We start from the raw sequence: 71,874 nt of genomic DNA on the forward strand, positions 1-71,874 counted from the left end.
TAAGAAAGGGAAGGGTACTTTCAATGAAGGTAGGATGTGGACAATTGGAAGGGTTACCTCCTCAGGGTGGAAGAAACCGAAATTTGGCTAGTCGAGGAGCTGGCCGAGGTATGCAGGGATTACTACAAGGTGACGTGGGTAAAGGCCCTCAACCTTGCAGGGGTTCCTGCAAACTCGGAGCAGAGGTAGCTAAGGAGCGTCTACTATCATCCTGAGATCCGTGAAGCCCCAACTGCTGTCCCATCCCCTCTACCCTTGCTCCGGAATCTTCTTAGCAGCCTTTAACTATTTAGGCCATCCATCCTCCCCCTGAGGCTCCCAAAGGACCCAACTCGACTGGTAACTAAAGCCAAGGGGCTTAGTGGCCAAAGATAAAGGCAAAGGCAAGGAGACTAAGCCCCCTTCTGAGGCCAAGGATGCTGCTAAGGCCCAGGATGCTACAGCCAAGGCAAAGGAGGCCGAGGCTAAATCCAAAGAGGCTAATCCTGAGGTAAAAAAACATTTTTGCCTCTCAGCCAAGCGAAAAAGAAGATCCTCCCAAGGCTTAGCATTAGGATTTTACTTTTGTTTCCTTTTTTTCTTGCAACTTTCCTTGTATTTTTTTTTCTTTTTTGTAGTGGCATTCTGCCCTTGTGTATAATGTACTCTTCCTTTCAATTAATGAAAAAAAACCTTACTTTTCACTTTATGTGTCTTTATTTTCCTTTTTTTGTAATATTTATTCTCTGGCTAGTGTAGTTATTATTTTGCCTTTTGATAAGATCTAAGATTAATGATGTCATAAACAGTACTGAATTACTGCTACTTTTTCTTTAATAAGGGCTAACAGTGACACATTGTTGCAAATTTAGCTAAATTGAGCAATTAAAAACAATAAAGGAAATGATCACAGGTGTGTATTGCCCAACACTTAGGCAAACAACCAAGAACGTTAATTTACTCAAAGCAAGTGATCTAAGAAGCTGGGTTTAACCCAGGATCTGTTTAACGCTTAGAAAAATAAATATAGGTTGTTAATTTACTTAAAGCATGTGGTCCGAGGAACCAGACATGTCTAAGGTTCTATTTGATATGTAGAAAAAATGAGCTGAAGTGTTAATTTACCCAAAGTATGTGGTTCGAAAGACCAGGCATGACCAAGGTTTTGTTTAACACTTAGTGAAATGAACTAAAGTATTAATTTACCCAAAGTATATGGTCCGAGAGACTAGGCATGACTAAGGTTCTATTTAATACTTAGAAAAATAACTTGATGTATCAATTTACCCAAGGTATATGATTCAGGGAGCTAGGCATGACTAAGGTTCTGTTTGATATGTAGAAAAATGAGTTGAAGTGTTAATTTACCCAAAGTATGTGGTCCGAAAGACCAGGCATGACTAAGGTTCTGTTTAACATTTAGTGAAATGAACTGAAGTATTAATTTACTCAAAATATGTGGTCCGAGGGACTAGGCATGATTAAGGTTCTGTTTAATACTTAGAAAAATAGTATGTAGCGCATAATGTTATTAACAAAAGTATGGCAGAAAAGATTTTCATTAATAATAGAACCTTCGTAGGTTATTTACATTCCAAGGGTGTGAGATAACATGTTCGTCTAGGTCTTCAAGATAGTATGCACCTATTCCAACCACTGAGGTGATGCGATACGGCACTTCCAAGTTAGGTCCTAGCTTTCCCCATGCCGGGTTCTTTACAGTACCCAATACCTTTCTCAATACCAAGTCCCCATGTACTAATGGCCTAAGCTTTACATTGGCATCGTACCCTTGCTTGAGCTTATGATGATAATACACCAATTGGATCATGGCATTTTTTCTTCGCACTTCAATTAAGTCCAAGCTCTTCTTTAGTCCACCCATTATAACCTTATTAACAGCTTTGGCTTGTCCGTTCCCCTGTAGGTAAGCTGGGGTGGAATACCTGTTCCTAATCCCTAGGTCACAATAGTACCTTTTGAAGGCCTTGCTATCAAATTGAAGTCCATTGTCCGAGATGAGTGTATGGGGGATCCCGAACCATGTGACAATTTTTTTCCAAACAAATCTCATGGCATCTATATCCCTGATATTTGCCAATGGTTCGCCTCAACCCACTTGGTGAAGTAATCCGTGCAGACTAGTAGATATCTCTTATTCCCAGCTGCCTTAGGGAAATGTCCAACAATATTCAAGCCCTATTAAGCAAAGGGCCACGGGCTGGACAGAGGATTAAGGACCCCCCTAGTTGATGAATCTTTGAGGCAAATCTTTGGCACTAGTCACACTTCTTCATATATTTTTGTGCTTCCTTTAATATGTTCGGCCACCAATATCCATGCATAAGGGCTCTGTGAAACAGGGATCTGCCTCTTGTATGGCTGCCACAAATCCCTTCATGTAACTCCTCCAGAAGTAGCTCTGACGCCTCAGGGTGTATGCATAGCAAGTACAACCCAGAAAAATAGCATTTATACAACTTTTGGTCATCGGACAGCTAGAACCGAGGAGCCTTTCTCCGCACCTTGTCAACCTCTGATTTCTCTTCAAGTAAGATATCCTCCTTAAGGAACAACACTATGGATTCCATCCAGCTAGGTCCCACTCTGATTTAATGGATATGGGCCGCTTCATTCTTCATCCCAATGGGCTTGCGCAGGTCTTCAACAAGAATAACCTAAGGCAGGCTTTATGCTGAGAAGGTTGCCAACGTGGCCAGAGAATCGGCATTGGTGTTTCCATTTCTAGGAATGTGTTATAAATTGAAAGACTGAAATTCTAGCTGTAAACGCCCAACCTGACTTAAGTACTCTTTCATTCTCCTATCCTTGGCTTCTAACTTCCCCTAAACTTAGCCCACAACCAACCTCGAATCTGAGAATATCTCTACTGCTTTTCCACCCATTTTCTGAACCATGGTCATTCCAACCAACAGAACTTCATAATCAACTTCATTGTTGGTGGCCGAAAAGTCCAACCTCAAGGATTTCTCAATTATGATCCTCTCGGGGGATATCAACACTAGCCCCATTCTAGATCCTCTGTGATTCGCTGCATCATCAACGTATACCCACTAGGATACAAGTTATTGCAGGGAGACCACTCCAACCAATTTTCCATCCATGCCCTGCTTCTCCACCTCCTCTTCTATTGGGGATTCAGCGAATTCAGCCACCAAGTCTGCGAGGACCTAGACCTTGACAGAGGTGCAAGGTATGTACTTGATGTTAAAGGCTAGGATTGTACCCCACTTGGCAATCCTCCCTGTGAAGTCAACACTCTGAAGTAGTGATCGAAGTGGAAGTTGGGTTAAAACAACAACTGTGTGGGATTGGATGTAGTAGGGGAGTTTACGTGTAGCATGTACCACTGCCAAAATAGCCTTCTCAAATGGTAGATAACAGACTTTTGCCTTATGTAATGACTTGCTTACATAGTAAACTGGTATCTGCACACTACCATCAACTCAGATGAACACCAAGCTCATGGCGTGAGAAGCCACAGTAATGTAGGCAAACAAGACTTCATCCACCTCAAGCCTGGACATAACAGGTGGGCGAGAAAAGTATTCCTTGAGCTACTGAAAGGCCAAAGCACATTCCTCTGTCCACTCAAATCCCTTCCACTTATTCAACAATTGGAAGAAGGGTCTGCATCTGTCCGCTGATCAAGAGATAAACTGGTTCAAGGTAGTAGTCATCCTAGTTAGCTTCTAGACCTCTTTGGGATTCCGATGCGGTTGCAGACTATTTATTGCTTTAACCTGATCAAGATTGACCTCAATTCTATGATGGGTGACCATATAGCCTAGAAACTTGCCAGAGCCTATGCCAAAAGAGCACTTGGAAGCATTAAGGCACAACTTATGTTTCCTTAGTACTTCAAAGATATCTTTAAGGTCTCCCACATGCTCAAACACCAACTTACTCTTTACCACCATATCATCTATGTAGACTTCAACGTTCTTGCCCAGTCGTGACTCAAACATCCTGGTCATCATCCTCTGATAGGTAGACCCCGCATTTTTCAAGCCAAAAGACATCACTTTGTAGTGGTAATTCCCAGTGGGGATGACAAAAGTTATCTTCTTTTGATCACCTAGGGCCAATGGTATTTGATAATATCCTTGAAAGGCATCCAAAAAACTCATCTGAAGGTGGCCTACAATTGCATCCACTAGCTGATCAATCCGAGGCATGGGGAAGGGGTCTTTTGGATAGGCCTTGTTTAAGTCCATGAAATCCACACATACTCGCCACTTCCCACATTTCTTCCTAACTACCACGATATTGGCCAACCATTCAGGGTAGAACACTTCCTTGATAACTCCAGCCTGCTTAAGTTTCATCACCTCATTTTTGACAGCATTAGAATGGTCCTTAGATAAGCGGCAGGGTGGTTTCTTTTTGGGGCTAACAGATGTGTTAACATTCAAATGATGACAGATGAAGTTCGGATCCACCCCAGGAGATTTGTAAGCACTCCATGCAAACACGTCAATGTTCCTTCAGAGAAACTCTATCAGTTTTTCCTTCTCTTAAGGAGGCAACTGAGCTCTGACTTGGAAAAACTTCTCCGGGTCATTACCTACAACAATTTTCTCCAGATCCTCACATTTTGCCTCCTCGACTGCCCCCTCCACAATTGACCTCAAGGTCCTTGATTGTTATAAACTCTTCCCTGCAAAGGCTGAGGACTTTACCCCTAGTTGACGCACTATTGCAACGATCAGGCATTGCCTAGCTACCAACTGGCTCCCCACCAGCTCCTCAATCCAGTCCCCAGACAGGTATTTTACCTTTAAATGTAGAGTGGAGGACACAGCTCCCAAGACGTGAAGCTAGGGTCTTCCTACAATGGCCATGTAAGGAGAATAGGCATCCACTACAATGAAATCCACCTCAAGCACCTCTAAACTCGCCTGTACGGGTAGTCTAATTTGACCCTTCAGAATGACAAATTTCCCATCGAAGCTTACCAAAGGTGAGTCATAGGCTGTCAAATCCTCGGGCCTCAAGTTCAGCCCTTTATACAAGTCAGGGTACATGATCTCTACACCACTGCCCTGATCTACCATTACCTTCTTCACATCATAACCTCCTATTCTGAGGGTAACCACCAAAGCATTATCGTGTGGATGGATGGTTCCAATCTTGTCATCGTCTGAAAAATTCAGCGTCGGTCGAATCTCCACTTTAGCCCTCTTCGGCTTGGAATTAGAGCCCTCGGATGGTAGCCTAGCTACAAACATCACCTTGAAAGGTTGAGAACTAATTCTTCCAGGGGTAGCAAAGATGACATTAATTATGCCTAACAGGGGCCTTAAAGAAGCTTTCCCCTGAGCCCCTGGCCTTGATTGGTCTCCTTACCTGTTGAACCGATACAAAAACTGATGTAACCTTCCCTCTTTGACCAATTGCTCTAGATGGTTCCATAGAGTTCTGCAGTCCTCGGTGGTATGCCCTCACTACTGGTGGTATTGGCAATAAAGGCTCTGATTACGACTCAAGGGGTCTCCACTCATCTTGTTCAGCTATTTGAAGTACGGCTCGTTCTTGATCTTCTCCAAAACTTGATGCACCGGTTCTCAGAACACAGTATTAACCACTTGAGGAGCTATAGGCCCAGATTGCTCAGCAAAATCCCTCTGGGGTCTGTTATTGTTGTAGTGGTCTGACCTGAAATCCCTCATCTCCTAAGAGATAACCTTACCCTTTCCCTTGCCTTGCTATTGGTCCTCTTCAACCCTCTTATACTTATCAATCCGATCCATGAGTTGGCGTACACTAGTAACAGGTTTCCCAATCAAAGACTTCCTTAAGTCATGCTTGGCAGGTAGGCCGACCTTGAAAGTCTTGATGGCTACGTCGTCAAAGTCACCATCTATCGCATTGAACATCTCTCAGTATCTATCCGAATATGTTTTCAAGGTCTCCCCTTCTTTCATGGATAGGGACAATAAGTTATCTAAGGGCCGAGGAACCCTGCTGCACGTAATGAAGCAAGATCCAAATGCCTTAGTGAGTTTCTTAAAGGAATCAATGGAACCTACACCCAGACCATCAAACCATTTCATGCCATAGGCCCTAAGCTGGATAAAAATACTTTGCACATCAAGACCTCATTCTTGGAGTGCACAGCAGTTGTTTAATTGAAGTGGCTAAAATGCTCCATAGGATCTGTTCGACCATTATACATGGTGAACGTGGGCTGAATGAACCACCGAGGAAGTCTTCCTCCCTCAATTCTGTGTGTGAAAGGTGATTTGGAAATTTGGTTGAGTGCTCTATTTATAGCATCATTTTCCAGGCCTCTCGAAGATGAATTTCTATTTCTGCGCTTATGATGGTAGTCCTCATCATACGAGAAAGACTCACTAGAAGGGGTCCTTAATCTGGGCCTATAGCTACCATCCTTTTCACCATCAGAAGAGAAGTCAGAATTGGAAGGAGCTCGCTTTCACTGTTTGTGGCGTAAGCTTCTCCTCAAGTGATCAATCTCCAGCTACATGGCTTTGGCACTTTTCTCATGAGAGAGGTGGCTACCACCCTGAGAATGGCTCTTACTAGTATGGGTAGTATGCACACTCCCATCCCGGTCCATTCTTTGTTTAAGATCACGGAAGTGATCTCGACGCTGAGACCCTATAGATTCTGCCTAGTTTGGACCCAAACCTACCATCATTGAACATCGAACTCACTATAACACTAGTAATTCCCACAAACGGCAGTGCCAATTGTAAGGATGCAATTTAGGTCCCTAGCCCAAGTGATGAATGAACTTAGGCCCAAGAATCCCAATACAATGAATTTGTAGAGTGTGGGTTGGAAAACTGGGCTTTAACGAGTTGAACAACAAGAATAATGGATTCAAAAGACAAGAAAAAGAAAATAAACTGATTTAAGCTAAAGAAAATCGTCCTCGGCACAATTCGAGAAGATCAGTTCTCATATATTTCTCTCAAGTTTGATTACAAAATCTATTCTTGATGGCTATAGTGTTTTTCTCTTAATTTCTCAATCCTCTATTCCTTAAGGGTTTCTTATATTATATATCTCCCTTTGAATGATCTCGGCCCTCCATTTGTTGATCATCCAGACCACTACTTGAGTGCTTGTCCCATCGAACACCCCTTCTAGCCCTCTGTGAGTTAGGGTAGCCAAGGCAGCATTGTTCAGGGGTCGTCTCCACATAAATATAGCTAGAAAGTTAACTGCAGAGTATTTAATGCGGTGGCAGCAGCTTTTTCTTAGATATTTCCTAGCTCTCATTCTTCCAGTACATTCATAGTGCATGTCTTTATCAATGGAACCTCCTGGTACGTCACCCTAGATAACAGGAGTCACATTTTGATCTTTGTTGCGTTTAGCCAACTCCTCAGACAACCTCTCCCAGCCATTACAGTCATAGTTTGCTCGTGAAGTTTGAAGTATCACGTCTCTCTTACTATTGATCCATTCTCAGATCATTGTGCGTCCTTGGATAAGGCTCAAGGCCCAATATATATTTGGGCCTGCATCCCCACAAAAATGATCAATTCAAATGTATTAAGAAACAATTATTTAATGCATTAAAAAATGTCATGGTTTTGTCCTTGCACTAGTCTATCAAAAACACACAAATATTTATAATCAACTTATGAAAAACGTTTCCATTGAAAAAAAAAAAAAAAAAAAAAAAGAACTTATGAAAAACATGTTACAAATAGCCTGAGTTAGATTAAGTTGGCTAATGGCACTTTCTCAAAAAAAAAAAAAAAGTTGGCTAATGGCTCATAACTGGGGATATCAAAGATTTCCTAACTCAGATATATGTTAGTGCATGTTTGGTATGCAGTAAAAGATCTTATAATAGAATTATTATATATGTGTATAACAACTGTTTTTTTTTTTTTTTTTTTTTTAGAAACAAACACACACACAAAAGATAGAGGAAAAGGGGTTCTAACACAAAAGCACATCATAAATTCCACTCAAAAGTCATAGAAATTTTTAATGGAGGGTGAGGCAAGTTGTTCATTGGTATTATTCATTGGTGAAATTACATGGAGAGGGAAAGGGGTTAGTAATTCTTGTTTTTCAAAAGCTATGTAGTATAACTTAATACCCATTGCTAAAGTTATTCATCTCTCGTTACTCACACAAGGCACATCACAAACTTGTCTCTTAGTACCCTTTTTTTTTTTTTTTTTTGAGAAACAAATACACACACACAAGGAAAAGGAAAAGGGATTAGTAATGGCAACTGGTCGAGTTTCTTTATTCCAAACTCGCCCCGCGGGCCCACTCCTGTTACCCGAACCCACTTGGTTTAATAAACGGGTTTTTTTTAATTCCCAAACCCACCCTGTCGAGCCCCACGGGCCCTGTCCTATCATGCCCGGCCCAAAATCACAAACACAAACACAAATCCTAACACAAACATAAACACAGATGTAAAGTTGTTATTTACAACTATGTATTTTGTTGGCTTTTATTCCGTATCAAATTTGATTGTAATCATTATCAATCGTTTATACCCTGTATCTATTATGGGATTTGTTGTAAAGGATGTGTGATAAAGAGAGAGTGTGAAGACTCAAGCATTTGAAGGCTGAAGAATTCTCACGGGTATGTCGTGACCTAGCTTCCCGCGAAATGAATCATGTGCCATACACATGTTGGAATGCGAAGAGTTAGGCCAGGTGGAGACAGCTGTGTCTCGCGAGTATCTCGCAAGTAAGGCCTTCCCGCGAGACACCCATAAGGCAATCTGTTCTGCCAGCTTGTACTGATTGACTCACACTTTCTGTACCTATCCTATATATACCCTCATTACCCACAAATGTTGAGGAATACTTCAGAGAGAAAACCCTAGCCAAACACATTAAGAATTAGAGATTGTCATCCCCACCTTTCTCTATACACTTGCTTGTGGTATCTCCTCAACCCTTCTCTCTCCATTTCCACACCATTGAGAGGGTGATAGCCCAAACACTTACCACACCCTTTGAGAGTGCTGTGTGAGGTTTTGGTGCCCCTAGGAAGCATTGGAAGAAGCTTGGAATGGCAGATGCAACATGGAGCTTGTTGCGGGATCCGGGGTGCTAGACAAGACACGGTTCCGAGAAGCCTTGTTGGAGTAGGAGCTTGGAGGGCTTAGGTGCATCGGGTAGATTAGGCTTGGAGGGTCTCTTGCTAACCCATGTATCCTAACTAATTGTCTAGTGAATCAATTTCCACTTGGAGGGTGGCAGAGAGGTTTTTCGCCGAGTTATTCGGTTTCCTCTTCGAAAACACGTCTCGGTGTTTTCTGTGTTTGCATCCTTCTTCTCTATTCCTTTATATTCCATTATACTGCTGTGTTGCTTAGTTTATGGATTAGAGTAGCTTATTTGATCATCCGCTCGCTTTTACACTATTCCGCACTTTGTAGTAAGTTAGTGTAAAATCTATCGAGCCGTAACTTTAATTGGGGGGTCTAAATAGCTCTTGTGTTTTCAACACATTTTCGAGCTTTCAACAGAAGTCACAAATACAAAAATTTCAAATTTATGATTTTCCCTTTCAAAATCACAAACACAAACACAAACACAAAAACAAACACAAAAATCCTAACACAAACACAGAAATCACAAACACAAAAATTTCAGATTTATGATTTTCCCTTTCAAAATCACAAACATAAACATAAATCCTAACACAAACATAAACACAAAAAACACAAACACAAACACAAACACAAACTCACATTTAACAATGAAATAAATTTTAAATAATATTTATTGGTCAAATCAAAAAAAAAAAAGAGTAAAATCTTGAGATTCATAGCTTTAGCAATGAGAGATAAAATGAACCCAAAGAAAAAGAATGGAGAACGAGGTGGAGACACATGGATTTAGGAGTGGCTAAGTGAGGCCGTAAGGCCATAAGGCTAAGCGAACACAACTGTGAGGCCGAGCGACATGGTGGGGCTATGAGGCTGAGCGAGGCCATGAGGGGGGTATCTGAGTGAGGCCGAGAGTGGGTGGCCGACGGCAATACATGAGAGTGAGAGTAAACTAATAGTGAGAGCTTGAGCAAGAGAGAGAAAGAGGGGCACCTAAGTTCAAATTAGGTTTAGGGTTTGGAAGGAAGATTATAGGATATATATATATACGCACACACACTTAGGGCATTTATGTAAATTTAGTACATTCGGGTCGGGTTCGAGGTGGGTTTTTATAATACCCGCACTCGACCCGCACCAGCTACAAGTTGGATTATAAAAACCCAAACCCAACCCTAATGTTTCATAGGTCGGGTCGGGTCGAGTACCCGCAGGTCGAATTATATTTGCTATCCTTAAAAGGGGTTCTAACACAAATATACACCACAAACTCTACTCAAATTATTTGTTTATCTGGATCTTCATAATAGGGAATTTATTCCTTAATAATATCTATTTCTTAAATTGAAAAATAGTTATTCATCTCTTGAAAGATTGTACTAATAGCTATTCTTTGGTGCATGTAATAGCAACTTTTAAAATAAATATATTTCCTTCTCTTAAAAAAAAATCAATATATTTTAAAAAATACAAACTTTCTAAATGAATTGTCCTTTAAATTTATTTTCAAATGTATAACTAATGTTATTAGTTTCGTTTGTTCCACCTAAAACAACTGAAAATTTTCATTTTGATTAATTAACTAGTACGAATCACCTCTCAATTCTATCTTATTCTAAATTTTAGCTAATTCTGGCTCAAACTATTAAATATGAATAGTTATTCTATTACAACATATTTTATTTCCAAAAAAAAAAAAAAACTATTCCTATCTTGATCTACATTCAAATCTACCAAAACAGTTATGAGTCTATGAGTGGTCATGGTTCATGTTATTGTTACCTACTACCTTCAAGGCACCATTTGTTAGAGCATCTCCAATGGCTTCTTCAAAGCTAATTTTAGAGAGAAAACACCCCGAAAACCCACTCCAACAGCTTCTCAATCTCCATTTTTTTTTAGAATTGCAACAGTGCTTCTCTACAAGTAGAGAATGCTGTAGTGTTTCCTATTCACACTTCAAACGTTTTTAGCTATTATAATAATCAGCTATTAAATAAAAAAATGTTTTTCTTTCTTTCCTCCGTTTCACTTTCTTTCTTGCTCGCCCTCTCTCTTTCTCTTGCTTCTCTTTAGTAAAAACTCTCCTTGCTTCTCATCAGAGAACAACGGGAAGCAAGCTTTAAATTTTGGGCAAAGCTAGCTTTAAATTATTTCTCTCTTCAGAGTACATCACACAGCTCCCTCTCTTTAGAAACTCTTCTCTTGGGCAAAGCAAGCTTTAAATTGTAGCTTTGTTCTTCGCCAATAATGTGTGTGTGACAAGGTGAGAGTCTGAGAGAAAGAGAGAGCTAGAGATGAAGAAAGAAAAATAAAAGCAAAGAGGACACGTTGTGTGGAGGAAGAGTTCTAGAAAAATAAAAACAAGATGAGAGGAGTGGGGATGGGGATACGTGTGTGGAGGTGAAAAAATAAGCCAAAAAAAAAAAAAAAAAAAAGGAAAAACGTATGGATGCATGGAAAAAAAGAAAAAAGAATAAAAAATCACAATTGAGAAATGTTACCACAATATTTTCACAATATTTCACAATAAATTTTAAGTAACAAATTGTTATTAGTTAGTATTGGTGAGTAAAAAATAATTTCAATGGTGAGTTCAAATTAGAAATAATAACAACTTTTCACATAAATTTTGTTGTGAAAGTATTGCTAAAAATTTTGTGGAAGTAACACTTTTCATTAAAAAATATAGTTGTTAAAAAAGAATAAATAATGAATAAAGAAATAATATTTAAATGCGATAGAGAAATGATAGAGAATCTGTTAGAAGATGTATTTGAAAAAGTAAATAGGTAAAAGGTAAATGTCATTTTTTACTGTCTAAACAGTCCAAAAATATAGAGAAGCTACTGGAGATGCTCTTAGTTTCCAACTGCCACTCAGCGATTTAGATGCTTCATCACTTCTTGTGCAGGACTTTGCATTCAGTTTGAAAGATGAGATACCTCTTAGAGTGAATGTTTTATTATTATAAAATAATTACTTTTTTTTAGTAAATAATAATACTTATTAAAACACACACGAAAATAGTAATATTAGTGTTTTAAACCTGATTTATAATACATTACTAACTAGAGTACAACTACAAAAGGGCCTTATAAAATAATGACTTTAGAGTAATGAAAAATTTACAAAATATTGTACAAGTGGCGAGATCAAATGGTTAATAGTAAATAATAAAGTAATGTTAATGGTGGGTCCATATAAAATAAATAAGGCAAAAATGCAAAACTGACCCTCTAACTTTCGCATTTTTTCAATTCAATCCTTTAACTTTTAGTTTTGTCAATTCAGTCCTCTAACCTTCAATTTTTGTCAATTTAAGGCTCGTTACAACTTAGTTACTACTGCCGTTAAGCCCACTAAAATGACATCCTTTTTTTTTTTTTTTTTTTAATTCAGAATTAAAAGAAAAATCTAAAAATGAAAAATAAAAAATAAAAATAAAAAAGAAGAAGAAGAAAACATTAAGGGGAACGTCGTCGTCATTCCCCTTCTCGATTTTGCACAGCCTTGACATCTAACCTCCATGATAACCCACCACAGTCCATTCTCCACACATCACAAGGCACCACCTTTGAACACTTCTTCTGGTTCTGCCATGTGTGCACGAGTCTTACTAAACTTGTAAATGCTTCTTCGTTATTATTATAGGGCAGCGATAGCAACTTCACTTTATTATTCACCACCAACCTCACCTGAAAATCACAGTACTCCAGTGACTGACCGTCAAGTACTCCAATTCCTTAATCACCATCCTCTTGTACGCTTCGTTAACCCACTATACCCTGTTCAAACCGTTAGATGCACGTGTCTGCCACACTCTCCAACGTCACCCATGACTCCACCACCCTCGTCTGACCCATCTCCACCATCAAATCTGACCCCCCACCACCCTCCACTTTATCAACCACCACCCAATCATTATCAACCTCAACCCCAACTTTCTTAGCCGTAGGATCAATTGGATCTTGGATAGATGTTTTTTTTTTTTTTTTTTTTTTTTTTTTTTCAGATTTTTCTTTTAATTCTGAGTTATAAATAAATTTTTTTTTTTTAAAAAGGCGTCGTTTTAGAGAATTTAACGGCAACAATAATGGAGCTTTGAATTGACAAAAATTGAAAGTTAGAAGACTGAATTGACAAAACTGAAAATTAGGGGACTGAAATGAAAAAAGATGAAAGTTAGAGGATCAGTTTTACATTTTTGCCAATAAATAAATAAAAACCTACCGACTCATCTGCTACAAAAATTACTATCTTTATCATAATTATTTTTATTATTAATCTTTGGATTAAGTATGCGTTTGGATTGCGGCTGGCGGTTGTGTGTTTGCATTTTCCTCTTTTTTCATTTATTTTTTTTTTTTATTGAGAAGTACTTCATCACGTGGGATGTTGTCTGTCAGTGGATATCGTGCACTGTGCACGAAACCCACTACCTCTTTGACAGCAAAATTTCTACTGAAATTGCATTGTTTAGTGGGTCTTGTGCACTATTCACGAAACCCACAAACCTCTTTTTTCAATAAAACTTTCATTAAAAATAAGTCCCACGATACTATTCATATATTTAAAAATTATTTTGTTATAGTATTTTCAGTTTTCAGTAAAATAAGCGGTATCTAAACAGATCCTAATGACCTGTTTGGATGTTAAAAAAAGGAGGGAGAATAGAGTAGAGGGAGGGAGAGAAATCCAATTACCTTATTTGGAAGTTTTTTTAAGGAAGGAAGAAGAGGGGTTTTGAGGGGTTTCAACTCCCTCTAGCTTTCCATTTTTAATTCTCTCAAATTGAAAAAATTTAGAGAGAAAGTAGAGTACATAAATTATAGACAGTATAAATTACCTAATTTACCCTTATTTTATTAAAAAAAATTACACACATTATATAAAATATATTAACGTTATTATTCACGTTATTTCTCCCAAGTCTCAGATTTCTCTCAACTCTCTCAGCCTTGAAGACTCCTCTGCCTCTCTCTCACACGATTTCTTCCGCACTCCACACTCCACACTGTCTCTCTCTCACACAACTTCTTCACAATCATTTGTCTCTCACGCATGGGTTTTCTTTCAGAGGTAAGCTCTGTTTTTCTTTTTGTTTCATGGGTTTCTTTTGAGTTGGATCAAATAACTATGTTCTTAATATTGTGATTTTATTGGGTGATTTCTTATTAATTGTGATTTTATGGGGTAATAAGATGTTATTTGTGGGTGGGTTTCGGATCTGATTGCTTTTTTTTTCTTAAATTTTAAAGTTTCAAAGTATTGCTTATAACGTGTTTGATAAAGTGCTTGAGTGAGTCTAGATTGTGAACTTGCATAAATTTGTATGTTGTAGCTATATATGGATCTGTGTTTCTTGTTTATTTTTATTGGGTAATTTCTTGTTTTTTGTGAATGGGCTTCTGATTTGGGTAATTTCTTGTTTTTTATGAATGGGCTTCTGATTTGGACTTATATAGACAATCTGTGTTTGCTTTCCCAGAAAATGCATGTAAAGAAAAGAAAGTGAATCAAAGTAGTAGTATTTTAAAATTTTCAGGTATTGCAATATTCGGAACCGAAACACTAAAATCAGCCTAATACTACTATTTTGTTGTAATTGATCAATTTAACTTCTACGTCAAAGTTAAGAGTATGTGAAAAACAATGTTTGAAATTATATTTTGTTTTCCCTTTCCCTCGCCTTTCTCGGCTACCAGACAGACACTTTCAGTGCTTTATTCTACCTTTTTAATTGATATGAAATAGCACATTTGTGAAATTATGGCTTCTTTGATGTTCAATTTTTCATCAGCGTTTTGCACTCGAAGTTTCTGGAGTTTCATGGATAGGATTTGATCTTATACCTTTAATTAGTGGTTGAAACTTGAAAGGTTATAGTCAAAGATTATTATTATTAATTTATTTTGTTTAATTAATATAAGTGGGAAAAAATATTAAAATTACTTATTAGATGATTTGCATTGAGGTTTTGTGAACAAGTGTTAAAACAAAGAAGCCAAATGTTAATTGCGTTAGAGAAACATGCTTTTCAATCTGAATTCACAAATGGCTCTTTTGTTTTAAACTTCTTTTTATTGAATTGCTTATTTTGATTTCTTGGATTCTCTAGGTTCAGATATGTGTTGTTACATGCAATCTTTTCTTTAAAGATTGTAAATGAAAATTGAAAAATTTGCTAGTTTTTTTTTTTTTTTGATTTTTTTTTTTTTTTTTTTTTTTTTTTTTTTTTTTTTTGTGGGTACTCCCATGTTCAGCAATTTTGAGGAAAACAAATATTAGAGGCAAAACCTTACAGTTATGAATTCAACCTGCTATCTAAGCCTTCCACCATTGTACCATAGTTCAGAGGGTGTGGTGGATTGCATATTTGATAGAATAGAATGTACCATGGTGAACTGTGTTGCAGGAAACTTGGGTTTCTAAGGAAGTCTTTATCCAAAGATTATCAAATGAGAATGGAAATGGAATCATGATTTTCTGAGTGCTATAGTTATCCATGTGTACATGTGTGTGTGTGTGTGTGTGACTTGAAGTTAAGATTCATTTCCAAATGTTTATTATTCTGCCAGCTGAAGGCTGGTTTTAGTGACTAATGATTGTCATAATGCATAACTGATTCCAAATTCTCTGGATAGGTTGGAGTTGCTGCTTTCGACTTAAGGTCAGCTTCACTGCATCTTTCTCAATATATTGAGACTAGCAGTTCATATCAGAATACAAAAACTTTGCTGCATTTCTACGATCCCATGGCAATCATTGTTACCCCGAACAAGCTGGCACCGGATGGTATGGTTGGAGTTTCAGAGTTGGTGGATAGATTTTATGCTACAGTAAAAAAGGTGATGGTTCGTAATGATTCACAATGCAAAATTCTCTTTATCTTGTGCTTGTATGTGCACTTTGGACAACCAGATTCTTATGTGTCTTTGTTTGTGTATGGTTTTTATTTTTCACAAATTCATATCATTTACTGCTTTGTGCAGGTTGTAATGGGCCGCGGTTGCTTTGATGATACTAAGGTTATGCTAGATACCTATTCTCCACCGATTTTTTAAAATTTTGGGTGCTAATTCTTGCATCTATCTGCTGGAAATGCCATTGTGGTTTTATGCTCCAGGGTGCTGTGCTGATTAAAAATCTAGAAGCCAATGAGCCTTCTGCACTCAGTTTGGATACTTATTACAAGCAGTATTGAATCCGTTTAGATACAACTTATTATTGCTTATTGTTGCTAAAAACTAATTGTTGCTGAAAACACTGTAGCAAAATAATTTTTAAATGTATGAATAGTACTGTGGGACCAATTTTTAATATTTTTTAATGAGTGAACAGTGTATAAACAGTAGGTAAACAGTGCATGCACTGTTCATGCACAATATTTTTTCTCTCAAAAGTCAATAACTCCGGCTAAAAATAAATAAATAAATAAATAAATTGAAAATGCAACACCACATTTAGTATAAAAAAGTATGGTTTTAAAAACTGAACCGGTTATAGAACCGTTTTTTTTGTAATTTTCGGTTCAACCCCGATTTTTGGCCGGTTTTTCGGTTGTTGACCGGTTATTGACCGGTTTTGGAGCTTTTAACCGGACCGGATTGGCCTCCGGTTCCTAGTTGAACCGGTCGGACCGGCCGGTCCGGTTCGGTTTTTAAAACAGTGTAAAAAAGTGCTATCCAAACCGAGGCATTATCTATGCTTGGCACCAGCTTGTGTATATTTTTAGTTTTTCTTTTTGAAACAAGTCTGTTGACAATTACAGATATGGTCATAGCTCATTGTAACACTGTCCTTTTTTTAGTGGCTTGAAAACTTTGTCTGCTTACATTCATTTTTATGCTTTTCACTTCATAGTTGTCTGGCATGATAAAATGTCGTATGAGGCCTTTGATCCAAAAATTGGTTGTACTGCCAATGCTACTATAGCCTGTGGGTCATACTATGCTCCTCCCATGTGGCTTCGTTGAAATTAAACTTTACATGAAATTGAGTTTGGCTACAACGAGAGAGAGGATGAGAGTGAGAGAGGCTGTGACCAAGAGCTCCTGCACTAGCTCCATAGGGTTCAAACTTCAAAGAAAGTTACAAGTTGCAACACAGAGAGTCAGAGAGATGTTGAGAATTAAAAAGAAAGTGCGTTGTCAATTAAATTCATGTACTAAGAAAAAAAAAATATTAATAATAAATGAAAGAAACACTCAAAATTCAATATTTTATTGATCTTTTCAATAAACAAACAAACCAAATATTTTTTTTCTTATTTTAATTATTATCAATTAAGGATGGTTTTTTTTAGTATAATAAAAAAGTAGAAAAAAATATTTAATCATAGACCAATGTTGATTATTTAATTCACATAAAAAAATATTATCAAAAAAAAATATTACATGCTAGTCATAATTATTTAATCTAACAAATTAATCACATACCAATGTTGCAAGTTTATTTTCAAATAGGGGTAAATTTGTCTATTTTAATCATTTCCTCTCCTTTCCATCCTAATTTTTAAAACATCCAAACTAAGGCAATGGCTAATTACTCTCTTCCCACTTATTAATTTTAAAAACATCCAAACAAAGTGGAGGGGAACCATTCTCCTTTACTCTCCTCCCTTTTACTCCCCTCTACTCTCCTCCCTCTCTAAACTTCCAAACAAGCCATAAGGAATGAATATGGACAACCCAATAACTGGCCAAAGTCTCAAAGTTGAAAAGCCGTCTAGATCCAAAGATTTCGGTCTTGACAATAAAAATATAAATAAATAAATCATTTTTATGAGTACAAATATTTGAAGCTTTCCAACCATGAAAAAAAACCATTAAAATAACAATTGATGTAAATTGTTGAATAATGACATTATGCCTCAGCAACTCAACATCAAGTCATAAATCCAACAACATAGATAGATTAAACTATGAAGCATTATATCAGTTTTATTGCCGACAGAAGAGAGAAAAGGATGAGTCCAAACATTTGAAGCTTTCCAACCATGAAAAAAAACCATTACAATAACAATTGATGTAAATCGTTGAATAATGACATTATGCCTCAGCAACTCAACATCAAGTCATAAATCCAAAGCCAAAGGTCTTGTGACTGAATTAGTACCTCTCCATGCAGGGACAGACCCAGGTGGAGGCCCAAGGGGGCCTGGGCCCATCCTAGGTCCATTTTTTTTTTTTTTAATATAGTTATTATGTACTTTATTTTTGTATTTGAACCTCCTTTCAAAACCTTAGACCCCTCCTTCTCAATAAGCCTAACTAACCTCACCTAAATAGCAATTATCCAACCTAAAAACTTAACAAAAAAAATAAAAACAATCACAATGGTGATTGATTTTAGCCAAAAAAAAAAAACTATTTTACTACCAAAGAACCAAAAAATCATGTGCTATTGAAGAAATTAAAGCTAATTTTTTTTGCAATTAAAGTAAACTGGTATAAATACCAGTTGACTGTAGCAAGTTGTTAAAAATAAAATATTTTATTTTATTAAGATTATATCTCTTCCTTCAATTAAAAAACTCAAAATTTTTTTTTATTGAGTTGTTTATATTATTTTAAATGAAGTGATAAAAAAAAAAACATTTGATATTGAGTGTATTGTAAATTGAGATGATAAAATAGATAAAATACCTTTTTGAAGTGCTAAAAGCTAAAATTTTTAGCACCACCACTATGAGTGCTCTAATTTCAACCAAAATAACAATAAAAAATCTTAACCAGCCTAGTATTAAAAAACACTTTATTTTGTTTTTTTTTTTTTGGTAAATTATTACATCTTAATGTATTTAGAAATAACAATTTTGAATATTTATATTTTTTTAATACTATATAGATGCCTATTTAGAGTTTTTTTTTCCCCTTTATACTCCGACCCCCGCTAAGTTAAAATACTAGGTCCATCCCTTCCCTATGTGCAAAGTGCTTAGAGGTCTAGGAGAAAAATAATGGCGAAAATGCACTTTTGGTCCCTACATTTTGGGTCAATTTCTATTTTGGTCCCAATTTTGATTTCTTTGCAAATTTCATCCCCAAAATTTGAAAATCGTTTTTAAAATCGTCCTTCCCGTCAACCAACAGACGGAACCCTCCTACGTGATAGACGGAGTGCTCTGCTTGCAGACATGGCGCTGACGTGGCCATTAAAATATTATTAAAAATGATTATTTGGCACTTTTAAATGCCATGTCAGCATTTAAATTAATAAAAAAAGCCACGTCAGAGTATTTAAACAAAAAATAAATTAAATTTAAAAAAAAAAACCTTAAATCTAATTAAAAAACAAAATTTATTAATTTTAATTTAAACTGAAATTTTAATTTCTTAATTCTCAGTACCCATTGTTCCCATTTCTTAATTTCTTAGTACCCATTTTTTAATTCTCAGTACCCATTTCTTAATTTCTTAATTCTCAGTACCCATTTTAATTTCTTAAACTGAAATTACAAATTTCTTAAACTGAAATCACAACATCAATTTAATCCCTCTCTCTCTACCAATTGTTCTCTCACTCTCTGTCTCTTTGATTTATCTTTGATTTGCTCCATACCCAGACACCCATGGCCAGAGACTCCAAGCTCCAAGCTCCATGGCCGAAGACGCCGAGACTCCATAGGCCCATGGCCGAAGACTCCTAAGCTCTACCTCTCACGACCACGAGCCGCCAAGACTCGATTGATGAGGACGATGACGAGACGAGGTGGTCGAGGAGTCGACCACGAGCCGCCGAGACTCGATTGATGAGGACGATGACGAGATGAGGTGGCCGAGGAGTCGTTTCGTGGTCGGGATGGCGTCGTTGCTCCATACCCAGACACCCATGGCTGGAGACAGCAAGCTCCAAACCCAAATCTGCTCCTGACCCAGATTTGCTCCTGATAAGAACATAAAAAAGGAAAGAAAAAAGGAAAAAACCATTCAGATCTGGGTTGGTGTTTGTGTACAATTGATTTTTGTGGAAGAATTTGTGTACAAATTTTGGAATATTTTGGGTTTCTATTCTTTTGTCCTTGGGATTGAATGTTCTGGGTTTGTTGTTCTTGTGTGTTCATGATCAAGATGAATTTGGAATAGGAATTTGATAATTTGAATGTGAAATTCATGAGTTTATGGGTTTATGAGTTTATGGGTTTGCTGGAGATTGGTTGGTTTGTTGGAAAGGAAAGAAAAAAGGAAAAAACCATTCAGATCTGGGTTGGTGTTTGTGTACAATTGATTTTTGTGGAAGAATTTGTGTACAAATTTTGGAATATTTTGGGTTTCTATTCTTTTGTCCTTGGGATTGAATGTTCTGGGTTTGTTGTTCTTGTGTGTTCATGATCAAGATGAATTTGGAATAGGAATTTGATAATTTGAATGTGAAATTCATGAGTTTATGGGTTTATGAGTTTATGGGTTTGCTGGAGATTGGTTGGTTTGTTGGTTTGTTGGATTTATTTCTTATTTTCCTGGCATTGATGGAGATTGGATTTGGTTGCTCGGTTTGTTTCTTGGATTTGGGAAGAATGGGAAGAACATGAAGAACATGTTCTTAGGAAAAAAAAAAATTTTAAATTAGATTTAAGGTTTTTTTTTTAAATTTAATTTATTTTTTGTTTAAATACTCTGACGTGGCTTTTTTTATTAATTTAAATGCTGACATGGCATTTAAAAGCGCCAAATAATCATTTTTAATAATATTTTAATGGTCACGTCAGCGCCATGTCAGCAAGCAGAGCACTCCGTCTGCCACGTAGGAGGGTTCCGTCTGTTGGTTGACGGGAAGGACGATTTTAAAAACGATTTTCAAATTTTGGGGATGAAATTTGCAAAGAAATCAAAACTGGGACCAAAATAGAAATTGACCCAAAATATAGGGACCAAAAGTGCATTTTCGCCAAAAATAATTTGAGCTGCAGGGTTAGCAGCATATTATAATTATTTCTCAAAAAAAAAAATCATAAATCCAACAACACAGAAAGATTAAACAATATGAAGCATTATATCAGCTTTATTGCGACAGAAGAGAGAAACGGAAATGGTTTAGGTGACCCATTACCCATACGATGATTCAAAGGGTAATTATGCACAATATTTGGCCAAGAGGAAAGAATATCTAGTGTGCACATAATACATATTGAGAGAGGGAGACTGTATAGAGACCTTAATGGAAACCCACTTCCCCTACCTTATTAGATATTTCAATTAGGGGAGTGTATAGGTTGGATTGGGTTGGGTGAATCGGTTTGGGTCGGGTTAGACCCATGGATTGGATAGTTTTTTATTATTATTTTAATTACTAGTATTATTATTAAATTGAACATTATAACAACACCAATAAGAGCAAATTTATATCCAAATAATCATGAGCATAACACTAAATAAACAAAAACTATATGAAGAGAACTTATAGTTTGAGTTTTATTTAGGAAAAGGGGCAAAAAAGTACATAAAAAAAATTATATAATATATATTTTAAATTTTTAAATATATATTAAATATAGGTGGGTCGGGTTAGATGGATTTATGAATCTAATGACCCGAACCTAACCCAACCCATTGTTAAAAAAAAAAAAATTATAATCCAACCCAACTCACCAATCCTTAAAAACTGACCCAACCTTGCAGGTTGAGTTGGATCAGGTTGGTTTTGGCCGGTTCGCAGGTTCGCTGCACACCCCTAATTTCAATTTCATGTTTGATTCATTGAAGATATTTTTGGGAAGTTTGCCTCTTTGGCTGCCAATGTTAAAATGTATTACATAAATTTATTTTCTGAAAAAGACAAAAAGGAAAAGGCTTCTCTCCCCGAAACCCTTCAAACTCCTAATATTTTTTTTTATTAGATGTAATTTTGAAAATTTAACTATTGAATTGCATGTTTTTTATATTCTTAACATGCATGTCAAATTTAGTTTAAATTAGATATTATTTACTATTCGATCCATAAACTTATTTTTTATGCATAATTTAAGATCAAAAAAATTTGAAATTTAAACATTTGAATAATGGTATAGTTATTGTTCTTTGATCTTCGTGAAATTTCACAAGCACGGGGGATAAAATAAGGACATGCAATCCAATAGTTAGATTTTCAAAATTTACATCTAATAAACATATATAGGAGGACTTTGAAGGGTTTATTTTCAAACTAGTTTGGAGAGACTTTTTCCACAAGAGAATTAGAACGAAAAATACCTAGGACCATTTCTTAGAATGATTTGGACTCACTGGGAGATTTCAACAAGTTGAAAAACAGTCATAGACATCAACATATCAGAGTAATGCTATATATACAAAAATTTTACAACAATTAAATTGATAAGTTTTTACTGATTCTTATCTGAACTTATTGCAAATACTACTTTTTTACTTACCACTAACAATCCGTGTTGAGATGTGAAATTTTTTATGTCTATAATCTTTTGTATAATGTATTTTGTCTTGGAACATGCTAAAAGAATCCATTTAGAGGAAATGAAATGAGTTTTATGTGGAGCAGAGGAGACACTTAAGCAATTTTGTCATAGGCTACCCAATATAAATAATCACATGGTCTCACTCACCGAATACAAATCTTCTCCCCCACTTTATATTTCACCAAATCAATCACAACTTGTCATGTAATTGATTTTTTTTTTCCTTATTAAATTTTGGTTATTTTTTAAGTAAAGTCAAATGAATACATATTGTAATTGGTAGAATATAAAATGGAATAGAGAATTTGTATTCCTCACCATGGCATATTAGATTCGAGTTGTTATCTAAAACCTTCTCTCATCTCTCCTTGTGTGTGTGTGTTAAAAAATACTTAGTAGCCGTTTGGTAACGTTGTTCTAATAATGTTATTTGTATTTTTAAAAAATACGTGTGGATAAAAAAGTGTATAAAAATACGTTTAATGTTATTTAAAAACTAAAAGCATGTGTTTAAACACATGTATCAAACAGGCTCTTAGTATTCTCAAAAAAAAAAAAAAAAAAATCGAGTTGTTATCTAGTCATGATTTTTAGTACAACTCTCCGGCACTGTGACAAAATATTTGTCACTTTTACACGATTTTTTTTTTTCCACTTCTCAGCCACATAGTAGAGTTGTCAAGCTTGTGACACTAGATAGGCATTGAACTAGAAGACAGACTAAAGTGCCTCCGAAAGAAATGTTACCAAGCGTGCCGTGCTTGTTGAGATTTCCGTTTTTGGCCTCACTTAAAATAAAAAATAAAAAATAAAAAATACCAAAAGAGATAAAAAAAAATTGCCAAACAAAAGCTGCCAAATAATCTGAAAAGTAGCCAATATATGGGTTGTTTAAGGTGTCCGTTAACACTAGCCTTATTCTATTTACAACAGTACGTTGTGACACTATATAGATGACAAGAAACAGGAGATAATAAAGAAAGTTGTAGTAGGAAAGTTCACTACTTACCCAAAAATTACAAAAAAGGGGTAATGCTATTTATTTCTTGGCTAATATGTTACATGACCTCGAGCTAATATTTTATATTGCAAGATGCAGACAGAGAGAAAGTTGAAGAGCTAAGATTAAGAAGCTGCAGTTAAAGGAGAATGGTGAGAAGCTCCTAGGAATATATGTGGTGGATAACTGTGCTCAGTTCCATGTTGATTCTCTTCATCCTCCTCTTCCTCCTCAGCATCCCAAAGAAACCGAGCATATGAAGCTAAGACATAACTGCAAACATTAAAGAAGTTTAGATGTCAAATTTGTGCACCAACTATCAAAGGTCAACTAGAAAAGTACAGGCCACCAAAAAAATAAAATCTCCTCAGTACCCAAATTATTGGAGAGCCCACTTGGACAAAAAATCCATGAAAAAGTTGATATTAGTTCAAAATAGTTCAATACATAAACTGTAGAACTTTATCAAAGCTTTGGATTCAACTTCTAAAACAAATTCATCAAGAGCTTTCAATTTTTTCAAACTTCAGGCAAGATCTAACAATTTGCTCAAACAAAAAGCTTCAATTTTCACTCAGACAAGGAATTATATATTAATCCACTCACAATATAAGCATCAAAATCTACTTCTGCCAAAATCTAAGCAAGATAAGTTGAGGCCTTCTTTACCAATCGTCTGGGGCAGTCTTAACAGCTTGATCAAAATAAATCTCAGCTCGATCAGCATCCTTCTTTGTTTGCCATATCAAATCAGCATAAAGAGACAAGACATTTCCATCACTTGGGTTAGCCAGAATTGCTCTTCCACAATACTCCTCTGCTTTTCCAAAATCTCCACGAACCTATTCACATGTTAAAAGAAATAATTAAATTCCAACCAAAAATTTTACTTTATATATTGGTCTCAGTGAGTTACATGATCATTTCTTTTATCATTCCTAAATTTTTGTAGCAACCAATCAAAGAAAGTAGTCAAGAACTTAAATTCTTTAAAAAAAAAAAAAAAAAAAAAAAAAAAAAAAAAAAAAAAAAAAAAAAAAAACCATCTTTATTAAAGTTGGGTCATGCTAATAAGTGCCCTTAGAGTATTGGTTAACAATCCATTTTAGGAAAATTTTGACACTACTTTTATGGAAAAGGAAAAAAAATTGTCAAAACATTAGATTTTTTTTTTTTTTCCATAAAAACTTTCTTTAAATGGATTATTAACCAATACACTAAAGACATTTATTAGCATTTCCCATAAAAGTTTATATTTTATACGCCATTATAGTACTACATTGTAGTCAGATTCCCATCCATTAATGGCCTTACTTTAGATGCATGTCTTTCTCTATATCAAAGGTATATATGCATACACATTTTTTGCACTGAAATCACGATTATTTCAAAATAAAAGCATACACATTTTTTGCACTGAAATCACGATTATTTCAAAAACAATTAAGTAGTCATGATTTCAGTGCAAAAAATGTATATGCACAATATGTAGCATGTACTAATATTTACATTTTTTAGGTTATAACTTAGAACAGTCATATGACAAACCGTCCTTTCACATCTAATATATATAAATAAATAAAAAACCTAGCTCAACTTATGGACCAAGTTTATATGTACTTTTTCTTGGAGAATAAATCGGAGTTGTGGATTGAAGAACATAAAAGGGCATTTCAGCAATTTATTTTAAGAGCGTGAATAGCCTTGTAAATAAGTTTGGAATGCTTGCGAGTCCATTAAATCATGAGAAGTACGCAATGCATGTTGATTCTCTTCATCCTCCTCTTCCTCCTCAGCATCCCAAAGAAACCGAGCATATGAAGCTAAGACATAACTGCAAACAGTAAAGAAGTTTAGATGTCAAATTTGTGCACCAACTATCAAAGGTCAACTAGAAAAGTACAGGCCACCAAAAAAAATCTCCTCAGTACTCAAATTATTGGAGAGCCCACTTGGAAAAAAAATCCATGAAAAAGTTGATATTAGTTCAAAATAGTTCAATACATAAACTGTAGAACTTTATCAAAGCTTTGGATTCAACTTCTAAAACAAATTCATCAAGAGCTTTCAATTTTTTCAAACTTCAGGCAAGATCTAACAATTTGCTCAAACAAAAAGCTTCAATTTTCACTCATACAAGGAATTATATATTAATCCACTCACAAAATAAGTATCAAAATCTACTACTGCCAAAATCTAAGCAAGATAAGTTGAGGCCTTCTTTACCAATCGTCTGGGGCAGTTTTAACAGCTTGATCAAAATAAATCTCAGCTAGATCAGCATCCTTCTTTGTTTGCCATATCAAATCAGCATAAAGAGACAAGACATTTCCATCACTTGGGTTAGCCAGAATTGCTCTTCCACAATACTCCTCTGCTTTTCCAAAATCTCCACGAACCTATTCACATGTTAAAAGAAATAATTAAATTCCAAACAAAATTTTTACTTTATATATTGGTCTCAGTGAGTTACATGATCATTTCTTTTATCATTCCTAAATTTTTATAGCAACCAATCAAAGAAAGTAGTCATGAACTTAAATTCTAAAAAAATAAAATAAAATAAAAACTTGCAAAGAAGCTCTTTTTTATACCTCTTTCAAGAATTTTGCGTAGTTTCCAAGCAAAAGTGCATTGCCAGGGTTTGCTTCAATCATATTTTGGTAGTAAGCATCGGTGCTATCACTACCATGATTATTACTTTCAAAAAACCCTGAACCACCAACATCACCTCCATCACCACCACCACCACCCCCACCACCACAAATCCTACCACCATTGCTCCCAACTCCACCACCCACAACCAGAGTCTGCAAAATACTATCTTTTTTCCCCGTAGGAGAACCACTCTCACCCAACCCAGAACTTGAAAAAAGTCTCTGAATTGAAGCAGATGAGGATGATATTGAATTGGGTTTTAGCTCTTGTTCCATCTCATCACTTTCTTTGACTGTGAGTTTTGGTTGTTTTTTAAGGTTGTGAGATATGGGGTTCTTCTTTTTGGGCTTTGGTGGGGTTAGGATGTCTGATTCTGATGAGGCTCGGGTCAGCTTCTTTGTAGAAACATCAGTGAGAGAATGAAAAGATGATGATGCAGTTGTGAAGGAAACTGATCTGGTTCTTCGAAGCTGGAGAACTAGGTCAGACTCTGGGGATGATGAGTCCTTCGAGTGAGGCAGCCATGAGTTCAAGATTGGTGTTGAGGAGCTTCTCAAAAGCATGGTGTTTGATTTCAGAGAGGGTATGGCACCGTTTAGTTGGAACTTATTAGAAGAGAAAAAATAAAAAAGCTTATAAAAGAGATGGAAGAGAGAAAAAAAGGAAAGGTTGTGTAGGCAGGAAAAGGATTAAAAAAAAAGCTGAGGAAAAGGGCTTTTGAAAAAAAAAAAAAGAGTTAAGAGTGAGAGTGAGTAAAAAAGGCTGTTGAGAAGTAGCAGACAAAGAGGTGGTAGTTGAAAGAAAAATGTTAAAACTACAATAAAATATTTAGGAGTGATGTACTAAAGAGTAGGATAGGTAGATTACAACAACCTAGCAAATACATATTTGTATTTTTATGTGGTTTAGGGAAGTAAAATTTGTCATACTCATATCTATAAATTAGTATATTACTCTAAATGAAAATGAAGTGCATGATGAAGCCTGGAATATAAAGAAAAATGGCTTTTGATGCCAAGCCGGAAGAACAGGGAAAAACTGTTTTGAGTGAAAAGTAGAGTGAAAAAACTTGTTATTAGAAGGAAAAACTTGTCAAAGTGGGTTGAGACTTGGAAGTGGCATCTTGATGATCTTATAGAAAGTGTGAAGAAAGTGGTCATGATGAATGAATCTGGGCCGAACAATTAGTAAGGACAAATTAGACAGACCATTGCATGTGGATTAGTATGTGTTGTCCGCACAGTCTAGGCCCACGGATGAGTCCAAGGACAGTACGTAGTACGCGTAGCTTTACCATCTCTTTGGTATCGACACGTTCAAGATGTCACGTGAAATTGTGACCCCATCACCATTCGCCGACCCTTTGTCTTTTTTTTTTTTTTTTTTTTTGAAAAATTTTGGGCTCATTCGGTACGTGCGTTTAAATAATAATTTTTAGTTTTTTTTAAAATATATGTGAGTAAAAAAATATGTAAAAATACATGTAATATTATTTAAAAACTGAAAACACGTGTTTAAACATATGTACCAAACAAGCCTTTTAACTCTCACAACTCACAACTCTCCTGAGGGGTGAACAGTAGAGATCACATCATATGTCCACATTTTCACCATTTACAAATCGCGAGCTGTGATAAAAATTGTAGGACTTTATGTCCTTAACATTGCTCAATTTTTTTATCAAATAATACTAACACCATAATAAAACCCACAACCCATGACTTGCCGGCATGACAAGGTTGTGGATCTACGTGAGTTTATAACTCTACTATTCACAACTCACAACTTGCCTCGAGTTGTGTGAATAGTAGAGATCAAATGATAAGTCCACACTTTCATTACTCACAAATCACTATGTGACAAATTGTGATAAAAGTTGTGAAATTTTATATATCCTTAACATTACTCAATTTTTTATTATCAAATTATACTAACACCACAGCAGAACCCACAATCCACGACTTGCTGGCATGACCCACGACTTGTCGACATGAAGAAGTTGGGAATCTATATCTCTACCATTCACAATTTTTTATTATGCAAAAAATGGTGAGTTTTCTTATATTACTAATGTTATTCCTATTTTTTGTCAATTGGTTTTGGATTATTATCATTTTATTTTATCTTTTAAAAAATTAGTTTTGGATTGGTGATGGGCATTGGATGAGTCATCGATCAGCCCATGATGATTTTAGGATATACAGATAAGGGATATTCATGCTATGTCGTCTTCAATGTATAAAAGCAACGGAGGAAACACCACCGCCAACACTGTTCTAAACGCCAAAGTTGAGAAAGTTGTAACCATATATATGAAAAAGAAAACAATCAATTATATTAAAAATAAAATAAATTGATATAATAATGACTGATTCATAATATAATAAATAAAAATAATATTACTTTTATATTTATCATATGACAAAATTATTAAAAGAGCATGTTATTGTCATATTTTTAAAATTAAGGACAAAATTTGGCTATAAAATTAGCTATAATTTAAATGATATAAGAAGAAAATGTAATCTAACGATGGATTTGCTAAAAACAAAGTTTGTTACCAAACTTTGTCTAAAAATTAATACATCATGGCAGCAACTCATGTCTCAGTCATGGCAACGCAAGAACGATGCTCTGATACCAATTGTTAGAATTGAATTCAATGGCTTGATTGTATAGCTGGATTCGAGGTCAGCTAGGCCTCCAAGAATTAGAGAAAGGAAAACAGAAAGATAAAAGGAAAAGATTGAATTCAGGATTACACTTTGCTTGATTACCCATTGTACAACTCATTGGTCTCTTAAACACACCTCACAGTTGTCACCAACCCACTAGTCTCTAACTAACTCTAACTGCCCTTGCACAGTCACTAACCACAGTAACTAACCAACCAGTATACCCTACAACACTGATATGCAAGCCTCATATGGATACTTAGGCACTTATACTATTAACACACTACACTATCCAGTTACTACCATACAACCATCATACAACCCCTCATACAAACTGATACAACATACAAAACTATGCCTAACAAGTAGCTTGAATATTTTAAAGTAGGCTTAAGAGATAAAGCCTGATGGATTTCATCTATACCTCTTTCTTTTAATTAATTACTTTAAAAAAGAAACACGACAGGGTAGCTTAACTGGTAGAGTATTTTGTCGTTGAATAAATAATTTGGAGTTCAAATTCTATTTTGATGTCTTGACCTGATGATAAAAAACAATCACTATGAATTTGATACCTTAAGTTAATTTCCATCGTATTTACTAAAAACAAGAAGAGGTCAATACCAGACAAGCTCCTATAAGTAGGTTTGGTTTGGTGTAATCTTGAAAGTAACCTAGCATGGCTAATGAACAAATTGCCAATAGGGTACGTAGGATACATGAAACACCAAATTACAAACAGATGAGATGGTGCATGCCTAACCATTTTCTTTCTATGGGTTTGTGGGTCTGTCTAGCGTCTACAAGTGTCTGTTTGTCTCTTTACATTAATCAACCAGCTCCAACAAGCACATACTGACTTTCCAGGTGGGCAAAATTATCCAAAAGAAAATGACAAGTTGTGGCTCTAGCATGTTCTGTTCAATGAAAACTGAAAACCCAACCCAAGAAATGCACTATGTCACATACGAGCTGATCTGCTCCAATTATGTATTCTGCTTTCCAATCTTTCTTTTTGTTTCCCTTGTTTTTGTTCCTCAAAATCAAATCCATATTATAATAGCTATATGGTTTAGTTGCAATCCTCTGGCTATCTTACGTTGGATAAATCCACCTATTTTCCTCTACTAGCTATCTTACTAGCTAACTTTTATGTGTAGGATCCAATAAGCTTAACTAGTAAAGTCTCTTCTCATCAAATAAAAGATCTGAGGCTCAATCCCTGCTTAGACCAAAAACCAATTAAGTATCTTAGTTTGATGATAAAAAACAATCATCATGAGCAAATATCATAGGTTAGACTCTCTTTTAGAAAAATAAAATAAAAAAACCTATCTTTTATGTTTTTAGTTTAAGTTTTTATTTGGGTCACCTTTTCATTAACATGCTCTTTTAATTATTAGGCTTGTTTTACATCCTACCTCTGCTGAAATACAAAGCATGAGAGACATTAATAGACAAGCAAGGAGTTTGTTAGTATTTTGCTGTCATCTTCCTAAACCTAAGCCATATTCTGGGCATAGTACAACTCGATGGAGGCATACTGACGCAGGACAACCAGAACGAAAACTAAACAATAGAAAAATAAAGGGATATGACCTAGGAGTCAGCACCTAGGCCTTGCTTGGAGTCAGCACCAAGCAGAGAAACCACTAGGAGTCAGCACCTAGGGTAGACCTAGAGTCAGCACCAGACCAAAGAAAGACCAAACGGCCATTGTTTTCATTCATCAAAATATCAACCATCTTCTCAAGGAGTACAATAGGTTGTTTATATAGGATTGCTAAACCCTAGTTCTAATTGGCTAGGAAACTCTAATTGCCTTATTACAAAAATAACCTTACTTTTAAATTAAAATACTAAAAGCCCAATAACTAAAAGCCCAATAAACTAATAGGACCTAAAACATAAAAATACAATGGGCTTGCAAACATAAATAATACTAAATAATAATCTTCTTGTGTCTCCCTCATCATTCTCCTCTGGTTGGAGAAAACTCGACCTCGAGTTCTAAAGTGTTGAAGGATTAGGATGACAAGAGCAAATGACATAGATTAGACTCTCTTAAAAAAAAAAAAAAAAAAAAAACCTATCTTTTACGTTTTTGGTTTAAGTTTTTATTTGGATCACCTTTTCATTAACATGCTCTTTTAATTATTAGGCTTGTTTTGCATCCTACCTCTGCTGAAATACAAAGCATGAGAGACATTAATAGACAAGCAAGGAGTTTGTTAGTATTTTGCTGTCATCTTCCTAAACCTAAGCCATATTCTGGGCATAGTACAACTCAATGGAGGCATATCTCCCCAGGCCTCGGTCAATAATCAGTGTTCGAATATCTTTTTATGAGTTACTGGTTCTATCCAAGTTTGTTCATATTGCATTTGTAGTTCAGAATATAGGAATTTACTGTCTAGGCTTTCTATAATATACTGATTATTCAAATTGAATAAGCATTGGATGTTTTCTTGATTTTTATCCTGGCTCTACATTTTGTCCAAGTCTCTTCATCTCAATCCTAAAATGACAAGGCTGCAACCTTGAGGCTGATTAAATACAACACCCTAGATTAAAATCTTTTTAAGTTCTTTGGGTAACTCCTATCCATTCATTTTGAAAATGGGTGCATTATATTTTCCGAATTCATCAATATTTGAAAATTCTTGATTATTATCGTGTTAGTATCTATTTAATTATTTATCATATGAAAAACTCTAAACCACTTATTTCAAAGTTGATAGATAAAATTTTAATAACTCCATGGTGAAACTATTGTAAGAACTCTAAAAAATCTAATCCCTACACCCTATGGCAATACAATTGTTCTAAGACATTCTTGAAAACATGAGAATGATATTTTTACTCAAAATAGTTTGGCCTGTGAAAGATTAGTATTGGTAGTTTCAATCTTTCATCTATAAAAGGTTGGTATTGAAGAATACATATGTTGAAGAAAAAGCTCAGGTTTTAGCTTGTATTGCATAAAGATTTACGGAGGGCCTGGATATGCAAGGAGGACGCAGATAGCCAGTTTGACAATTGGGGACTCATGGATTTCAGTTGGAAACTCATTGTTGGTAACTAAATGTAACCTTTAGTTTTAATTAATCTTTACTAATCACAGGGGCCTCTTAGAACTTTAGGGCTTTGAATGAACTGCCAATGAGTGTTCCTACCCTCCCCCCTCCACCCCACCCCCCTCTAAACCACAACAACCCCCACCACCATTTCTCCATGCACAAGCCAATCCACCTTTCATTAATCCAAATTGCTTCCAATGTTGTTAAAAGCGCACTTTAAACGCACTTAAGCGCACAGCCCATGGGGCTTTTTTCCTCTAAAGTGAAGCCCCCTTACAAAAGTGCATTTTTTTGCGCTTTTTTATTAAGCGCAAAGCACACTTTTTTGAGCTTTTTGTATATTTTTTTAAAAAAATCCTAATTTGATTTTTAGCCATTAGATCTAAATATATTTGATATAAGTCATTGATCTAATGTAATAAACTAGTAGCATGGTGTGCTACCATACACCTAAACTTTCTCTTTAGATATCTTTTAACTTTTAACCCCAGCCACACACACAAAAACAAACACAAACAAACAAACAAATCAGACACTCACAACCCCACTGCTCCCTGCCAATCACAGTGCTCTGTCGGTAAGCTCAAAGATTCAAAGGTATCAGGTACGTCTCTCTCTCTCTCTCTCTCTCTCTCTCTTATATTCTTCCTTTTTAAACCTTTCTTTTTTTACTCTTTTTGAAATCCAGTCCTCAATCTTCTTCTCTTCCTCTTTCTCTCTCTCTTTTTTCCCCTCATTCTGAAACCCACAACACAGTCACACAGCTCCTCTGTTTCTTCTTTTTTTCTTTTTTCTTTTTTTTTCCTTTTCTTAAACCTATTCCGTTCTCTCTATATCCTCATTTTGAAACCCACGACCCAGTCACACAGCTCCTCTGTTTCTTTTTCTTCCTTTTTTTTTTTTTTTTTTTTTAAAAAAAAAAAAAAAAAAAAAAAAAAAAACATGTATGAATGTATGAAATTATTTATATGTTTTAATTGTTTAGTAACTTTAGATACTTTAATAGATGTCAACATAGCACTTAGACTCATATTGAATTTTTCTTAAATTTATTAAGTGATTAAATTATTAACTAACGTTAGTAATTAGTTATAGGGCATTAATGCATTATGGCTACTAGAGATTCAAATTCAAGAAAAGATATTGCATGGAAGTATGCGTATTTAGCTAATCAAAACAATAAAAATGATTTAACTTGCAATTTCTGTGAGAAAGTTGCAAAAGGAGGGGCTTATAGACTTAAGCAACACTTGGTTGGAGGTTATAGAGCTATTTTTGGCTGTCAAAAGTGCCCTGAACATGTGAAGGAAGAAGTTATTTATGCTAAGAAAAAAAACAGAAAAAGAGCAAGTAAATTTGACGGTTTAATTTGATGATGTGGCTTTTGATGAAGAAGAGGAGGATGAGGTTGCTGAAGTTGATGCTCATGGCAAACGAGTGCAAAATGTAGGTGGCAGTGGCACTAGTAAAAAGAAACCAAGGCATGTAAGTTCTATGGATGCATTTGTCCGTCCTCCTAAATTAGCACAAATGGAAAAGAGTGGAAAGGGGGTCCAAACAACAATTAATGATGCTTACAAGAAAGAGTTAAGAGAAAAGGCTTATGTTGATATAGCAAGGTGGATGTATGAAGCAGCAATTTCATTCAATGCAGTTAATTATGATAGTTTCAATGCTGCAGTTCAATCCATTGGACGATATGAAATTGGTATGAAGCTCCCAAGTTACCATGAAGTGAGAATTCCTTTATTGAAAAAGGAAGTGGTCCACACCAATGATATAATGAAGACCCATAAAGAAGAATGGGCAAAAACTAGATGTTCCATTATTGCTAATGGATGGAAAGATAAAAGTCATAGGTCTTTAATAAATTTTTTGGTGAATTGCTCTAAGGGAAGCATGTTTATCGAGTCTATTAAAGCGTCTTCATATATGAAGACCGCAGAAAGGATGTTTCAACTACTTTATAGTATGGTGGAAAAAATTGGAGAAGACAAAGTTGTACAAATTATAACTAATAATGACTCAAGTTATGTGATGGCAAGTAAGACGTTATATATAGAACTATATATTTTAATCTCATGAAATTAGGAAATAGTATTCATATTTTATTTTTATTTTTTTCTTAATTGTTACTAATTGTCATACTTATATTTTTACATTATTAGGACGATTATTGGAGGCAAAAAGATCTCATTTGTATTGGACCCCATATGCTGCCCATTGTTTGGATTTGATGTTGGAAGACATTGCAAAGCTTCCTACAATCATGAGAACAATAAAAAGGGCAATTGAGCTTACTGAGTATATATATAATCGTACTGGTCTCATAAACATGATGAGACAATTTACAGGGCAAATGAACTTGCTTAGGCCCGCTAAAACTCGATTTGCTACATCCTTTCTCACATTATCAAGTATACATAAGCAAAAGGAAAACGTGAGAAAGATGTTTACTTCAAAAGATTGGACTCGTAGCAAGTGGGCAAAGGAGCTAACAAAAAAAAGGGTGGCTCAAACAGTTCTAATGCCTACATTTTGGAACACTGTTGTCTATAGCCTTAAAGTGTCAAGTCCTATTGTTCGTGTGCTTAGATTGGTTGATGGGGAGAAAAGGCCGGCTATGGGATACATTTATGAGGCTATGGATCGAGCTAAAGAAGCAATTGAAAAATCTTTTAATGGAAGGGAAGAAAGATACAAAGAAATCTTTGAAATAATAGATCGAAGGTGGGATTGTCAACTCCACCGGCCTTTGCATGCGGCTGGCTATTTCTTTAATCCATAATTTTTTTATGATAATCGCTCTGCAATTGAGCGAGATGAAAAGGTGATGGCTGGCTTATACAAATGCATACAAAGGTTGGTTCCAAACATTAATCAACAAGATAAGATTCTTGAAGAGTTGACATCATATAAGAGAGAGAAGGGCCTCTTTGGGTTGGAAATGGCTAAGAGGCAGAGAAAGAAAAAAGCACCAGGTATTTGCTTTGTTAGCTTTTGTTAGCTGTTACTTATTAGTTTGCCCATTTTATTAAATGGAAAAATTATTTAGTTCTTATAAAGTTTGAGTTAGGGTTAAGACTTAAGACCATTTTTTATTTTCCTTAACAGCTGATTGGTGGTCTGCTTATGGAGCCTCAACTCCAAGTTTACAGCAATTTGCTGTAAAAGTTCTTAGCCTAACTTGTAGTTCATCAGGGTGCGAACAGAATTGGAGTATGTTTGAACATGTGAGTGACTAAAAAGTTAGGGACTTAATTGTGAAATTTATTTCATGATTTAATTATCATAATATCATCATCTATGCATATTAATATATGGCTATATGGATTGTGTAGGTGCATAGCAAGAAAAGAAATAGGTTAGCACAATCCCGGATGAATGATTTGGTATATATTAAGTACAATAGAGCCTTGAAGCGGAGATATAATTTGCGTGACACAATTGATCCAATCTCCTTGAAAGATGTAGATGATAGCAATGAGTGGTTGATTGGAAGAGTAGAAGAAGATGAAGTAGAAGAATTTGCTGAAGATGATCCTGTGTTTAATGATGATATTTTGACATGGGGCAATGTTGCTAGAGCTTTTGGAGTTGAAGAAGAAAGATTCAACTTCAGATCAAGAATGGGACCATTAGGACAAGCTACAAGTTCAAGTTCTAGTTCACAACATGCTCCTCATGATGGAGATGAAGATGATGCGGAAAATGATAAGGGCTACAAATCTTGTGATGAAAATGATGATGGTCTCTTGCTTGATGAGGATGAGGATGATTATGTAGATTAGAATTTCATTGCATATTTGCAATGATTTTGTTAGGCAAATATATTTTGTTAGGCAAAGATAACATTACTTAACATTCTAATAATTTTTAGCCTTTGCCTTTTTGGTTCTATACTTCTATTTTGATTCAACCATGTTTTGTAATCATGGCCATCAAATATCATGGTTGCATATATTTTGTAAAGCACAATAGAATTATATAAATGTTATATAAATTATATAAAATGTTTTATTGTAATTTATATGATTAATTGATCACTTGATTGTTGTATTGAACGTTAATAATTTTTTTTTAATTTTTTTTTTTTAAATGTGCGCTTCACATTGATCAGGCGCGCGCTTGCGCTTTGTGCTTTGCGCCTAGGCTCCAGGAAGCCTTTGCGCTTAAGTGCGCTCAGCGCTTTTAACAACACTGATTGCTTCCTCAACCTTCATTATTTCTTCCCTCCTCATCAAATCCCTTTCCAACAACCTTATTATTGGCCAAGTCAGTTTGGTCAGTACATACCCCACCACACACCAACCCAACCATTCTTACCCCCTCTAAACCTTAATCCTCCTAAGTTGCAACCTTCTCCCACAAGCACGTCCCGTTCTTCACAAACAAAGCCTTCACCTTCACATGAGGAATGGGGGAAATCTGCATTTTTTTTTTTTTCACATTGACATAAAGGCCTTCTTCTTGGCTTTTGACGAAGGTCGTATGGATTCTTATTCCATTACTGAAAAACAGGGTAGGTATCATCATTCTATCCGGGTTGGTAGATCGGGTTTGGATTGGATCATTGCATGCTTGGTAGAGTTATGCCGTTGGGATTTTAGCAAGCAACATTTTTTTCAAATGGTTTCATGAGAATTATAAAATTTTGGAGTGCTCTAGTAGGCTGAATAAGGGTGGTTTTTTTGTGGAAATATCTGAGTATCATAATGGGGCTAGACGTGGTTGTTTGCATGTTCCAGAAGGTTTTCATAAGGGTGGCTGGGCTTTTCTTGAAAGGTAGTTAAGTGATTTTTTCTTAGGAAAACCTGTTTCTAGGCCGGGGAAGGAGGTAGCTGTCGGCGGTGGTAGGTTTGTAAAACCCATCAGTAATCCAAGGAACCATGTTTGGAAAGATATTAATGGTCACGTGAAATTAGGAAGTGATTTAGATTTGGAGAGGCAGTTTCTAAACTTGCTGGCACGTTAAATCAGAAGGAGGGATTTGGGGGATTTGATTTTATTCCAAAAACAAATATCTTAACTCACCTCGTATCTAGAAAGCCAATGCGTGCATCTTCTTTTAAGTGGACTAAGGCCCATTTTTCTTTAAATATATCTACTGACCTTGACGGTAAGGGCCAACGTGTGGTGAAGTGGGCCAATTTTGTTCAACCCAAGTCTGTCAAGGACGTTTTAGCACCTACTAAACTCGAGCCTGTTAAGCAAGCACATGGTGGGCCTATTAAGCAAGCCCAAGATGACCTTTTGGCCAAAACTAATCAGAATCAAACTGGTGACTCAAATCACTTGAAATCACAAGGCTTGTCACGATATTGTGAGCGAGGTGAAGGATCGGGCTCCCATGTCTGTGTCAAGAAGTCAACGCTAGGTACCAGCAAGATGAAACAGGCTCTTTCAACTTCCAATGGGGGTTCCTAGATGGCGGTGTAGGAGGTTTTTGTTCTAATGGGTTACCCAGGCAGCGACGCCGAGGTGGGGGTTCCTTGCACTGTCTCATTTGCCGATGACTCAGTGACAGACTGTCCGATTAGTGGGGCTGTGGAGGTTTCGTGTGTTTCGAACTCCGATGGTCATCCTAGCTTCACCGATACTGTGAATTCTTCCAATGCGGGGTGTTCGACGACGCCAGTGAAGATTGCCGAGGTGTCTTGCCATCAGTCTCTATTGGAACAAAACTGGTTTTCTCTTATTTCTGAGTTGGTTTCGATTCTTTCGAAGAAGAGACGCTGTTGTTGAATTGGGTCAATACCACGGGGTCTAATAAGGACGAGGAGGATTGGCAGCTGATGGAAATGTACCTTTGGCTTAATGGGATCCCAATGGGGGTTTGGTGTTAATGACAGAGGTAGATGACCCAGTTGACATCTCTGTAGAGTATGATTTGGAACCTTCGGCTTGGGTAAGTAAGAAGGCTAAGGGCTTTGGTAAGTGGGTGGGTTTCCCCATCGATTCCTTTGAGAGGCAGTGTGTTGAATTTTTCCAACGACTTGAGAAAGTGTGGGAGAAACAAGCTGCGGCAGGTAGTCTTCATTGCACTACTTCTTCCTCTAAAAAAGGTATGAGGGAATTACGGAATTTAATTTCTACATTTAATTATGATGAGCAAGCTAGTAAACGAACCAGGGAGATTATGAAGTTCAATGGGTTAGGCTTTGATGGTTGTCCATGAATTTGAGACTTTTATCTTGGAATGTGAGAGGATTTAACAATCCTCATAAGAGAGATACTGTGAAGAACTTACTCAAGGAATGGAAGTGAGGTTGTGTGTTTTCAGGAAACCAAACTAGACTGTATCAACCCTGCTGCAGTGAAAAGTCTTTGGGGTAGCTTTTTGTAGATTGGGTGGCATTAGATGCCATTCACACAGCGGGAGGTATTCTAGTGATCTAGGACACAAGGGTGTATGAGAAAATTGATTGTGTGGTGGGTAGCTTTTCTGTTTTGGTCTTGTTGAAGGGGGTGGCAGATGGTTTTGTTTGGATATGTACGGGAGTTTATGGCCCCAATGATGCTGGTTTGAGGGATGCTATGGGCAGAGCTTGATAGTGTGAGAGTGAGATGGAGTTCAGCTTGGTGTGTTTTTGGTGATTTCAACATAATTAGATACCCGGCAGAATGTCTTGGTTGTAATTCGTTTAGTCCAGCCATGTTCAATTTTTCGGACTTTATCAAGAGGAATTTTTTGGTTGATCTTCCTTTAGTCGGGGGTGAGTATACGTGGTTTAGGGATTCAGTGAACCCTTCTATGTCTTGTATAGATAAAGTTTTGATTTCAGTTGATTAGGAAGAACACTTTTCGGATGTGATTCAAAGGCCTCTCCCTCGTGTGGTTTCAAATCATTGTCCTATTCTAGTGGAGGCAGGAGACATGGCGAGGGGGAAAAGTCCCTTTAAATTTGAGAATTTGTGGCTTAAAGTGGAGGGTTTTGTGGATCTAGTTAGGTGCTACTGGAATGGTTATCATTTTGAGGGATCCCCTAGTTATGTTCTAGCATGTAAATTCAAGGCTCTTAAAAAAGACTTGAAGTGCTGGAATAAACATGTTTTTGGGGATGTGCATTTTAGAAAAAAAAATGTTTGTTGTCTAAGCTGTTGGATCTTGATATGAGAGAAGGGATGCAAGAGCTGACTACGGCAGACAAAGCAAGAAAAATAGAGATTAAAGCAGAGATCGAGTTTTTAGCTTCTTTGGAAGAGATTTCTTGGAGGCAGAAATCAAGGGCTTTGTTCTTAAAAAAGGGGGACAATAATAATAGGTTTTTCCACAGGCTTGCTAATTCACATAGACGAGCTAATACTATGAGGGGTGTGGAGGTTGATGGCATTATGTATGAAATTGAATCAAATATTCAGGATCAGGTGGTGGGGTTTTATAAGAGTCTTTATCAAGAACCTGAAGATTGGAGGCCTATTGTTGATGGGTTAGATTTTACTAGTTTGGATGAGTCTGATAGGTTTTCTCTTGAAAGGGAGTTTGATAGGGAGGAGATCATTGCAGCTCTTAGGGAGGACGAGAGTGATAAGACTCCTGGTCCTGATGGCTTTACCATAGCTTTCTTTCAAAAGTGTTGGTGTGTAATTGAAGAGGATGTTATGGCTTTTTTTGCAGACTTTCATAGCCAATGCATCTTTGAGAAATCTCTAAATGCTACTTTTCTGTGTTTGATACCTAAGAAAATTAATGCTATCAATATTAAAGATTTTCGGCCTATTAGCCTTGTGGGAAGTTTCTACAAACTTTTGTCAAAAGTGTTGGCCTATAGGCTTCGAAGCGTATTGGACAAACTTATATCCAACTACCAGAATGCCTTTGTTGGGGGCAGACAGATTCTTGACTCTATTCTCATAGCAAATGAATGTTTGGATAGTAGATTGAAGAATGGTGCTCCGGGTGTAATTATTAAGTTGGATATAGAGAAGGCTTATGATCACGTAAATTGGAATGCTTTGTTTTACCTTATGGAGAGGATGGGTTCTAGGGAGAAGTGGGGGAGGTGGATGAAGGCTTGTATCACTACAATTTGTTTCTCAGTGCTTATTAATGGGTCCCTGGCTGATTGTTTTGGTAGCTTGCGTGGTCTTCGTCAAGAAGATCCTTTATCTCCACTTTTGTTCTTGTTGGTGATGGAGGTGCTAAGTAGGTTATTGAAGAGGACAAAAGAGGGCGACTTTTTTAGGGGGTTCCAGGCAAGCCCCAATGCATAAGGAGGTTTGCCTATTTCTCATTTTCCGTTTGCTGATGATACTATTCTTTTTGGTGATGCTTCTAGGGAACAATTATTATATATACGGATGGTGTTGATCTTTTTTGAAACTATTACAGGCTTAAAAGTAAATGTTGGCAAGAGTGAAATTGTGCCAGTTTGTGAGGTTGGGAATTTGGATGCTTTGGCTCGTATTTTATGTTGTAAGGTTGGTCATTTGTCTATGTCTTATTTGGGAATGCCTCTTGGGGCTCATTTTAAGGATGCTTCGATTTGGAATCCTATTTTAGAAAGGGTGGAGAAAAAGCTCTCTGGTTAGAAGCGGTTGTATTTGTCAAAAGGAGGTAGGCTTACTTTATTGAAGAGTACTTTATCAAGTCTCCCAACTTATTATCTATCATTGCTTACAATTCCACAACACATAGCAGACAGACTAGAGAGGATTTAGAGGAATTTCCTTTGGTGGAATTCTAATGAAGTTTTCAAATATTCGCTTGTTGCTTGGGATAAGGTTGTTTGGCCGATGGAGGTAGGGGGTTTGAGGATTCGGAAGATTGGGCTTTTTAACCAAGCTCTACTTGGGAAGTGGCTTTGGCGGTTTGGAAAGGAAGCTACCCATTTATGGCGTCAATTAATAGCCACCAAATATGGAGAGGGTAGTGGAGGTTGGTGCACTAGAGTTGTGAGAAGGACTCATGGTTGTGGGTTATGGAAGAATATTAGGAAAGGTGCAGACAATTTTTTCGGTCATATGGTGTATGCAATGGGAGAGGGCAATCGTATTCGGTTCTGGCACGACCCTTGGAGTGGTCCTATTCCTTTGAAAGAATTATACTCGGAATTGTTTGCCTGTGCTGTGGATCAGGAAGCTATGATTTCTAACATGGTTATTTTTGCACCAGACGGGGGAGGTAGAAGTTGGAAATTCCTTTTCCGTCGCAATTTTAATGAATGGGAGTTGCGGAGATTTTATTCTTTCTATGAGCATGCCTCTACCAAGATACCTAGTGGGAAGGGTGAGGATATCTTGATTTGGCAATTGAATCGCAGTGGTGTTTTTGATGTGCAATCCTTTTATATTGCTTTATTAAAAGCCCTTTCTATTTCTTTTCCTTGGCAGAGCATTTGGTATGTAAAGGTACCTAAAAGGGTATCTTTCTTTTTATCGACTGCTACTAGGGGTGGGATTCTTACAATAGATAACCTTATCAAGAAGAACTTGCCCATTGTTAATTGGTGTTGTCTATGTAGGTGTGATGAGGAAACTGTAGATCACCTTTTGCTTCATTGTAAGTTTGCATCTGCTTTGTGGAGTGAAGTTCTTATTATGTTTATGGTTCAGTGGGTGATACCGGATACTATTGTTTCTCTTCTTTTTGCTTGGAGGAATTCGTTGGGAACTTACTCTTCAAAGGTTTGGAATATGGTATCAGCATGCCTTATGTGGTTAGTATGGAAGAAACGCAATGCCCGAACTTTTGAGGACATTGAGAGACCTATAGTTATGTTGAAGAACTTGCTTGCTAGGACTTTGTTTGAGTGGCCTCGTATTTGGAGTCTTACGCATTGTAGTTCCTTGTTTGATTTCCTTATCTCTATTAGATTTTCCTTATGATTTGATTGTATTTGTTTCAAGGGCAGTGAGTTTACAATCGTAAACACATTGTTCTTTTTCATCAATAAAACTCTTATTATCTATAAAAAAAAAAAAAAAAAAAAAAAAAAAAAAAAAAAGACACTAACTGTGGCTCGCTGCTACCTCTCATCATGGATAAATTGAGATTTTCCATTGACAACTTATTTTGTAAGGTTTCAGTAAGAAAATTAAGGGTAATTTCATTGGCCAAACCTTTAGATTCTTGAAGTACCTGTCTAGCCTCCACTTTCCCAAAATTTAGCAAGAATTGTCATTTTAATTTAACTTTGCTCAAATGCTTCTTTTATTTTTTTGATAGAAGAATACAATGTTGACATTAATCGGTTCTCTGTAAGTTTTGTATGAACTTCTAGACAATTCTCTTAAAACAAAATTAACAAATTCTTAATAGCCGTTCTAGGATAACCATGCCAAAAATATTCAAAGGCATCATTCAGAAAAGTCCTCAGACAAAATTAAATCTGGAATAAGAATTCATTACAAGATGGGACATTCAATCCATGGTCTTTTATTTATTTATTTATAAATAATTATCCAAGAGGGAAAAAAGAGGAGTTTAGGAGAGAAGCAATAACATTTAAGGCATCTCCCTGTTGATAATTCCATAGTCAATGGAGGGAGCGGGGATTATCTATGGTCATTATAAAGATAACTTCATAAAAAATTTACTATTAATATACCTAACTTTGAGCTTGCTTAACCAAATTGAAAAACTTACAAACTTCAGGGACCTCCGTGAATTTAACACATTGTTTTAATGTGCTTTAAGGGGCTGGCTTCACAAGGATATAAAAATTTAAACACGTCAGTAACTCTGTTTATTTCTCATGTTTTCCATGCAGCATAAAAAGAACCAACAGTCATTGACGAATTATCATATTGACTGCAATAATTACAGCATTTTAAATTTAATATTATAATCTCACCCAAGTTTATTCATTTTTCTAATTCAAATACTTCCTGCTTGATGTATATTCTAATCCTATTCCCCTAACCTAATAAGTAATAATATACAAGATGAAAGCTTACTAGGTTATCTTCTAAATCCTCCCTTGTTTGGTCTATCTCTCCCATCCCATGCTGAAGCCCAGAAGAATAAAGACATCCAGAAAAGAACTGCTAAGAAGATCTGTACTCTGTCTTGAAATTTGGACAAAGATGCTGCAAGTCCTGTTCCCAAAGGATGAAAAGAGTTGAGTGAGTACCAAACTTCAGGCACTTCAAAAACATAACTATAACGTAATCCATACAAAAAAGAAATGATTTACAACATCTAACAAGCTCATATCATCAAGGCCATCTAGTCATTATTCTATTAAAAAAAAACAACATTAAGTATTTATACAAGCAAAATTTTAACATCTCTAACAGTTTAACCAATATCATTACATAAGAGTATTTAAAAAAAAAAAAAATCCACTACATGAGAGAAAATATTTATTTCACAAGGAGATAGAACACAGTTACACAGGAGGAAAATGGACAGAGTGGAGGGAGGAAGAGGTTTATCCCACAGCAGCCAGGGGAAAAGACATCAACCAAATACTTCCCAGTTCCCAACCTGAGAATCATACATTTACATGCATCAATCTTTTTGATATTTTGGAAATACCATCCACAAATCGATGTCTGTCTTTAACATTCTCATTTATTTGTGATCCACAAATAGTATAAATTTTAAAATGTTCAAATTCATCCTCCATGTTTTCATTTAGGAAAAGACGAAATTGATGATGATCCCATCACCAAAATTGAGGCAGAAGAACCACATCTCCAAAATCTGTGATGGCTTCTTTAGTGTGATCAAATTTGTTCTGTGATGGCATCTTTAGTTTGATCAAATTTGTTACAAGTATCATTGCACTAATCAACTACTTTGTTCAAAATTAAAAATTTAATATCCATTATGCCTAAAGAGATCATTAATAAATACATAGATATTCTTCCTTGTAACACAAAAGTCTTAGATAGTATGAGCAGATGTAGGGACATAATTGGAAAATTTTTGAAAATCCATGGAGCAAATTGCACCCTGCTGCAAGCGCACCTCCAAAAGAGTACTCGAAATCATAAACAATGCTTGAGCAAATAAATAGACCCAAACAGATATAGACGATATAGTTTTGACTATGTTGTTGGATGAGCATGAGTGTAAAATAGTACAACTTTTTGCTATATTTAAAACATAATTGAGCCATTGGTACATGCAACCAGATGTTACTCAAAGCTAAACATTATTTTCTTTAACCAAATAACAGAGTTGTAATCAATTCAAGGTGGTTTCAATATGCAAATCTGCATTCAAACAAGACAAGTTCTAGAGGAATTGGAGACAACAAAAAAGAGCTTCTCAGACCTTCCAACTAAGTAAGAATGAGCTTGTGTAAAAAAAAACTATTAATTGTGAAGCCAAAGGAAAATACTTTCAATTCACAATGATGGGTGCTTTCAACATGCGTGCTACATGCAGCCCCACACTGATGCATTTGGCGTGGAAAGCATGCCTTGGTATCAATTCCTAATATTTTTTTTTTCAAAATTCATTCCCTTTTTTCCTCTCTTCTTTTCTTTTTTGGTACCAAAAAAACTAGAGGCCAAATATCATATGCCACAAAGTGCACTCAGCGTTAAGCCACTTTAATTTTTAATTTTTAATTTTTGATAATTTAGGGAACTTTTTTAAAGAAAAGCCCTTTGAACTCGCCTCTAGCCAATAAAATAAAACTAAAACATAATTCAAGTGTTGGATTAGGCATTCTCTTTGTTCTTAACATGCACGCCAAATTTCAATTTAATCAAACACTTTACTCAAACATTATTTAATTCTAATCCATAAACTCATATTTTGTGTACAATTTTAAAGTGCCAATTTTTTTTTTTTTTTTTTGAAATTTACATATTTTCATAGACTGATATCTAATCATCTGCGAATTTTGCAAGCATGGAAATCCAATTGAAAGTTATTAATTAATAGTGTAACATTGAAAGTCACACCAGGTGTAATATGAGCTTATATCTTACATATGTTGGTAACTCAAAAGCCCAAAATCCTCAGAGTAACTAAATTTCTATAATCTTCTAAACCAATTCAATTTCCCACTAATGCTTTCAACTTGGTTAAAAAGTAAAAAGCCTCAATTTTTTTACAGCTCAAAATAAATCAGATAAAAAAACTCAAAACAAATCCAATTAACGCAGCGTTTGGCAGCACAGATTGGGATATGAATTGTGATAAGAAGTCTATAAAAAGATTTAAAAGCACATACGCACAAACAAACCCTATGGAAATGTAAAGAGTGAATCCGAACCTTGGGGCGGGTCGGAGTCTGGGGGAGGACCCGGGGTGGCGGACGCGTGGCAAGGACGAAGGGGGATGGACGGTGGAGATGAAGCGAAGAGGAGAAGAGGTGATTGGTGGAGTGATAACGGGTGCAGGGGAGGAGGAAGAGAGGGAAGGCCTGGTTTGTGGTTGTGAGTGGTTTATGAGTGTACAGAATGGAACTTGTGTGTGAATGTGAGTGAAAGAGAGAGAGAGTTTCCATTTTTGGGGAAACTAGTAGAATCTTTTTTTTTTTTTTTTCTTTTTTATTCTTGGTTCTGGGAGCTTGGAGGAGTTTATGTTTTGTATAATTGTTTGGGGTTTTATAGCAAAGGAGTTTTGTTTCTGTAGTGGGTTTTGGGTTGGGCTTATAGTGGATGCAGGCTTACAAAAACAAACTTTGTTTTTTTTGGTTTTTTTTTTTAAATCCTAAGAAATTTTCAGCCAACTTGGGGTTTTCCCATCTATTTTTTGTGGGGTCATCCAAGGACAAAAGTGTATGCTAAGATTGACTCTAGACAAGTAAACCATAAGGTCAATATCGTCCCAACCAAACCAATTTTATCATATTTTTAATCACCTTAATGCCCCACTTGGTTACTAGCTTACGTAACTAAGTTACAGAAAAATGATTTGCATATGATAAGGTCATCATAAAACTTTGACCAATATATTTTGCAATTCATATTTTTTGTTGACCATAATTCATAACCCTTGTTGCCATAGGAAATACCATAAATATCTATAAAAATCTTTATGTTTGTTCTCTCCTTTGTTTGAGGCAAGCCATAAATATAGAATAAAATATTCCCTTACACACAGCAAATTGAGTTGGAAAGAGGCTGTTGATAATAGATTACCGAGAGAAATAAGTGAAAGAAATTTCTATTCCATATGTAATAGTTGGTCACAAATTTGGGTATAGAAGTGCTAAATTGAGTATATCACTACACATTGGAATTCAACTACATACTTTTAATTTGGGCAGTTGCGTGGACACTTATTTTGATACCATTTTTGTTATGAAAATTAACAATTCAAAGAGGTATTTAATAGACATTCATGCTTTAATTCAAAAACTTATTTCGTTATAGGTTAAAATATATAAATTAGTCTCACTATTTTTCACTATTTCTTGAAGTGGACTTCACATTCACACTAGACTCGAGAATCCTCATCACTTTTTCACTACTACTTGACATGGAGTACTTCACACTCACACTAAACCCCAACGGGGCCAAAAATGAAAAATGATTTCACCACCTTAATGAAACCGGATCAACTAAGTGGAGAATGTTAGAAGAAAAAAAAATTTATTCAAACATAAGAATGTAATGGGAAAAATAGATTTTATACACTGTTAGGGTCATGCTAACGAATGCCTTTAAGACATTGGTTAACAATCAATTTTAGGAAAGTTTTGATACTACTTTTATGGAAATTGAAAAAAACTGTCAAAACATTAATTGTTTTTTTTTTCCACAAAAATTTTCTTTAAATGAATTATTAACCAATGCCCTAAGGGCATTCATTAGCATTTCCCATTAAGGTTTATACTTTATACACCATTATAGTACTACGTTGTAGTCAGATTCTCTTCTATTAATGACCTTACTTTAGACACATGTCTTTCTCTATATTTAAGGTTAGGGTGGTGTTTATTTCACAATCCACACTACTTGTTGCACACAAACATATATGCATACACATTTTTTGCACTAAAATCATGATTATTTCAAAAAAAAAAAAGAATTTAAATAGTCACGATTTCAGTGCCAAAAATGTATATGCACAATAAGTAGTATGTACTAATATTTACCTTTTTAAGGTTATAACTTATAACAATCATATGACAAACTGTCCTTTCACATCTAGTGAGGGTTTGGATCCGGATGAAATGCACGTTTTGCATTTTACTTTTTTTTTCCCTGCACGCATTTCTGCTTTAGGGGACAACAGTATTGCTATTGAGCACTATTTAGCACTGTTCATGGGTTAAAAAAATATTAAAAATGACATTTAAAAATTATTTTGTTACAATATTTTCAGTTTTCAGTTTTCACTTTCAGCAAAAATAAGTTGTATCCAAACGGATCCCTAATATATATATATATATATATAAATAAATAAATAACCAAGCTCAACTTATGGACCAAGTTCTTCTCAAAAAAAAACTTGTGGACCAAGTTTATGTGTACTTTTTCTTGGAGAATATATCGGAGTTGTGGATTGAAGAACATAAAAGGGCATTTCAGCAATTTATTTGAAGAACGTGAATAGCCTTGTCAATAAGTTTGGAATGCTTGCGAGTCCATTAAATCATGAGAAGTACGCATTACGCAATGCATTAGTTGAATTGCACCAAAAGTCTCACTAACTTGTTGAATAAAAGATATATTTCTCATCTATATCAGACTCTTCCAAAATCTACCAAATGAGCTTAGATTGTGTTTGGATGGCAAAATTTGGATTTGAAATCCATTGATTTTATTTGGTTCTTTAGAGAATTAGAGAATTTCTAAAACCAATTAGCTTATGCACTATACAATAGTCAAAACACAGTAAATTCCTTGTATTTTTTGTGTGTGTATGCATATCTTTTATGTTATACCATTTCATCAATAAATAAATAAATAATTTCATTTGGTATTGTTATTGTTATATATCTCTTATGTTACTTTGTATATTTTATGCCAATATAAAATAAAATATATTATTTAATTAAAGGTCATACTAATGAATATCTTTAGGGCATTTGTTGTTTAACTATTTAGAAAATTTTTTCTACTTTTATTGGAAATATAAAAAGTTATTAAAAAAGTTAATTACTTTTTTTTCTTTCTGCATAAAAAGTTTCTAAAAATATTTGCTAAACCTATCATTTTATTCTTTTCCTATTAAGGCATCCGTTAACTTTTCCTTCTAATTTATCTAAAATTAATTGTTTAATATACATATGATGTTTTCTAAAACTATTATTATACTCTTATGTTTGGAAATAGTTTTCAACCAGCAATAAACGCATCTCGGTTAGAACCTCACGGACTGTGTCATTGCCCCAAGTGCAAAGATATTATACTCTAATGTCTAATCTTTAATCTATTTAACAAAAAATATTTTATTTACACTTTTTAAAGAATGTTGATTGTGATTAATATAATCTATAGGAACATTACACATGACTTATTAAAAAAATATTTGTTTTGAATTATATAAACTGACTCATGAGTTTTTCTTATATAAAATAAAAAAATGAAATGCATCATGTTGATATAAATGTGTGTGTGTTGTTTTAACTTTTATGGATTTAAAAAAATATTGATATTTAAATTTAAAATGTCTGAATTCGTCACTTCGTGTACTGTATTAAAATGTTTTATAATATAACTTTTTTAATTGGTTAGAAAATAAATTTATTAGGATATATTGACCTTTATATAGTTTTCACATTTCACACATTCATGAGATGAAAAATTTGAATGTTAGTGTATCGCTTTTTCGGGAAACCAATGTTAGTATATCTTAAACTATAGAGGTTTGGTTGTTTTGGAATTATAGGAACGTGTTTGGAAATAGTTTATTTTTGTTAGCATATTTGTATACTATTTATTAAAAATTATAATTTTTAGTAAGTTTTATGTTAGATGTGAGATTAAAAAATAAAAAATAAAAAACTGGGACAAAAAAAATATAAAACAAATAAGCTGGGCCAAAGAGGCACATGATCACATTGATATATAATAATAATAATAATAAAACAATTTCTTAATTATTCAAAAATTCTGTAGACATGTCAAACAATTCTGACTTCAAGAAAGCGGTATTTTTTTAGGAGGAAAGCTACTCTACTCGTGGATTCAAAGGCAACCACACGAGGCAAAAGCAGCTTCTCTTTGATGCGTATGCATGTACCCACTAATATTATAGATGGAAATCATAATCAGGTCGTCGAAACATGACGTCTCCATTTATGCTCTTCTTTTATTAAAAGCTGGTCCCATCTCTGATCAATAATGAGAGAGAGATTGAGATACATGCATATATATATATATATATATAGGGACTGTTTCCATGATAGATCGTAAAACTAGAACTAGAAGGACACTCGTAGCTGAAACTAGTGGAAACTGTCTATTGCCAAAGCAAAAAGATTCTTGCTGCTAAATAAGTTTCTGTTTTTGAGTACATAGACATATCTTGTACATGGAACATCTCAATGCACGTTTAATAATGAGAATCCTAAAAGCAATAAAAATCTCTCACATACCCAATTTTTTATTATTTATTTTTTAAAAAAAGCTTGAAGAAGTGGATGTTGCAGTGTTGCACAGTGCACATCAGAAATCAGAATCATTGCTAATTCTAATATTTAATTACATATTTTTTTTCACAGCACACCATTACAGAGTGAGAACAACCACCTTAACACTGATTTCTTTTCGATCTTCCAGTAATACTCACTGCTGGTAGTGTCTCTTTAAGGTTAAGATACTTTTAGAATCAAATATTGCACGTCTACACAAGAAGAGAGAGGTTTAAAACTAGATGGACCTCTCTTAAAAATAATTGTAAAAAAAAGGTTTCTACATAGAGAAATTAACTAATGGTGATCAGTGAATGAGAATATGAGATCATGGTTGATAGAGCTTATTTCCACATCTGCATTTCCAAGAGAGGAGATAGTAGCTATCATCTTCTCCCCGAGTTTTTGCACTGAAACCATTCCTTTGGTGAGGAATAACTAGAGTAGCCATGCAAGGTCTGCAATTTAAGCACTTGTTGACACAACCAGGTGGCTTTGATCCCAACACCATTTCCGTTTGCTTTATAGTCTCACCATAGCCAGAAGACAATGATTCAACTGCATGCCAAAACCACAAGAAACAAGCAACACCAACAACAGTGAAATGGAAGATGTAGCAGAGTCTAGTGATAAATTCATAATGGCAAAGATAGAGAGCAGTGAGATCAAGAAAGAAATGAAAAGGGGAAAGGAAAGCTTTCATATATATAGAACATAAAATGAGACAATACAATTAATTTGAAAGATGCATGCACTTTGGATTTTTTTTCTTTTTTCTTTTTTTCTAGTGTGAACATGAAGTAAAAGCTTTAAACAGTTTTTTTTACTGAAATGGGCTGGTTTTGCTTTACCTGATTTGGGAGGTAGAATTGTGATAGAAAAGATGAAAACCACAGTGACAGCGACTTTCAGGCCGAGTAGATAGGTTATTGGGGCCATAAGTTGTGATAAGTCTGTGAAAATATTTACTTCTGAATCTGATGTATGTTACAGTGAAGAATTGTTGAGAAAGAAGAACAGGAGAAGCTTTAAAAGGATTGGATCATTCGGGTGGTTTGATAGATAGAAGAGAATTAATGGGTACAGTATTTATATAGTAGACAGAATTGAAGTCTGTTTCCTGTAGAAGAGACATTTCTCTGAAGCCATGGCATGCTCACCAATTAAAAAACGTTTTCAGTAGGAAAATGTGTTTTCTTGGTCGTTTTGGGAAACTGGTGCACTGACTTTAGGTGGTTTGTGAATGACTGAATTGACCATTTGATAATGTTTAGGTGACTTGACTGAAATAATCTGTAGTGACAGCTAGTAGTAACCCAAGTTACCTTTAATCACTAGGAAATTAAAATGCTTGCTGCAGCACCAATTAATGGAATTGAATTTTCTTTCTCAGCAAAAAAATAATAATAATAAAGGAATTGGATTTTCTTTAACTTCCTAGGATGTCTTATTTTTGCGATTGAAAAAGTGATTTTGTTGTCCTTGTTTACCATTTAAAGGAAAAAATAAAGACAAATAGGAGTAATTGTAGTTTGTTTTAGATGACGAAGTTAATTAAAATCAATAGGAGGGTCCCGGGGAGCATGAGGATGCATAAATGACTCCAAATTGGAAAGATTTTTAAGTAAAAAAATGGGGCTATTTTGGGTAATTGGATAATTACAAACTACTAATAAAAGAATATATATATATATATATATATATAAAAGAAAGGTATATTGATATGGTTTGAAAATTTTCACAACTTCTAAGATAATTTGATTGATACTAATAAAAATAGAATTTTGTTTACTGATACCCAAGGGCATTCATATTTTGTACAGTAGATACTTTTAAAAGGTTTTTATAGAAAAAAATTATACAATTGATTTTTTTAACTGTTTTATTATATTTCAATAAAAGTGGTATAACAAATTGAGAAATGCTAACGGATACTTTTAGGATAATAGTTAATAATTCATTTAAAAAAAATTTGTATGAAAAAAGAAAAAAAAATTAATATTTTGACAATTTTTTCCATTTCTCATCAAAGTTATATTAAAACTTTCTTAAAATGGATTATTAACCATTATCATAAGGGTAGCCTTTACCATGACCCCAATGTTAAAGTAATTATACCAATAATTATGAATATTATTATATTTCATTCTCAAAAAAACAAAATTTATTATATTTAACATTATTGTATATATACTTTCCCAAAACTATCTCATGCTCTAAAGTATACATTCAAATTTTTTTTGTTGGGACAAATCGAGTAACATCTTAAATAAATTTATGTTAAAAGAAATTTTGATCCCTAAAATTTAGATAAATTTTAATTTTTGATAGATATAATAAATTTTGATTTTATGATTTCCCATTAATGATAATTTTTTTTACTATTAAATAAAATTCTAATATATAATTTTCTTATTTTATGTAGACAGGCTTATTAATAATTTTTGCTTTTGTTTTTTTGTAAGTTCTCAATCCTTAATTGATTAAAAGATATTTTATCATTTATATTTACAGGGATTGATGGTCATAAATTTTAGTTTGATTTTTGATGTGTAATTAAAAAGTAAAATAGGAGTTGTCCAAGAAAATTGCTTTCGTCTAATAAGAAGAAGATCATCGTCCAAAAGGAAATATCAAAGTAGTAGTACCAAGAAGGAGCAAGTTCATCTAAGTAAAAGACAGGTCATCTAAAGACAAGAGACCATAGGCAATGGATGAACACTTAGTAAATTTTTGGTCCATTTGGATTGAACTTATTGTTGTTAAAACTGAAAATTGAAAACTAAAAACACTGTAGAAAAATAATTTTTAAATGTGTAAATAGTACTGTGAGACCCATTTTTAATATTTTTTATTACATGAAGAGTGCATAAACAGTGCGTGAACAGTACACATACTGTTCATGCACCGATTTTTTTGCCTCCAAAGTCAAACAAAGCAGCCACAAAAAAAAAAAAAAAAAAAAAAGGGGGGGGAAAACGCAGCCTCCAGACGCAGACGTTGAGGCCAAACTGCACCTTTAAGGTGTTCTTTGCAAATAAGAACGATTACACCACGATTCACTATTTCAAGATATGAGATGAATTCTTCGAAATTCATTTTAGTCTCTTCATTAAGTCCACATATCTTCCACGATGATAGTAACATCTAACAAGTAAACTAATTCCAAACTCTCTATAAAAGAGACTAATAAATCACACCAAGTAAAAGTATGCACAACCATTCATCTAATTCTCATACTTGAATCCTTGAGAGATATATTGGTCCGTTTAGATAACTTATTGTTGCTAAATTGATAAACTAGCAAACACTGTAGCAAATAATTTTTAAATGTGTAATAGTAGTGACCCATTTTATATTAAAGACGTGAACAGTGCGTGAACAGTGCACTACGCACATCTTTTTCCAAAGTCAACAAATGCGGAGAAAAAAAAAAAAAAAAAAAAAAGGAAAACGCTAAAACTTCTTTGTAGTATATCTTTCTCTCTTTCTTTCAGGTTATTGAGCCACTTTAGTATTCGGAGTTTGCAGCCTAGCTACTGGTTTCATACTTCAACAATTTCTACTTTAAAGTCACATGAAATGATGAGATTTTCATTATTTTTCCAATGGTAGCATGCATGATGGACTAAACTGTTTAAATGTACGGACGGAACTACTCTACCTCTACAGAGTCAGATAGTGAAAATAGCACTGTTTGGGAAATTCTCATATAAATTAATAAATAAATAAAAATAGTGTTTGAGAAACGCACTTGCTATCTAGAAGTACGGGTGGCGTCTTCTAATCACCGTAAGAGTCATAAAGAGACATCCAAAACGCACTGTCATATTCAAAATTACAATACTGCCCCTCCACATACGTAAAAAGAGAAACGGTTAAAAAAGCTGTGGGCCTGGACCTTTCCAATTTCTATTAACTTTTTCTGTATTTCTTTTGGACTCTCTCTCTCAGCTCAGGTCCTTTATTCATTTATTTTATTACTTCAAGATGTGGAAAATTAACTGCCTCCTAGGAAAACTGCAATGACTTTCTTTTAATTCAATTCAATCTCTGGCATTTCCAATGAACTATATTCAATTTTTGTTTTTATTTTTTTATAAATAAATATTTCATGTATAGGTGTGCATGGAAAAAGTGGGAAGGTCAGACTGGAATTTGTATATATTTTTTAAAAGACCTTTTTTTTTTTTTTTTTGAATCATTTTTTTTTTAAAAGACCTTGTTATGCAATGTTAGACAAGTTGAGGTCGAATTTTAATGGGCGCTTTTTTTTTTTTTTTTTGTGGTTTAGTTAATGGTCTAAAAATTAGAGATGATAAAATTCAAGCTCTCCAACTTTAAGTCTGTTTGAATTCGTTTATTTTGCTAAAATTAAATTTTTTTTGCTGAAATCAATGTAAATAAAAGTAAAAGTTAGCTGAAATAGTACAGTGAGACCCATAAATAGTACTAAAAATATAGTGAGACTCATAAATATGAGAAAGTATATCCGATAATACCAATTCAGCATCTATTTTGGTATTTCCTACCCAATAAACGAGTAACACTTATTTCAAAAAATCACATCAGACTACTCTAATAAATAATTAATTTATCTTCCCAATAGTATGGAAGATTGTGATTAATTTATTGGAGTAATCTAATGTGATTTTTTGAAACAAGTGTCACTCATTTATTGGATAAAAATACCAAAACAAATGCTGAGTTGGTATTATTGAAATATGGTATACCTTCTCCATAAATAGTAGCAAAAATAAGTTAAATAGTAAAATAAATTGACAAAAACAATTTTTGCCAAACACACACTTCATTGCAGCTAACTAGCTATTCCAGATTCAATCAATCAGTGACACTTGCGCTGTTTTACTACAATTTGCTGCACATTATAACTTTACCCTAAGGATAGTCTATTACTCACTTAAAGGGTTAACCAAAAAAAAAAAAAAAAGAACATTAATGGTGGAATGTAAATTAAGTATATAGTGTAGATAAAAAATGATTATACATTTTCTCAAAAAATGGAAAATATTGCCATTTTAAAAGTTTTTTTTTTTGCATTAAAATGTACATTTTACATTCCACTATTCATATAATATATAAACATTTGTCATATCAAAAACTAACGTAAGAGTTATTCTATTTATTTGTAAACTCTAAATGGGCCTGTTGTAAAATAATTCATAAAATAAAGATGAAACTTTTTTTTATAGATTTTTAAAGTGGATGTAAGTCATAATCATATCAAACTTTGATCTCTATCTCGTTCATTATTTACTCTAATAAGTTCATTGTATTCATTTGGATTTTTTTTGTTTTTTTTTTTGGGTAAAAGGAAGTTTAGGTGAGGGGAAGGCTACCCATACCAAGGCTAGGACTAACTATAGGCTTCAGAGAGAATTTACGTTAGACTTGTAAATTGTCTAGCAATACTCAAACCTAAGCTTTTTGAGTAAAGTGTTCAAACCTTACCAACTAAACCCACTTCATTTGCGTACATTTAGATATTGTTGTATCTAGAGAGTAGATTTTTTTAATGAAACGCCGAATACTTTTATTTATGAGAAGGTGAAAGTAATACATCATGTGCAAAACTTGCTCTATAAAACTTTTGATGGTCTTCAAAACATGTTACATAATTTGAGAAGCCGCCTCTAGCTTGCATGTTGAGCGAGCAAGTGAGAAAGTCTGTTTCCCTAGCGTCCCACAAGGGCAAATCAATGGTGCGACAATTGAGTGCAAGTTGCTGTATACCTGAGCAGAGAAAAGGAGCCATGCACAGCCTAGGCGTCATTTGCTGCAACAACGATCGATGACACAACCACCTGTGAATCACTCTCACGGATGGTATATCTCGCAGGCAAAGTCTGCAGCAAATAGAGATTTCCTTCCACCATGTTGTCGTTCATTTCAGACTCTCAGTTGGACCATATCGCCCACTGCACGCAAGTGAGATAACAGTAGCTAGAGTGTTTAACTATTTATCCTGACATGTGCTCATACAAACAGTGAGTTCAAAATTTGAAGATATTCAATATGTAGTTAAAGTAATCAAGTGATTAAGTTGAAATCACAGGATCCCCATTGATGCGGCTATGCAGTTCAAATCTTCAAGAGGTTCGTTAGTCGTAAGTTCCAGAAGTGAAGTGCGAGTGTATTATCTATGAGCGTCTATATGGTTGAACAATTCAAGGGTTTTGAGTTGTTAAAGAGGATTTTTTTGTAGTAAGTTTATTTACCAAGTAGGGGCGGAGCTACATGTATGAGTGGGGTTCCTCAAAAATTTTAAAAATATTTTAATACTATATATAAATATTTAACATTTCAATTATTAGCCTATAAAAATTGAACTTGGCCTTCCCAAATATTTAAGCTAATCCAATAATTCTTTTAAAAAAATTGTTTAATTGGTCTAGTGTTACAGATTTTTTTTTTCTTTCTCACATTCATTTTTTATTGTAAAATGTGTTTTTGTTTTGGATCATTCATATCTTTGAATATTTCATTAGTTTAATTGAAAATTTTTTACTCACTTTGATTGATAATATGGTAACTTATACTAAAAATGAAAATTTTAAGAACTCACTATGAGGATACTAAGGGTCCGTTTGGATACAGCTGAAAACTGAAAACTAAAAATTGAAAATTGAAAACATTATAACAAAATAATTTTTAAATATGTGAATAGTATTGTGAGACTCATTTTTAATGAAAAAGTTGTTATAAAGTGATATTTGTGGGTCTATGAACAGTGCACAAATGCACTGTTCATTATTGAAAAGTTAATTGTTTCGGCTGAAAGCACAAAAAAAAAGGCTGAAGAAACGCAATCGTGCGTTTGGGAAGCGCGCTTCCCAAACGCACACTAAATTATATGTGTGTATAGGTATCTGTGTTTGTGCATGTTTATAGAAGTTTGTATAAACTAATAAATTAATATCATAAGTTGGCATTCTAAATAAAAATTTCTGACTACACCCCTGTTACCAAATAGAGCACAAGGACAAAGGTTTTTTTTTTTTTTATTTGGCACTAGATCGGTAATCTTCTCTTAATTATAATACATTGTTTATTTGGAAAATGTTTCTTCTGTAGTAGTTTATCTCTTGGAAAAGTTTTCCACTTCATCACCACATCATGTACTTTCTCCTATTTATTATGTTTGAATGCTTTACCATATATGGGTGACAACATAGGTGTTGTTTAGTTGTTTAAGACCTAATTATTAGAAAAATGTTAAAGAGTGAATAATAAATTAACTCTTAATGTATTCACTTATAAACATGGTATTAAAGCAGTAAAAATCCTTAAGTCTTATATAGAAAAAGAAAAATATAAAATATAAGTTCATATGTTTATGGTTGAACATTGGATTGTGCTTTATGCTTGTGTGGGCTAGGCCCTTTTGTCCGACTAATAATAAAATATTTGAGATTAAAACTTGCATAAATTGAAATTTTATTACATCTAGCTTAAATATATATATATATATATAATATTTGACATTTAATTTATTGTTTTTGTTATTCATAATAACCTTACTATTTTTGTTTAATTTTATTATCTAGAATCTCATGAGTGTGGCAAAGGTCTACGGTTCACCATGTCCTATTATCTCTAGATAGACAATTTACAAACAACGCACTCACTCACTCACTCAGTAAGTACTTCAACTACCCATTAAATTCACTAATGATACTCTTCAGTACTCAGTATCAGTACTCACTCACTTAAACATGCATGTATCCACGCGTGCACGAAATTTGAAGACCCTTTATCTTTCTTTTATGATCTTATCCCTGCAGGCAGGAAGGTACAGACCAACGGCCCTGATCCCACATCACCCTATCTTTACTCTACTCCTCCAATCTAATGGATGTGATGGCTCTACCAGTGTGTCCCTCTGGCCTCTGGTATCTGCGGTCTGCATCTGCATGGTCGGTGTAGCATCTAAAAGGGAAAAAGGTATACAAGATTAGACCTACACCTTTAATTAAGCGTATACGTACTTTGCTTTGCAATCAGTACTGTTCAAATCATTAACGATAACGTCATCTGCTGCCGAATGGACCACTCATAGACTCAGACTCTGACTCACTGGTCATTTCATGACTCAGGTTCTGCTCCCAGATGTAACCAAACCAAAAGGGCCTTTTAGGAGCAATACAGATGCTACGTTCCTAAAAGAATTACCAAGTTTTTACTGATCTTATTGAACCATTACTACTAGGTTTTACTAATATTATTCCGATCACTATTAATTAACAATACGCCATATTGATTGTGTATGAAATTTTTTATGTCTAGACTTTCTCTTAAATTAATATATGGTGAATTGATTAAAGTTGAGTTTTTTTAATTTATTGCAATCAATCAATATCTGTAAGGAGTCGCACAACATTCAATTAAAAGAGTATTTGTTTATGGCTTTTGTTAATGGGTGTTATAGCACTTATGTTACAGAGAAATTTATTGGATCTCACTGCATTAGAAAGCAACAAAAACAAATAAACAAATATTTTTTTAACTAACTCATGTGCAACTTCACCTATTTAATCGATTACAATAAAATAAAAAATAAAATAAAAGTCGACCTTAATCACTGTCGTACTCTTTAACCAAACCTTGTGTGTGTGTGTATTTTTTCCCCCCCTACTACTTCCCAATGCAGTAGTACCCAATTGATTAAAATACTTTTTGCGTATTTCTCCTTAAACACTTAGGTTTAATTTTGTAATCCTCCTTCACTTCTCAATGCAGTAGTACCCAGTTGATTAAAATACTTTTTGCATATTTCTCCTTAAACACTTAGGTTTAATTTTGTATTCCTCCTTCACGAGTGCAATCAAGCACCTATTAATATATTCTATTAAAATATGTACATTTTGTGAGAAATGGTTTGATTGTCCACAAAAGTTGTACGACAGTTTTGGATATCACATCTTTAACAATTGCTTCTTAGTTTCTAACCTTTTGTTTTGTAGGGTCGAAGGTTGCTTCAAGTTCCTAACTCACAAGCAACACCTCCTTGAATATCCCTTCAAATATCCCTCTCGATCTCTAGAAATTTGGGCAGAGTGACACTAATGGTCTGTTTGGATTTAGGGAGAGGGAGTGAGAGTAAAGTAGAGTTGATTCAAAATTAATATATTTTCAACCAACTTTACTCTACTTCCCTCTACTTTGCCTCCCTCTCCCCTCAATCCAAATAGACCTTTATTGTTTACTAATCGACTATTGAAGGCTAGGGTTAATTCAGCTTGATGTTCTTGGTCACTACGTCTTTTAGTTTAGGAGTTGTGGAGGGGCAATTGTAGTATTTTTTTTTCTCCCATAATGATTGGATAAAGTACTCATATAAAAAAAACTGTAGAAACAAAAATCGCATCACGACATTGAAGGACAAAATTGCCCTTTACCCTTTTTGGGCAAATTATATAGCCTTATACCCCCTCCTTCCCAAATTAATTAAGGAAATATCCCTCTTTTGAAATTCGACTTACTCAAAATTGAGTTAAAAAAAAATTCTGGAGCCCTATAGTGACATTTTTAAAGACATATAGTGACATTTTTTAATTCGACCTCTATGAAATAGAGTTATAGGAAATATTTTTACTTATAACTTGATTTCATGGAAGTCGAGTTAAAAAATGCCACTGTAGGTCCTTAAAAACATCACTATAGAGTTTAACTCGATTTTGAGTAAATCGAGTTTCAAAAAAAATGACATTTCCTTAATTAGTTTGGGAAGAAGAGCATAAGGCTATATAATTTGCCCGAAAAGGGCAAAAACCAATTATGTCCCGACATTGAATAGTCAATTGGAATTCTTAATGTGCTAATTGGCACTTTAATTTTTTTTTCAAAGTATCGACTCATAGTTTGACCCAAGATGTCTGATCTTTATAAATCTGTTTCAATTATCTTCGATTTTATGATCATTTTTTAGGATAAATATGACTTAGGACCTGATTTTTAGCTTATTCGAGGTTAGATGTTATGAATATTTAGGAACTTTTAAATTTAATTAAAAAACTTATTTCCAAGTTAATTTACAAAAAAAAAAATATAAAAGGAAAAAAACCAAGTAATTAAATAGAATTAAATTATCCTATTTAAGCATGTGCACCCTTATCCTAAGCTTAAACTAATAGAATTGTGACACACATAATCAATTATAATTAATCATTTAGAGAACCAATCATTATTCATTAGATAATCATAAGTGTTCGATTTTAATTGCAAAGATGCACATTAATCGTTAAAATCTTGATTATGCTTAATTTTGCAAATCTGTGGTCAGATTTAAGAACATGAGGTTTTTTTTTTATTATTTTAATTTTTTTATTTTTTATATCATTAAGACTTATAGATTCATTTTAAAAAAGTTCTTAATTATGTAATAGTTACAATGATGAATTTGCATTTTTGTCATATAATGACAGTTTTGTTCTTAGTACATAGTGAGATTAAATGAAGGTTGCAAAATGAGGTATCTATACTAGTCCAATAGTCATTTTTTACTATTTCATGAGATAGAAGGAAAATTTTAGCTATATCCTTTCTAGGATGAATGTTGTTGGATAATGGGATGGCTTTCATATGTGGGCTAAGATTTTAGTTATGAGTTTATAAATTGGGTGATAAGACTAAAGTGCGGATTGTGGTCTTCACTCCCCCAACAAGATTTCCTATAATCCCAAAAAAATTAAAGAGAGAGAGAGAGCGAGAGAAACGAAAATGGATGGCAGAAAGCAGATACCTCATCTTCTTGAGTGATAAGAGAAGCCTTCTTTTAAAAACAAAGACTCATATAAATATATATATCTTCTTGAGTGATAAGAGAAGCCTTCTTTAAAAAACAAAGACTCATATAAATATATATATATATATATATGGTTATTGCATGCATTAACACACGCACAGTACACATGATTTTAACTAAAATCGTGACCTCTTGTGACAGATTTCACTCTCATTTTTAAAATAGTTTTTTTTTTTTTTTTTTTTAATTCTTTTACCAAATGATGGATTTTACACATCACATCCGAGAAAAGCTTCTTGTTTGAGACACCAAGATTCTGCTAGAAGTCCACTGTCAAGTGTCAACTCTTTGATCTGTCGAGGATCTCCATATTCCTGCGTTGACTATTATACAATCAATTGTGATGGAATTACTCACATCTGTAATCTTTACAACTCTGTAGAAGAAGGTTGTATTAAAAAGTTGAGAAATGTTAATGTGCTTATTAAGGTGCAAAAAGTACAAAAAAGTTGTCAGAAAAAAAAAGAAAAAAAAAAGACATTATACAGTATTTATAAAACTGAAAAAAATGAGATAAGATTGTAAAAAAGACAAAAAAAATTGTTAGAAAAATTTCAAAAAGAGTTATTATTAACACAATCCTAATTCCTAAAAAGTTTGGCCATTTATTTCTAGTTTCTTCCTTCATAGGCCTCTGTAGCCGTCCTTAAGGACAAATATTCGTGCATGCATTCCCCTTTTTCTAGTATAAACTCAACTTGACCACAATGATGAAAGAAATATTCCTGAGCATTTTCAAGCTTCATTCTAGTGTAAGAGACCTTCTGAAATAAATAAGCAACCATACACCTCTTTATTGATCTTCTTCGAGACTTTGAGATTGACATATAATCTGTACAATGGAAACCATGCACCTTTACTTCCTAATGCATCATATCTAAAAACTTACTATCAACAGCCTGCTAATTTAGGAAATTAAAGGGCTTTAGGCCATAGCTCTTTTGAGGGAAAAATATATCTTCCATTAAGTATATGTTTCTTTTTTCTTACAACTTGTGGATCTCATAATTTAAAAAATTGAAAGACTTTAAGTTATAGTTCTTTTTTTTACAGATACTGAGACTTACTAGTTGTGAGAGAAATGAAATATATATCCGATACAGGCTATACTTTTTCCTTCTTATCACCAAGTAAAATCAATGCAGGTGAACGATATGATATACCTGTTAAAGAAGTCAACAATAGCCTACAGCCTACTCAAATCGTGAAATCCATTTCATATTTCCCATGACCCGGTCCAATTTCCTAGTTATAAAGACCCTACCCTATCTCCTATTACACCAAGTACAAAAACAACCAATAAAGGGTATATCCATGACTGCAATGATGTACATGCATGCATTGTCCAAATTCATTTGCATATACCAAGCCCCTCTCCCATCTTTCCATCAACAAGTTTTCAACATTAAAATCTCCGGTCAACATCCATACTTGTCCTGTACCTGAGCCTTAAAGAGCTCAAGATCCCTCTATAGCTTTCTTCTTTCAACCCTATCGTTGGTGATGTAAATTAGACAACGCAGACTTTCTTTGAGCAGAGACATTGCCAGAAATCATTTAAACTTTTTACATTCCACACTAGAATTTTCATATTAAATGATTAGGAGGGAGTCATTACTCTCTCTTCACCAAATTCACCCTAACCACTGATATTTTTGCTTCCCTCTATCTTTTTTTCCCTTGCTATTACATAATGCACCACCCAAGGCAGACTTATAACTTTGGCTACTTGATTTTAATATCCTGGGCTCCTTCCGAACTAAAAATAGTGATAAAAACTTAAAAGAGTAAAAAAATAAACTTATCTCTTCCATATGCGAAACTCACACACATACAAATATTTGCTAAAATGCACATATATACCGCCCTGTGGCTTAATACAGTTCTATTAATTAACACCCTTCCAATTATTCTAATCAATCAATTATATCCACTTCCAGTCAAAGAAAATTAGTCACATGAAATGGACGTGCTAGCTACCACACTCACTTTTCCGCAAAAACCCTCGTGAACTTTTCCACTCTCAATATTCACAAGCCTAGATAAGTCAAACCGCATTGTTTCTGAAAGAATAAACACAAACAAACCAACCTGGTGGAAAAACGTTCACTCACTAGTCCCCACCGCTACCTTATATTGATCATACAAACAGAAGATTCATCATTGACCAGACCATTCTATGATTGTATAATCTTCCAGATGGGTTCACAGTCACACGGATAAGTATCCATCATGCGACGTGGCTATCGCTACATAGAAATTAATCACTAGAACACTACTTTCGAGGCTGTGATTACCAGCTAGGATGGATATCAGTTACAAGATAAAGTACTCCTTGAGTAATATTCTTACTGTTGTATTTCTTCGTTTGTCCTTGTTGGGGTCTTCATTTTTCGGGATAGAGTGCATAGAGTGCAACAACAAATCAGGTATTGTTACCAAGCTTGATCTTCGAAACACATTTATGAACTCATGGCTCGGTGCCGGTGGTGAGATTAAGATAAGTTCTTCTTTGATTAACTTTTAAAATATTTAAATTACTTGGATATGGGGGGAATTTTTTGAATCCCTGAAAGCATTATTCGAATGAGTTTAAATTCGGTCAGGAATTGGCGTAAAATACTGCTTTTACCCCGGCCAATGAAAATATGCCACGTTGTTATTTGGCTTATTTTACAATTCTTATCTTCTTCTTTGAATTTTCTTTCTCTCTCCGTTCCCTCTGAACTCTCTCTTCTCGCGTCGTTTTTTTTTTTTTTTTTTTTTTTTTTTTTTTTTTTTTTTTTTTTTTTTTTTTTTTTTGTCATAGCATCAAATCCATTGCTCTTCCCTGCATTGATCCATGTATCAGCACAGTGGCAATGGGCATTAAATCTGAAAGTAAAAAGAGAGCCAAAAAACAAACATATCAACCTCAAAAAGTAAAAGCTTTTAACTTTAAGCTACCAAAAAACCCAAATTCAGCACCAAACAAAACCCACAAAAATTAATCATGAAATATCTCATTTATAAATTCAAAGCCACTGGAATTCATCCAAGATCAGTTCTAAACTTAACATGAAGAGCTAAAAATCCTCCATCACAACACAAAACACAACCAGTAATGTTAAAAATAAATTAATAAATAAATAAAAGCCAAAAAATGAAACGCTCTGAGTATTATAGTCACTCACATTGGTACTCTGAAACTACCAAATAGGCATACTCTATTCTAATTTCTAAGACTGTGAACCCAAACAAACAAAAAAGCAAAGAATTAGAATGTGGGGTAGCTCCTCTGGCATAGTCATAGCAAAAAACAAACAAAACCCATTCTGACAAACAAAACCCATTAGAACAAATTCCAGAACAAATTTCGGCCCATTACAGTGTATTTCAGCTATTTCGGTGCGGTTCGATGAATACCGGCCAAATTGCAAGCTTCTGCCGGAATGGGTTTTGGTGTTACTTTTCTTTTCCTTCAACTTGTTTCTATCTGAAACTTTCAGGTTTAATCCCACTGCCACTGTGTTGATGCATGGATCAGTGCAAGGAAGATGAGTACACAAGAGAAGGAAAGCAATGGATTTGATGGTATGGAAAAGAAAAAAAAAAAAAAAAAGGCAAGAAGAAAGAGTTAACAAAGGGAATGGAGGGAGAGAAAATCTAAAGAAGAAGAAGATTAGTGGGTCCGTGAGAGGAGGGAGATGAAACACAAGAAAAAGTCAAATAACAACATGGCATGTTTTCATTGGTTGGCGTAAAAGCAGTGTTTTACGCTAGCTCCGGACCGAATTTAAACTCTATTTGAATCCCTGAATTTTTTGGCATGCTAGACAACTTGATGGATCTCAATCTCTCTTTTGCAAACTTTTATGGGGAAATTCCTCATCATCTTGGCAATTTGTCGAGACTGCAAGCTGAAAATTTGGATTGGCTGTCAAGTCTCTTCTTTGAAATACTTGGATATGGGGGGGACTAAATCTTAGCAGTGTGGGAGCAAATTGGCTTCATGCAATTAATATGCTTCCATTCCCTTCTTGAGTTATATTTAGATCTGTGTGAACTTGAAAGCTTTCCACCTTCCTTTCCATTCGTTAATTTTACTTCTCTTTTTTTCCTTGATTTATCAAGCAACCACTTTAACACTTCCATACCTCAGTGGCTATTTAATCTTACCAGCCTCACGAAACTTGATCTAAGCTATAATGCTTTACATAGTACCATTTCATACGATTTTGTGAACCTAAGATATCTTGAGCACCTTGATTTGCAAGATCAAAACATTGGAGGTCAATTGCCAAAGCTTTTTTGGAAATTTTTGTAAATTGAAGACTTTAGATCTTTCATTTAGCAATTTTAGTTGCACTATGGATGGATTCTTAGGTAATTTCTCAGCATGCATGAACAATAGCCTAGAGTCCCTAGATTTAGGTGATAATAAGCTGGTAGGAAACATTCCTGATTCATTCAGGAGACTTGGAAACTTGAGATACCTCAATCTCCAATACAACTCTTTTTGGGGTTCAATTCCAGCTTCTATTGGCACCTTGTCATCCTTGCAGCAGTTGGACCTCTCTTTTATAGGATGAATGGAACCATTCGTACAAGTATTGGACAGCATTCAGAGTTGATCAATTTGAATCTCCAAGAGAATTCTTGGAAAGGTGTTATCACAAAAGCCCAATTGATGAATCTCACAAGACTAGAAGAATTTATACTAACAGCTGCTACAAACCAGTCTCTAGTTTTCAATGTGACATACGTTTGGGTTCCTACATTTAGGCTCAAATATCTTGAACTAGAAAGTTGTCTCATTAGTCCCAAATTTCCTGTATGGCGTCAAGTACAAAGTGAGCTTACCTCTATCACTCTTGAACAATATTGGCATCTCAGAAACCATACCTAAAGAATGATTCTCTAAGATATCTTCTCAACTCACTTACTTGGATCTATCCAACAATCAGATCATGGGGAAGTTGTCGTACCAATTACTATTTCCAAATGTGGATGTTGTTGATCTAAGTTGTAACCAGTTCAGGGTTCCTATCCCACTTTGGTCTACTAATGCGACCAAGCTATCTCTTAAAAGCAATTCATTTCCAGGCCCTATCTCATCAACTATTAGTGATCTAATGCCAAGGTTGTGCTATTTAGATCTATCAGAGAACCTCCTTAAGCTAATTCCCTTGTCCATACAAAAATTGGAAAATCTTGAAATACTTCACCTTAATTAGGAGAAATCAAATTTCTGGAGAGCTTCCCCATTATTGGAATGAGTCACAACAATAATTTATTTTGGATATTTCATACAACATATGTGGAAAAATCCCAAGCTCAGTTGGTTTTTGGAGTTCCCTTCTAAATTAGTGTTGAGTAACAACAATCTTGATGGAGAATTTCCTTCTGACTTATAAAATTGTTCTCTTTGAAGCATTGATCTTGGATGGAATCGCTTATTAGGGAACTTTCCATCGTGGATAGGATCAAATGTCTTAATTCTATGTTTACGGTCAATTTTTTTTAGTGAAATCATTTTTAGACAATGGTGCAATCTTCCAAGTCTTTACATTCTAGATCTTGCCCAGAACAATCTTTTCGGGGACATTCTAGACTGTTTGGAAAATTTAACTGGTTTGGTTTATGGCAAAATCAACTTTGATGTGTACCCTTTTGGCTTCGCATATATTGAGAAAGCAATCATATTGACAAAAGGAAAAAAAGCTTGAATTTGGTAGCACTCTCTAATTTGTTACCAACACTAATCTTTCACGGAATAACTTGACAGGAGGAATTCCTACTGAAATAACAAGCCTCATAGGATTTGGTACATTAAACTTGTCAATGAATCATCTAATTAGAAACACTTGATCTTTCGAAAAATACTCTTTCTGGACCTATTCCTGAAAGTATGTCTTTTTTGACTTCCATGGCACACCTGAACATTTATTTTAACACCTTAGTAGGAAGAATCTCATATGGTAATCAACTCCAAACACTAAATAACGTATCTATATGTGAGGGCAACCCATCATTATGTGGGTCTCCTCTTTCGACCAGGTGCCTAGGAGATGAAAAATTTGATAGCACAACTTTTGTTGATGACAGTGTTGAAGACAAACATGATAGATTTGATATTGAAAGCATCCGACTTGGTTCTATTGTAGGCTTATTGGTGAAGAAATCATGGGGGCGTGACATCAAAGATAGGATATCATTGAAGTATGGGTTGGAAAAAAATTGAAGTTTGTAGGGGCAATGCTCATGCAAAATTTTGTCATGTATGTAAAATTGTGTAGGTCAATGTGAGAGATTGATTGCAAAACTTGTTTGATTTGTTATTTTGCAGCATGTATTGTTTCTTTATCCTATTTCTTATGTTATCAAGGTATTTAAAACAATGAAGTTATTATCATACAAGTACCGACAGTACTAGAAAAATGTATCATACTCACTATTAAACTGAAACCAGTGCTCCTTTAAAATATATACTAGTAAAAATACTGAGTTGTATTAGACTGTACCGGATATATTTTTGGTGTTTTGGCTAGTATAATAAAAAAATTTATAAAAAAATGTTAAAAAATTTATTTAAAAAAAAAAACATGTTTTTAAAGCTAATATACTTAGACTAATATTTAAGCTTATAAGATATGTGGATTTTAAATTTTATGTTGATAAACATAAAAAATTAATAAATTCATACTTACATAAATTTAAGTGGGTTTCAATCTTCAGGTTGCAAAGAGACGAAAGCTAGGTTTTTGTTTTTTAATCGGACTAAAAAATTTTGATCCCGTTAAAATGACTTTAACAACCCCACAGCGTTAACAACCCCACAGCGTTTACAATCTAAAAACAAAAACTTGCCCAAAACGTGAGCTACAATAACTCAACCACCCAACCTATTAGGACTATTATCAATATAACAATAGTAGATAAACTCAAATACTTATAACACCTATTATTTTTCACCCCACTCAGTAGCGGCTCTAGGAATTTTGTTTAGGAGGGTCATTAAAAAATTTAAATTAAAAAAAATTAATAAAAAGAGAACTTGAATATATCAAGTTATAGACAAAAAAAAAAAAAGAATTTTTACAATTTCCTTCTACAAGTTTTCAAATTTTGAATTGTTACACAATAGTTTATTATGAGAATTTATTGCTAATATGGGTAGCTATGACCAATTTTTTTTGTTAAGTTTGTCTACATTTTTATTTTTATGCAATTAATATTATATATTTGTTATTGTTTTTATAAAAATATTTTAAACTAAATGACTAAACTCAACTCATTGGCTTTATATTAATTATTGACACATATAACCACACTCATTCATACATAAAATAATTCATTACATGTGTTATTTGACCAATCAAATGCTTGAATAATCACTAACTTTGCAATTTTTTTCTTCAATTTTTCTAACTTTATGACAAAAAATTATTATACCATGATAACTATACACACACATATAACAAATTCTCTTTATTTTCTAATTATTAAATTATATAAAGTTATATTATATTTATATTGTACACACAAACATCCACGTACACGTCATTATTCATACAGATGACATTATAAAAAAAAAAAAAGTAATGCACACAATCAATATTAGATACACTCATATACATAATAAAAAATTTATAATAAATAATGATACTTACAATTCACAAACACTTACTATTACTTTAGAGTTAAAAATACTTGTACTAAAAGTACATAAAATTTAAGTCAAGGTATGCAAAAATATTTTTAAGAAAAAATTAATGTATTAAATTAAAAAAATTAAATATTTATATAAATATATATATATATATATATATTTTTTTTTTTGAAATTTGAACCCCTGACCAAGAGGACCGTCGCCCCTGATCATTTATCTCTGAGAAATGATATGTCTACAACAATTTTACAACAAATCCTAAGTGACAGGTTGTTATTGTTGGGTAAAAAAGTAATCTTAGTGTTAGTTTAAAATTTGAACCAATAACAACTAGTCACCTGTGATTTGTTGTAAAAATGTTGTAAATTGTTGTAGACGTAGCATCTCTCTTTATTTTTTTATAATAATTACGGTGCAGTTTTATGATGTGGCACGTGTCAAATACGATATAAGAAATTTCAGCTGAGATTTAGGTAGAAACTATAGAGGCTTTATTTCAAGAAGAAGAATGCATTTTTCTTTCGTTTTCTACACGAAAATGAATTTCTTTGGTAATATGTGACGTATATCTATTTCTGTAAGCTTTTAATTTGATATTGTGGAAACCTTTCTTCTTTTCTTTTTTTTTGGTATTGGTTGAATGAAATAAATGAATCATAAAAAAAAAATGAGAGACAAGCGTGAACCTGGTTGGTGCGGCGCATAGCCTGAGCTTCGTAACGCTTCGAGAGATTGGCCGTAAAACGAAACCTTCGCTTCGGGTTCTTCACAAATCCACACAGCTTCCTCCATTTCTGAAGCGCCTCTTCAGACGAGTGCTTCGGTTTCACTTCAAAATTATTCAAATAATAGCTCTCCATTTTCACCTTCTAAAATCGCAATATTGTGACTAATCTCTCTCAAATATGCCTCGCCTAATATATAGACAAGAAAGCAGCCTCAATCGCGGAAAGTTCGAAGAAAAAGCAGCCTTTCTCTTTTCAGAGAAATTTCTGTCGCATACTTTATAGGTGGGTTAGGTGCTGGCGAGCCTGACAAAGAGAGAGTTAAAAATACGGTAATATTACTTGTGCTTTCTGGGTAATTTCTTTTTTTTGCTTCGTGATTATTTAGAATTGGAAATAGTAAATAGAACAGGAAATTTTTCGGAGATTGAGAGGAGAGCGAAGAAGATGATCCGAGATTTGATGCACTACTTAAAGAGCTTAATTGGTGTAACTGATCTTGCTGGGTCTGCTACTACCTGGTCTCTTGGAATCGAGTGAAAGACGGAGTCAAAACTGAAATAACTACCATTAAATAACTAACTCTGGAGACGTTGGAAGTCTGACTTTGTTTAGGAGTCGTTATCAGCCCTTTTATTAAAATGAACGAGGCCCGTTTGGTAATCACCCTTATATATATATTTTCAATTTTTAAACAATATTTAATATATTTTTCCGCCCAACATATATTTAAAAAATTACTAACAACTTTAAAATTAAAAATTTTAGTTATCCTTGTTTGAAAATAACTAACAGAAACAATTGCGCTTTTTTTTACTTTTTTTTGTCCTATTTAAAAAGTCAAACTTTTTAAGAAAATATCATTTATTATCTTATCTATCTTTTAAAAATGTATAAATTTTTAAAACTATCATTTAAAAAATTTATTAAAAATTAAATTAGTAAATTAATAGGAACATTAATAAATTAATGACTTTTATTTTTAGAAATGGGACAATATTTTAAGACATCTTAAAATAGAATAGAGAACAAAAAAAGTAAGACAGAGAGAATATTTTTTTTAGCAAAAATTACATTTTCGTCTTTACATTTTCACGTAATTTTTACTTTGATCCCTAACTTTTTTTTTTCATTGCTTTTAGTCTTTATCTATCTAAAAAATGCGTCTCATTTTTGTATCTTAACAGACAAGTATTACACAAATAACAAACGGCAAAATTAAAAAATATTTTATTTTATTTTAAAATAAAATAAAATTTTAGTTATTATTTAATTATTTAAATAATAATTGTTCTTCACGTGGATCTCCAAGAACATAGTTGCCTAGAAAATAAGAAATTCAAGATTTTCTTTTCTTTTTTTGCATTTTCTTAGCATTAAAACAAGCAAAAATATATACAAAATCATAATCAAACTCAATTCTCTAACAAAATCATCTATCAAAACCAAAACACTTAACCAAAAAATAATAATAATAATAAAAACACAAAACCCAAAACATGGTCAGATCAAAAACAAAATACCAAAACTCAAAACCAATCCTCATCAATAAAATACACCAAAACACAATCACGAGCTAGTCAGATCAAACCACGGTGACCATGTGGGTTTAGAGAGAGAGAAGATCAGATCTCGATCAAGGGTGGGTTTCGGCCATGGATCTTCAACCATGGGTTTTAATGAAAAGGAGAGGATGAAAGACTGAAAAGGAAAATATTGTTCTTGTATTTAAATCTGGGTTTTTTTTTTTTTTTTTTTGAGAAACATCCGGATTGCAGGGACGAGGTTGTACCAGGTTTTGTTGTCGGTGGAGCTGATGATTTCGTTGCCGACGAGAAGGTATCGGATCTTGGTGTGTGGGTAAAAGGGTTGGACATTGGATCGGACAAGGTTTGGTTGGAGGAGATGTTGGAGAGGAGTTCGTTGGGTAACATGATTGAGACTATGATGTTGTGTGTTTGAGGGAGTTAAGGATTTTTGGGTTTGTGTCGTAGATTTTCACAAGCTTGGCTTTGAGAGATTTGATAAGCTCCACTGACTTTGATGGTGATGGTAGATTGTTTCCCAATTGACCATAGTTAATTCCTACCTTGCTCGTGAACTTAGCACCTGTACAAAACCTGATACACTTAGATCTTGATTCACGTAGTTTTTGGTTTTAAATTATGTTTTTAGTTTTTTTTTTTTATTTATTTAAATTGATTGGATCAAAAAATATATGTTTAGTTAAAATTGACAAATTAGTTTTTTAAATTTGGACGCTGATGTGGTATTTTTTAATGTCAAATAATTTCTTTATTATTTTTAATAGTTACATCAACTTTGGTGTGTCAATGGTGCACTCCATTTGTCATTTATACAATTTTCGTGTCTAATGTAACTGTAGAAACAAAAATAAGAGGCAATTTTTAGGATAAAGATTAAAAATAGTGAAAAAAAAAAGTTAAGCATCAAAGTGAAATTAGATGAAAATCTAAGGACGAAATATAGTTTTTTTGTTTTTTTTTTTTTTTGGTTAATTAGGGTTCGTTTAAAATAAATTTATTGATGCTGAAATTAAAAATTAAAAATACTGTAGTAAAATAATTTTTAAATGTGTGAATAATATTGCGGGACTCATTTTTAATATTTTTTATTGTGTAAACAGTGATTCATGAATAGTAATATTTTTGTTCTGCACAGTAAACTCATATGAGATTACTGTTTACGAGCAAAAAAAAAAAAAAAAAAAAACGCTGAGATGATAAACGTGGACGCCGAACCCAATCGCCCTCTTTGTTGCGCGTTTTGGTGGAAACGCGTACAATGAATGACGCGATGACTACTGCCATATTCTGAAAAAGACAGTTGAACACATTCAAAAAAAATGAAAAAGACAGTTGAACGTTGAAACTTAAGGAGAAAGGAATCAACGAATTTCACAAGAAGTTCAAATCCGTGTGGGGTTTGTAATTGCTGCGTCATAAAGTGCAATAACTAGGATATTTCACCTCCTNTTTTTTTTTTTTTTTTTTTTTTTTTTTTTTTTTTTTTTTTTTTGGCGTGGGTGATAGCGTGGGTCACTGTGGTGGTTGTGGGTTTTTTTTATTTTTTATTTATTTACTGTGACCGGTGCCTAAAGGGGTTGTGGGTCGTGGTTGGGTTCGGTGTTTGGGTCGTGGTTTGGTTGTGGTTGAAGTGGGTTAGGTTCGGTGTTTGGGTCCGGTGTTGTGGCTAAAGTGGGTTGGGTCGTGGTTGGATTGGTGGGCTGGGATTGGTTGATGGTGGGTTTGAAACAGTGGATCTAT

The 71,874-nt window shown here is 34.3% G+C and overlaps 5 protein-coding genes, 1 long non-coding RNA gene and 2 other non-coding genes across 8 annotated transcripts; 3 read left to right on the top strand and 5 right to left on the bottom strand.

Annotated features, from left to right (window-relative positions):
* The first annotated feature begins 13,966 nt into the window (after positions 1-13,966).
* Positions 13,967-16,392, top strand: LOC111985471 (DNA mismatch repair protein MSH4). The gene is made up of 3 exons (XM_024017145.2): positions 13,967-14,149; positions 15,715-15,918; positions 16,063-16,392. Exons 1-3 carry the CDS (start codon positions 14,132-14,134, stop codon positions 16,132-16,134), a joined length of 294 nt encoding a protein of 97 aa, XP_023872913.1. The 5' UTR covers positions 13,967-14,131; the 3' UTR covers positions 16,135-16,392.
* Positions 16,393-23,341: 6,949 nt separating this feature from the next.
* LOC111983969 (uncharacterized) lies at positions 23,342-24,517 on the bottom strand. The gene is made up of 2 exons (XR_010625689.1): positions 24,151-24,517; positions 23,342-23,754 (listed from the first exon to the last, which is right to left on the bottom strand). It is a non-coding gene; the product is annotated as an uncharacterized LOC111983969 (transcript).
* A 504-nt stretch (positions 24,518-25,021) lies between these two features.
* Positions 25,022-27,211, bottom strand: LOC112019434 (uncharacterized). Its single transcript, XM_065765208.1, has 3 exons — positions 26,076-27,211; positions 25,708-25,880; positions 25,022-25,315 (listed from the first exon to the last, which is right to left on the bottom strand). Exons 1-3 carry the CDS (start codon positions 26,700-26,702, stop codon positions 25,168-25,170), a joined length of 948 nt encoding a protein of 315 aa, XP_065621280.1. The 5' UTR covers positions 26,703-27,211; the 3' UTR covers positions 25,022-25,167.
* Positions 27,212-33,003: 5,792 nt separating this feature from the next.
* Positions 33,004-34,682, top strand: LOC136064046 (uncharacterized). The gene is made up of 3 exons (XM_065765206.1): positions 33,004-33,154; positions 33,288-33,938; positions 34,063-34,682. Exons 1-3 carry the CDS (start codon positions 33,004-33,006, stop codon positions 34,680-34,682), a joined length of 1,422 nt encoding a protein of 473 aa, XP_065621278.1.
* A 45-nt stretch (positions 34,683-34,727) lies between these two features.
* On the top strand, positions 34,728-35,685 carry LOC112039639 (uncharacterized). The gene is made up of 3 exons (XM_024072539.2): positions 34,728-34,875; positions 35,009-35,127; positions 35,236-35,685. Exons 1-3 carry the CDS (start codon positions 34,728-34,730, stop codon positions 35,683-35,685), a joined length of 717 nt encoding a protein of 238 aa, XP_023928307.2.
* A 6,868-nt stretch (positions 35,686-42,553) lies between these two features.
* LOC112019409 (uncharacterized) lies at positions 42,554-45,392 on the bottom strand. Its single transcript, XR_010625691.1, has 3 exons — positions 45,073-45,392; positions 43,232-43,325; positions 42,554-42,934 (listed from the first exon to the last, which is right to left on the bottom strand). It is a non-coding gene; the product is annotated as an uncharacterized LOC112019409 (long non-coding RNA).
* Positions 45,393-47,998: 2,606 nt separating this feature from the next.
* On the bottom strand, positions 47,999-48,155 carry LOC111985749 (U4 spliceosomal RNA). The gene has a single exon (XR_010625696.1). It is a non-coding gene; the product is annotated as a U4 spliceosomal RNA (small nuclear RNA).
* A 1,271-nt stretch (positions 48,156-49,426) lies between these two features.
* LOC111985656 (uncharacterized) lies at positions 49,427-50,444 on the bottom strand. The gene is made up of 2 exons (XM_065765207.1): positions 50,238-50,444; positions 49,427-50,106 (listed from the first exon to the last, which is right to left on the bottom strand). Exons 1-2 carry the CDS (start codon positions 50,323-50,325, stop codon positions 49,715-49,717), a joined length of 480 nt encoding a protein of 159 aa, XP_065621279.1. The 5' UTR covers positions 50,326-50,444; the 3' UTR covers positions 49,427-49,714.
* Between the last annotated feature and the right edge of the window lie 21,430 nt (positions 50,445-71,874).

This window comes from Quercus suber, unplaced genomic scaffold, assembly GCF_002906115.3.
Source record: "Quercus suber isolate HL8 unplaced genomic scaffold, Cork oak 2.0 scaffold_615, whole genome shotgun sequence".
Classification (NCBI taxonomy): Eukaryota; Viridiplantae; Streptophyta; class Magnoliopsida; order Fagales; family Fagaceae; genus Quercus; species Quercus suber.

Bases quoted from the DNA above. Each gene is read 5' to 3' on its own strand.
- LOC111985471 (XM_024017145.2), top strand. The intron at 15,919-16,062 runs GTGATGGTTCGT...TGCTTTGTGCAG, and splicing joins TTTATGCTACAGTAAAAAAG to GTTGTAATGGGCCGCGGTTG.
- LOC112019434 (XM_065765208.1), bottom strand. From the start codon at position 26,702: ATGCTTTTGAGAAGCTCCTCAACACCAATCTTGAACTCATGGCTGCCT. The intron at 25,881-26,075 runs GTATAAAAAAGA...ACATGTGAATAG, and splicing joins ACGCAAAATTCTTGAAAGAG to GTTCGTGGAGATTTTGGAAA. The intron at 25,316-25,707 runs GTAAAGAAGGCC...TACTGTTTGCAG, and splicing joins AAAACTGCCCCAGACGATTG to TTATGTCTTAGCTTCATATG.
- LOC136064046 (XM_065765206.1), top strand. From the start codon at position 33,004: ATGGCTACTAGAGATTCAAATTCAAGAAAAGATATTGCATGGAAGTAT. The intron at 33,155-33,287 runs GTTATAGAGCTA...CTTTTGATGAAG, and splicing joins TAAGCAACACTTGGTTGGAG to AAGAGGAGGATGAGGTTGCT. The intron at 33,939-34,062 runs GTAAGACGTTAT...TTACATTATTAG, and splicing joins CTCAAGTTATGTGATGGCAA to GACGATTATTGGAGGCAAAA.
- LOC112039639 (XM_024072539.2), top strand. From the start codon at position 34,728: ATGGCTGGCTTATACAAATGCATACAAAGGTTGGTTCCAAACATTAAT. The intron at 34,876-35,008 runs GTATTTGCTTTG...TTTCCTTAACAG, and splicing joins GAGAAAGAAAAAAGCACCAG to CTGATTGGTGGTCTGCTTAT. The intron at 35,128-35,235 runs GTGAGTGACTAA...TGGATTGTGTAG, and splicing joins ATTGGAGTATGTTTGAACAT to GTGCATAGCAAGAAAAGAAA.
- LOC111985656 (XM_065765207.1), bottom strand. From the start codon at position 50,325: ATGGCCCCAATAACCTATCTACTCGGCCTGAAAGTCGCTGTCACTGTG. The intron at 50,107-50,237 runs GTAAAGCAAAAC...TGTATTGTCTCA, and splicing joins AATTCTACCTCCCAAATCAG to TTTTATGTTCTATATATATG.